This window comes from Aegilops tauschii, chromosome 1 (genome assembly GCF_002575655.3).
Source record: "Aegilops tauschii subsp. strangulata cultivar AL8/78 chromosome 1, Aet v6.0, whole genome shotgun sequence".
In the NCBI taxonomy this organism is placed as follows: domain Eukaryota; kingdom Viridiplantae; phylum Streptophyta; class Magnoliopsida; order Poales; family Poaceae; genus Aegilops; species Aegilops tauschii.
This window is the reverse complement of record NC_053035.3, coordinates 6,469,476-6,540,526: the sequence shown is the minus strand read 5'-3', so window position 1 is coordinate 6,540,526 and position 71,051 is coordinate 6,469,476. Positions and strand designations below refer to the sequence as shown.

Here is a 71,051-nt window from a genome sequence, read left to right as displayed (position 1 = left end):
AATTATTCCCGGGTTCCTGCCACAACCACTTTACAAGAAATAGAGGTCAATCAAACTGATAAGCAAGCATGCTAAATGGTATTGATGAAACTAGCGCTTGAATCACTAGGAGATGCGCGGAACATGCTACTATAGTACTTACTTTCGGGTGTTTAAATTGTAGCTTCTTCGGCAGTCCCGGAGCTTTTGTGGTGAATTTTCTCCAAACCCTGTCAGACAAAGAAAACAATTACTTGATATTAGGAAATGAACAAAGTTGCTGATATGGTGGATAATGATCGATTTAACTTACTTCTCGAGCATTTGAGTCATGTTCGCATAGTCCTGGGGATCTTTTCGTCTCGAGTCTAAGACGGTTACTACTCCCTGCTCAAGCTTAATCTCTAGGAGAATATAGTGGAAGCTGCGCATGCATGCATAAGTCATCAATTACATTACCATAACCTGGACTAATAAGGGAAACCGAATATGCACAAGACAGTAACACTCACTTGAAGTTGTAAGGAAAGAGTATTATATCTTTGTTTTGATTTAATACCAACGATTGTAGCAAGTTGGCCTCGGCTTCTTTGGGATGTTTTTCAACCGTATATGCATCTATGAGATTTGTGTTAATGAACCCAATATCACCGATTTGTCTTTTCTTCAATTCGGCGATCTTCAATCTGCATAATATAGTGAGTGTTGGGGAACGTAGCGGAAATTCAAAATTTTCTACGCATCACCAAGATCAATCTATGGAGTAATCTAGGAACGAGGGGAAGGGGAGTGCATCTACATACCCTTGTAGATCGCGATGCGGAAGCGTTGCAAGAACGTGGATGAAGGAGTCGTACTCGTAGCGATTCAGATCACGGTTGATTCCGATCTAAGCGCCGAACCACGGCGCCTCCGCGTTCAACACACGTGCAGCCCGGTGACGTCTCCCACGCCTTGATCTAGCAAGGAGAGAGGGAGAGGTTGGGGAAGACTCCGTCCAGCAGCAGCACGACGGCGTGGTGGTGGTGGAGGAGCGCGGTACTCCAGCAGGGCTTCGCCAAGCACTGCGAGAGACGAGGAGGGAGAGGGGTAGGGCTGCGCCAAGAGAGAGGTGTTCTCATGTGTATGGCAGCCCCAAAACCCCCACTATATATAGGGAAGGGGGAGGGGCTGCGCCCCCATCTAGGGTTTCCCCCCAAGGGGTGCGGCCAGCCCTAGATCCATCTAGGGGGGCGGCCAAGGGGGGAGAGAGGGGGGCGCACCACTAGGTGGGCCTTAGGCCCATCTGAGCCTAGGGTTTCCCCCCCCCCTTCCTGCGTCCTGGGCCCCTTGTGGGAGGCGCACCAGCCCACCTAGGGGCTGGTCCCTTCCCACACTTGGCCCACGCAGCCCTCTGGGGCCGGTGGCCCCACCTGGTGGACCCCCGGGACCCTCCCGGTGGTCCCGGTACGTTACCGATAGCACCCAAAACTTTTCCGGTGACCAAAAAAAGACTTCCCATATATAAATCTTTACCTCCGGACCATTTCGGAACTCCTCGTGACGTCCGGGATCTCATCCAGGACTCCGAACAACATTTGGTAACCACGTATATCTATTCCCTATAACCCTAGCGTCATCGAACCTTAAGTGCGTAGACCCTACGGGTTCGGGAACCATGCAGACATGACCGAGACGTTCTCCGGCCAATAACCAACAACGGGATCTGGATACCCATGTGGGCTCCCACATGTTCCACGATGATCTCATCGGATGAACCACAATGTCGGGGATTCAATCAATCCCGTATACAATTCCCTTTGTCAATCGGTATGTTACTTGCCCGAGATTCGATCGTCGGTATCCCGATACCTTGCTCAAATCTCGTTACCGGCAAGTCTCTTTACTCGTTCCGTAACACATCATCCCGTGATCAACTCCTTGCTCACATTGTGCACATTATGATGAAGTCCTACCGAGTGGGCCCAGAGATACCTCTCCGTTTACACGGAGTTACAAATCCCAGTCTCGATTCGTGCCAACCCAACAGACACTTTCGGAGATACCTGTAGTGCACCTTTATAGCCACCCAGTTACGTTGTGACGTTTGGTACACCCAAAGCATTCCTACGGTATCCGGGAGTTGCACAATCTCATGGTCTAAGGAAATGATACTTGACATTAGAAAAGCTCTTAGCAAACGAACTACACAATCTTGTGCTAGGCTTAGGATTGGGTCTTGTCCATCACATCATTCTCCTAATGATGTGATCCCGTTATCAACGACATCCAATGTCCATGGTCAGGAAACCGTAACCATCTATTGATCAACGAGCTAGTCAACTAGAGGCTTACTAGGGACATGGTGTTGTCTATGTATCCACACATGTATCTGAGTTTCCTATCAATACAATTTTAGCATGGATAATAAACGATTATCATGAACAAGGAAATATAATAATAACCAATTTATTATTGCCTCTAGGGCATATTTCCAACAGTCTCCTACTTGCACTAGAGTCAATAATCTAGTTCACATCACCATGTGATTAACACTCACAGGTCACATCACCATGTGACCTACATCCAAAGAGTTTACTAGAGTCAACAATCTAGTTCACATCACTATGTGATTAACACTCAATGAGTTCTGGTTTGATCATGTTATGCTTGTGAGAGAGGTTATTAGTCAACGGGTCTGAACCTTTCAGATCCGTGTGTGCTTTACGAATATCTATGTCATCTTGTGGATGCAACCACACGCTACTTGGAGCCATTTTAAATAACTGCTCTACTATACGAATCAGGTTTACTTCTCAGAGTCATCCGGATTAGTGTCAAAGTTCGCATCGACGTAACCCTTTACGACGAACTCCTTTTCACCTCCATAATCGAGAAAATTCCTTAGTCCACTAGATACTAAGGATAAGTTCGACCGCTATCATGTGATCCATTCCCGGATCACTATTGTACCCCTTGACCAACTCATGGCAAGGCACACTTCATGTGCGGTACACAGCATAGCATACAGTAGAGCCTACGTCTAAAGCATAGGGGACGACCTTCATCCTTTCTCTCTCTTCTGCTGTGGTCAGGTCTTGAGTCTTACTCAATACTCACACCTTGTAACACAGCCAAGAACTCCTTCTTTGCTGATCTATTTTGAACTCCTTCAAAATCTTGTCACGGTATGTATTCATTTGAAAGTACTATTAAGCGGTTTTTGATCTATCCTTATAGATCTTGATGCTCAATGTTCAAGCAGCTTAATCCAGGTTTTCCATTGAAAAACACCTTTCAAATAACCCTGTATGCTTTCCATAAATTCTACATCATCTCTGATCAACAATATGTCAACAACATATACTCATCAGAAATTCTATAGTGCTCCCACTCACTTCTTTGGAAATACAAGTTTCTCATAAACTTTGTATAAACCCAAAATCTTTGATCATCTCATCAAAGCGTACATTCCAACTCCGAGATGCTTACTCCAGTCCTTAGAAGGATTGTTGGAGCTTTGCATACTTGTTAGCATCTTTAGGATCGACAAAACCTTTCTGATTGTATCTCATACAACCTTTCCTTACGAAAACTGGTAAGGAAACTTGTTTTGACATCCATCTGCCAGATTTCATAAATGCAGCTAATGCTAATATGATTCCGACGGACTTAAGCATCGCTACGGATGAGAAAGTCTCATCGTAGTCAACTCCTTGAACTTGTGAAAATACTCTTGCCACAAGTCGAGCTTCATAGACGGTAACATTACCGTCCACGTCCGTCTTCTTCTTAAAGATCCATTTATCTCAATGGCTTGCCGATCATCGGGCAAGTTCACCAAAGTCCATGCTTTGTTCTGATACATGGATCCTATCTCCGATTTCATGGCTTCTAACCATTTGTCGGAATATGGGCCCACCATCGCTTCTCCATAGCTCGTAGGTTCAGTATTGTCTAACAACATGATATCTAAGACAGGATTACCGTACCACTCAGGAGTAGTACATGTCCTTGTCGACCTACGAGGTTTGATAGTGACTTGATCCGAAGTTTCATGATCACTATCATAAGCTTCCACTTCAATTGGTGTAGGTGCCACAGGAACAACTTCCTGTGCCCTGCTACACACTAGTTGAAGTTATGGTTCAATAACCTCATCAAGTCTTCACCATCCTCCCACTCAATTCTTTCGAGAGAAACTTTTTCTCGAGAAAGGACCTGTTTACTTCCAGATCTGAAACAGGAGGTATACACAACTATTTTGGGTATTCTATGAAGATGCATTTATCCGCTTTGGGTTCGAGCTTATCAGCCTGAAACTTTTTCACATAAGCATCTCAGCCCCAAACTTTTAGAAACGACAACTTAGGTTTCTCTAAACGGTGTCGTCTCAACGGAATTGCGTGGTGCCCCTTTTAAAGTGAATGCGGTTGTCTCTAATGCCTAACCCATAAACGATAGTGGTAATTCGATAAGAGACATCATGGTATGCACCATATCCAATAGGGTGTAGTTATGATGTTCGGACACACCATCACACTATGGTGCTCCAAGCGGTATTAGTCGTGAAACAATTTCCACAATTTCTTAATTGTGTGCCAAACTAGTAACTCAGATATCTCTATGATCATATCATAGACATTTTATCCTCTTGTCACGACGATCTTCAACTTCACTCTGAAATTACTTGAACCTTTCAATAATTCAGACTTGTGTTTCATCAAGTAAATATTCTCAGCATCTCCTCAAATCATCTGTGAAGTAAGAACATATCGATATCCACTGCGTGCCTCAGCACTCATTGGACTGCACACATCAAATGTATTACTTCCAACAAGTTGCTCTCTTGTTCCATCTTACTGAAAACGAGGCCTTTCAGTCATGTTGCCCATGTGGTATGATTTGCATGTCTCAAGTGATTCAAAATCAAGTGAGTCCAAACGATCCATCTGCATGGAGTTTCTTCATGCATATATACCCATAGACATGGTTCACATGTCTCAATCTTTTCAAAAACCAATGAGTCCAAAGATCCATCTACATGGAGCTTCTTCATGCGTTCTATACCAATATGACTCAAGTGGCAGTGCCACAATTATGTGGTACTATCATTACTATTTTATATCTTTTGGCACGAACATGTGTATCACTACGATCGAGATTCATTTTAGGTGCAAGACCATTGAAGGTATTATTCAAATAAACAGAGTAACCATTATTCTCCTTAAATGAATAACCGTATTGCGATAAACATAATCCAATCATGCTCAACGCAAACACCAAATCTCGATGGTAGAGGGAGCATGCGATGCTTGATCACATCAACCTTGGAAACACTTCCAACACAGATCGTCATCTCACCTTTAGCTAGTCTCCGTTTATTCCGCAGCTTTTATTTCGAGTTACTAACACTTAGCAACCGAACCGGTATCTAATACCCTGGTGCTGCTAGGAGTACTAGTAAAGTACACATTCATATAATGTATATCCAATATACTTCTGTCGACCTTGCCTGCCTTCTCATCTACCAAGTATCTAGGGTAGTTCTGCTTCAGTGACCGTTCCCCTCATTACAGAAGCACTTAGTCTCGGGTTTGGGTTCAACCTTGGGATTCTCCACTAGAGCAGCAAATGATTTGCTGTTTCATGAAGTATCCCTTTTGCCCTTGCCCTTCTAGAAACTAGTGGTTTTACTAACCATCAACAATTGATGCTCCTTCTTGATTTCTACTTTCGCGGTGTCAAACATCGCGAGTTGCTCAAGGATCATCATGTCTATCCCTGATATGTTATAGTTCATCACGAAGCTCTAATAGCTTGGTGGCAGTGACTATGGAGAACCATCACTATCTCATCTGGAAGATTAACTCCCACTCGATTCAAGCGATTGTGGTACTCAGACAATCTGAGCACATGCTCAACGATTGAGCTTTTCTCCCTCAGTCTGCAGGCTTAAGAAACTTGTCAGAGGTCTCATACCTCTTGACGTGGGCACTAGTCTGAAATCCCAATTTTAGTCCTTGGAACATCTCATATGTTCTGCGACGTTTCAAAACGTCTTTGGTGCCACAATTCTAAACCGTTAGCATTACGCACTGAACTATCACGTAGTCATCAAAACGTGTATGTCAGATGTTTCGCAACATCTACAGACGACGCTGAGGTTCAGCACACCGAGCGGTGCATTAAGGACATAAGCCTTCTGTGCAGCAATGAGGACAATCCTCAGTTTACGGACCCAGTCCGCACAATTGCTACTATCAACTTTCAACTAAATTTTCTCTAGGAACATATCTTAAACAGTAGAACTATAGCGTAAGCTATGACATAATTTGCAAAGACCTTTTGACTATGTTCATGATAATTAAGTTCATCTGATTATTTAATGAACTCCCACTCAGATAGACATCCCTCTACTCATCTAAGTGATACATGATCCGAGTCAAACTAGGCCGTGTCCGATCATCACGTGAGACGGACTAGTCATCATCGGTGAACATCTCCATGTTGATCGCATCTACTATACGACTCATGTTCGACCTTTCGATCTCTTGTGTTCCGAGGCCATGTCTGTACATGCTAGGCTTGTCAAGTCAACCTAAGTGTTTCGCATGTGTTCCGAGGCCATGTCTGTACATGCTAGGCTCGTCAACACCCGTTGTATTCGAACGTTGGAATCTATCACACCCGATCATCACGTGGTGCTTCGAAACAACGAACCTTCGCAACGGTGCACAGTTAGGGGGAACACGTCTCTTGAAATTTTAGTGAGGGATCATCTTATTTATGCTACCGTCGTTCTAAGCAAATAAGATGTAAACATGACAAACATCACATGCAAATCATAAAGTGACGTTATATGGCCAATATCATCTTGCGCCTTAGATCTCCATCTTCGAGGCGCGGCATGATCACCTTCGTCACCGGCATGACACCATGATCTCCATCATCGTGTCTTCATGAAGTTGTCTCGCCAACTATTACTTCTACTACTATGGCTAACGGTTAGCAATAAAGTAAAGTAATTACATGGCGTTTTCTTTGACACGCAGGTCATACAATAAATTAAGACAACTCCTATGGCTCCTGCCGGTTGTCATACTCATCGACATGCAAGTCGTGATTCCTATTACAAGAACATGATCAATCTCATACATCACATATATCATTCATCACATCCTTTTGGCCATATCACATCACATAGCATACCCTGCAAAAACAAGTTAGACGTCCTCTAATTGTTGTTGCATGTTTTACGTGGCTGCTATGGGATTCTAGCAAGAACGTTTCTTACCTACGCAAAAGCCACAATGTGATATGCCAATTTCTATCTACCCTTCATAAGGACCCTTTTCATCGAATCCGATCCGACTAAAGTGGGAGAGATAGACACCCGCTAGCCACCTTATGCAACTAGTGCATGTCAGTCGGTGGAACCTGTCTCACGTAAGTGTACGTGTAAGGTCGGTCCGGGCCGCTTCATCCCACGATGCCGCCGAATCAAGATAAGACTAGTAACGGCAAGTAAATTGACAACATCGACGCCCACAACTACTTTGTGTTCTACTCGTGCATAGAAACTACGCATAGACCTAGCTCATGATGCCACTGTTGGGGAACGTAGCGGAAATTCAAAATTTTCTACGCATCACCAAGATCAATCTATGGAGTAATCTAGCAACGAGGGGAAGGGGAGTGCATCTACATACCCTTGTAGATCGCGATGCGGAAGCGTTGCAAGAACGCGGATGAAGGAGTCGTACTCATAGCGATTCAGATCGCGGTTGATTCCGATCTAAGCGCCGAACCACGGCGCCTCCGCGTTCAACACACGTGCAGCCCGGTGACGTCTCCCACGCCTTGATCCAGCAAGGAGAGAGGGAGAGGTTGGGGAAGACTCCGTCCAGCAGCAGCACGACGGCGTGGTGGTGGTGGAGGAGCGCGGTACTCCAGCAGGGCTTCGCCAAGCACTGCGAGAGACGAGGAGGGAGAGGGGTAGGGCTGCGCCAAGAGAGAGGTGTTCTCATGTGTATGGCAGCCCCAAAACCCCCACTATATATAGGGAAGGGGGAGGGGCTGCGCCCCCATCTAGGGTTTCCCCCCAAGGGGTGCGGCCAGCCCTAGATCCATCTAGGGGGCGGCCAAGGGGGGCGAGGGGGGGGGGGCGCACCACTAGGTGGGCCTTAGGCCCATCTGAGCCTAGGGTTTCCCCCTTCCCCCCCCCCCTTCCTGCGCCCTGGGCCCCTTGTGGGAGGCGCACCAGCCCACCTAGGGGCTGGTCCCTTCCCACACTTGGCCCACGCAGCCCTCTGGGGGCCGGTGGCCCCACCTGGTGGACCCCCGGGACCCTCCCGGTGGTCCCGCTACGTTACCGATAGCACCCGAAACTTTTCCGGTGACCAAAACAGGACTTCCCATATATAAATCTTTACCTCCGGACCATTCCGGAACTCCTCGTGACGTCCGGGATCTCATCCGGGACTCCGAACAACATTCGGTAACCACGTATATCTATTCCCTATAACCCTAGCGTCATCGAACCTTAAGTGTGTAGACCCTACGGGTTCGGGAACCATGCAGACATGACCGAGACGTTCTCCGGCCAATAACCAACAGCGGGATCTAGATACCCATGTTGGCTCCCACATGTTCCACGATGATCTCATCGGATGAACCACGATGTCGAGGATTCAATCAATCCCGTATACAATTCCCTTTGTCAATCGGTATGTTACTTGCCCGAGATTCGACCGTCGGTATCCCGATACCTTGTTCAATCTCGTTACCGGCAAGTCTCTTTACTCGTTTCGTAACACATCATCCCGTGATCAACTCCTTGGTCACATTGTGCACATTATGATGATGTCCTACCGAGTGGGCCCAGAGATACCTCTCAGTTTACACGGAGTGACAAATCCCAGTCTCGATTCGTGCCAACCCAACAGACACTTTCAGAGATACCTGTAGTGCACCTTTATAGCCACCCAGTTACGTTGTGACGTTTGGTACACCCAAAGCATTCCTACGGTATCCGGGAGTTGCACAATCTCATGGTCTAAGGAAATGATACTTGACATTAGAAAAGCTCTTAGCAAACGAACTACACAATCTTGTGCTAGGCTTAGGATTGGGTCTTGTCCATCACATCATTCTCCTAATGATGTGATCCCGTTATCAACGACATCCAATGTCCATGGTCAGGAAACCGTAACCATCTATTGATCAACGAGCTAGTCAACTAGAGGCTTACTAGGGAGATGGTGTTGTCTATGTATCCACACATGTATCTGAGTTTCCTATCAATACAATTTTAGCATGGATAATAAACGATTATCAGGAACAAGGAAATATAATAATAACCAATTTATTATTGCCTCTAGGTCATATTTCCAACAGTGAGGATAATTATAAATACATGCAATGAAAGAGTTGACCTATATACAGAGACTTAATGACAGAAGTAGTACTACTTACAGACAGTAGCAAGTGATCGTTGTTTTATCGAGGGCCTTTTGATTGTAAAACTGGAAGAAATCCTCAAATGGAACATTCAGCAGTTCAATTCCAACGAGGTCATGCTCCGGTTTAACTCTCAGCGTCAAAGTACTCGTGCCATCAGACTCTCTGCAGGTTTTCATGTACCAATCATGTAATCTTCGCATCATCGTTGTTAGAGATCTTTCATCATTGACGAGAATCTTCCCGTAATGGTATTTGTGTTCGTCCACCTCCATGATTTCATAATGTACATCGTCGGGCAGGTAATCTCCAAGATTGCTATAACCGGGCACCATCCTGGGATCATTAGCGACGATGTCTTTTGACACCTTGAGCGGGGGGCACGATTGGTTCACTTGTTCACCGAGCTGGGCAATTTTTTTCCCAGCTCGTCGTTCTTTTAACCTTTGATCACTGACAGTACTTCCCGACCGCTTCGCTTCGGCATATGTCTTTGCAAGAATGCGCTCATAGTTGCCTCTCGGCGGAGACTTTGGTGGTTTTGTCAGGGCAGCCAGATTGCGCTTTGCTTTCACCGGATCTACCTTCTCCTCCGGAGGTGGATGTTTCTTTGCTTTCACCCCTTCAAAGAAGTTTGTCACTTCGGCTCGCACGATCTTCCTAGTTTCCTCCTCGGTCCTCTCGTATGGTAACTTCTCTGGAGTCTTCAGAGAAGGACCGAATCTGTATTGCCTCCCGCCTCTGGCAGCTGTACTGCTAGACGCCGGCAGAGCAGACGGAGCGGCTGCGGCTGTCTTCTTTCCTTGCTTACGAGGCGGAGGAGAAGGACTACGACGCGCCGGAGCAGCCGCTGCGGCGGCGGGTCTCTTCCGCCCTTGCTGATGAGGCGGAGAAGGAGGAGGCTGGCTGCTCTGGCGCGCCGGCGCAGGCAGAGAAGGAGGCGGAGTGCCGCCACGCGCCGGAGAAGGAGGCTGAGTGCCCTGATCACTCGCCGTAGGAGGAGGCGGAGGAGGAGGCGGAGTGCCCTTACTCGCCGGAGCCATCCAGTTCGGAAGCTTGATGAGCTCCTTCCGCCATAGGCATGGAGTCTTCAGAGCAGAACCCAGCCGAGTCTCCCCTTCACCGGTAGGGTGGTCAAGCTGGCGCTCCTCAAATCCCTCCGTTATTTCATCCATCATCACCCTAGCATATCCTTCTGGAATCGGCCGGCAGTGGTAGGTTGCGCCGGGTTCAGGAGGTAAAACAGAGCCAACAGCCACCTTGACTTTGAAGTTCTGCCATTCCGCCATAAGGTGGCAATGTTGAGACTCCGTGATAGCATCCACGGGGTAGCTAGCAGGAGCCGCATGCTCCAGCTGAAGCAGCTCGGTGGAAGACACGCTGCTTCTCCACTGAGATGGCGGTGTAGCTTCGGGGGCAGTTTCGGCATGTCGATTGCCGTCTCGTTCCTCTAGCGCTTGAACCCTTTTGTGTAGGTTCTGAATTTGGATCTACTCCACTTTTTTCCTCCTCTCATGGCTTTTGTAACCGCCCGCGTCCGGAAAACCAGCCTTCCACGGAATGGAGCCTGGCGTGCCTCGTGTCCGTCCAGGGTGCTCAGGATTCCCGAGGGCCATTGTGAGCTCGTCGTTCTCTCTGTCTGGAACGAACGTCCCTTCCTGCGCTGCATCAATATATTGCTGAATCGTCTTGACTGGTATTCTCAAAAGCTCGTTCCTCCAAACGCACCTCCTTGATACAGGGTCCAAGGTTCCGCCACCCCCAAAAACCAAGTCCGGCAACGGTCTGTCCAGTTCATTGTCTGTGGTTCGATCCATTTTTCAAGCAGATCATTCTCAGCCTTGGCCCACTTAGGTCGGGCTTTGAGGTAGCCACCTGACCCCGTGCGATGGTGAAGCTTCTTCTTCGCAGCATTCTTCTTGTTTGTCGCTGACATCTTCTTACTCTTTTCCGATGTCTTGTGGGCCACAAATGCGGGCCAGTGATCTCTGATCTTCTCATACCGGCCGATGAATTCTGGTGTCTCTTCTTTGTCGACAAACGTTTTCAGCTCATTCTTCCACCTCCTGAATAGGTCTGCCATCTTCTTAAGAGCATGAGACTTGATTAATTGCTCTTTAACTGGCTTCTCCAGATCCTCCTCTGGCGGTAGGGTGAAATTTGCCTTCAGCTCAGTCCAAAGATCATCTTTCTGCATATCATTGACATAAGACACCTCAGGGTCTTCCTTCTTAGGCTTATACCATTGGTTGATGCTGATCGGGATCTTGTCCCTAACTAGAACCCCGCACTGAGCAGCAAATGCATCCTTTGTCCGGATGGGTTCAATCGGTTGGCCGTCGCGCGCGATTGCTGTGATCTCAAACCTTTCATCCGAGCGCAACTTTCTCTTCGGGCCTCGTCTCTTTACCGCAGTTGTGCTCGATCCGGAGGGCTAGAAAAAAGAAGAAATACGAGTGTTAATTAATATGTGTACATACCAAAACAATGAATGCATCAATTAGCTAGTCAGCACAGGCTTAACTAATATATTTACCTGGTCGGACTCTGTTCGGTCACCGGAGCCGTCACCACGGGCTCCTTCTTGCACCAGCATTGGGTCACCGGAGCCATCATAATCATGTCTATCCTCCTCCACTCTTCGATCACCGTAGCCTGCTTCTTCACCCTGTTCTTCCAGACCATCATTGTCGTTAAGATACGACAAGATATCACCTCCGGCTAAGATTATGTTCCCCAACACCTCTTCTGCTTGCTCGTCTCGTCCGTGCTCCATTGTTTTTGCAAATATTACAACATGGCAATTATTACACAAACATGACAGTAGGTGGATATATTAGTGCAAACGTAGACCTAGCTTATTCCGGGTTTGGGGTGGCCTCGGCAACGCTTCAAGGGTAGGGGCGCGGCGGGAGGGGGTAGGAGACCGACATCGTTTTTTTCTAGGGTTTGGGTGTCCTCGAGAGTTTTGGTCGAGCGAGAGGGCCGGGGGGTGCTCCCGTGGTATAAGTTATCACGGTCGAGAGGGGGTATAAATATCGACCGTCCATCATGTTGAAGTTATCTGGGAGGGAGTTATATATATCGACAACGACGACATACATACATGGGAAAATAATGTTATCGGGGAGGGGGTATATCGACCCCCCCCCACGTGTTGAAGTTATCGGGAGGGGGTTATATCGACAACGACGACATACGTACATGGGAAAATAATATTATCGGGGAGGGGGTATATCAACCCCCCCTCGTGTTGAAGTTATCGGGAGAGGGGTATATCAACGACGACAGACCCGATAAAACATAAGAAAACGAAGAAGAAATAAAAAGAGGAGAAGAAGGAGAGGAATAGAGGAGAAGATCGAAGAAAAAAAAGAAGAAAAAAAAGAGGAGAAGAAGAAAGGAATAGAGGAGAGAAGAAGAAAAAATAGAATTGTTTCTATTTTTTCTTCTTCTCTTCTATTCCTTTCTTCTTCTCCTCTTCTTTTTCTTCTTTTTTCCTCTTCTTATTTATTTCTCCTCTTCTTCCTCTCCTCTTCTTCTCCTTTCTTCCTCTTCTTATTTTCCTTTTTCCTCTCATTCATAAAAAAATGTTCAAATAGAAAATTTTGAAAAACAGTAAAGGTTTTGCCTAATGCATTGTTCATATGAATATACAAACATTTGCATATTCTACAATAATTAATATCACCAAAAAAATCTATGAACAGAAAAAAAATCCTAACTTTTCTAAAAATCTATCTTTTGCATATATCCATGAACATATATATACACAGAGAACATATATACATACATATACTCATCCATGAACATATCATCAAATATATGAACATACATTTTCTTTGCATATGCATATGAACATACATACATACATTTTTCTTTCATATGAACATACATACATACATTTTCTTTGCATATGACCATACATACATTTTTCTTTGCATATGACCATTCATACATTTTCTTTGCATAAGCTTTGCATATAAACATACATACATATGAACATACATACATATAAACATAACATACATACACAAAAAATTCTAAAAATTTGCCTAAAAAATTATATGAAAAAAAGCATACATCATCCATCCATCCATATAATGAACATATACATCATCCATCCATCCATATAATCAACATATGCATATGAAAAAAAATTATATGAAAAAATTATATGAAGAGGATCGAGGGGACAGGGAGGAACGGGGGTCGCCGGAGCCGGACCGAACGGGGAGGAGGGGCGGCATCGAGGCAGGGGCGGCAATGGGGGCGGGCACCGGCGACGACGACAATGGTAGGGGCGGGCCGGGGCGCAGGGGCGCGGCCGTGCATGCTCGGGGACGGGGCAGGGGCACGGGGCGGCGGCCGGCGTGGGCTCGGGCGCGGGGCAGGGGCACGGGGAGACGGGGATGGCGGCCGGCGGCGGCGACGCCAACGAGGAGCGCGCGAGCGATTTGGGCAGCCTGGCGGCGGGGGCAACTGGCGAGAGAGGCGAGGGAGATGTGAAATTTTCACAAGTCCTGGTTATATAGCAAGGGCATTGGTCCCTGTTCGTGGCACCAACCGGGACCAATGCCACCCTTTTGTCCCGGTTGGTGCCACCAACCGGGACCAAAGGTCCCTTTTCAGCAGCCCAAAGGGCGGGAACCGGCGGCCTTTGGTCCCGGTTGGTGGCACCAACCGGGACTAAAGGGGGGGCATTGTAGGAGATATGCCCTAGAGGCAGTAATAACAGTTATTTTGTATCTCCAAGTTTGTAATGAATGTTTATGATCCATGCTATAACTGCAATGATTCTCGAGTCTACAATATCCACGAGGCTCGGAGGGAACTCATATGCACGTGTGGTATAATAAACGGTAAAACATATTCCTAGTCTTGCCTCTAATACTAGCTCAAGTATTGCATGATGATCCTGTTTCCTGATCATGGGCATGACTATGCCGGCAATTTTGAGGGCACAAGTTTGGTAGAACGCTTGTGTTGAATCAACCCGGATTGATGTTGTGCTATGAGATACCTTCGTCACAAGTTTATGGTTAATATCATTGAGATAGTTAATGTTTGCATAATTCCTTAGACCATGAGAGTATCAAGTTCCTTCGTGCTTGCTTCGTGAACTTTGGGGTTTGTTAAACGTCATCCGTAACTGGGTGGCTATTACGGCAGCTTTTGGGTTCACGGAAAAGTATAGGAAGTAACAAGATAGCTCAAGATTGGGATTTGCTCCTCCGACGATGGAGAGATATACTCGGGCCCTCTCGGTGTAACGGTATCCATCATCGTCTGGCCAGACACATTGTGATTTGATCACTGGAATGTCGGAACACGGAAACGAGAAAAGAGAACAAAACCGGTAACGAGGTAACTTGCATGGTGGACAAATTGTTCGTCCATGGGCATGCAATAAATCTCACCTCGGGTGTTTGTGACATATCGCGAAGCAACAGGAATAGCTCACTGCAACTGGAGGTTCACTCGAATATTCATTCGTGTGGGTATAGGGGTCAATATGGGTGTCCACGGCTCCGATGTTGATCATTGATCGGAAGGGGTTCCAGGTCATGTCTATACTTCACCGAACCTATAGGGTCACACGCTTAAGGGTCATCTATCTGTTGAATACTAGACAGGGAGTCTGAGAGAAAATCACCGAAAAAGTTTCGGACACCGAAAAGTTTCGGACAGCGGAATCGTACCGCAGAGAGAGGTCATCGGATAAGTTTCGATGATACCGAAAAGTTGTTTCGGGATACACCATTAAGTCAAATTGGTTTCGGCACATGCCTGATAATTCTTGGAGGATGCCAGAATCATTCTGGAAGCTTTTTGGAATTTTCTGAGATAAAAACCGGAAATGTTCCGGAGCTGCCGGAGCCACTTCAGATGCGTTTCGCAGATGAAAATCACTAAAACCGGAATTGTTTCGGAACGCGTTGAAAAACATTTTAGTGGGTACTGGAAATGTTCTTAGCCCACATAAATATTTTCAGTTCGATCAGACGCTGAAAAATGTCGTCGTGAATAGTGAAAATCAGCTTTATGGTTACTTTATGGAAAGCCACCTTTTGGGGCTTTGCTCCAAAAGATCTTGGGGATGACATGGATGGATAGGACCCATTTTTTGGGCCCCTCATGGGGGTGTGGCCGGCCACATGGGGTATCCCCCCTTGGGGACCCTTTTGTTCATTGGTTTCACTTCTAGGTCCTTGTGGAAGGACTTCATTCATGTGCATTTTGGGTTTTTGTGTGAAACTACCCTACCCCTTGGGATTTCCTATAAATAGAGGTGGAGGGGCAGCCCTCCACACTCATCCCTTGCTCTCATACACATGCCATGCATTATCTGGCTTCTTCTCTCCCTCCCACGAAAAGAGTTTCGTAGAGCCGTAAGGCTATCTGGGTTCCGGCAGGAACTAGTTCTGGACGGCGAAGCCCTGCCGGATAGCTGACACCGTATGTGTGCAACCCCGTAGAGAGATTGTAGTTTCGATCTTTTGCCCGAGGGGCTGTTCGAGTGTCCTCCCGAAGGGCTGTCCGAGTCTCCGTCCGAGTTTCGAGGGTCCTCCCGAAGGGCTGTCCGCGACATTGTCCGGGGGACTGTCCGACCGCCTCCCGAAGGGCTGTCCGGAGAGGGAGTACATCCTCGCGGTTGGGAGGTTGTAAATCCTAGCTGCGGGGATCTGCACCGACGATCTACACCGACTCTTCTTCCGCTGCGCTTCGAGTCGGTACGGATCAGATCAAACCTTGTATGCAGTCTCCATAGTGGTCCTGGGCGTGCTCGCTATACCGAAAATTTTCGTTTTCTGTCGCGTTCCCCTACAGTGGCATCAAGAGCCGTGCTATGCGTAGATGCAGGTTACGATCTAGAATACATGGAGATGTATGGGTATTGCATAATATAATTTTGGAGTAGATGAGATCTATTGCTGAAAATTATTTATGCGGGTGACAGATGAAATCTGTTACCCGACGTTCTTGTTGCTTCCCTAGAATTTGCGTTTGCTCAATCTCGAGACAGCATGGTGGAATTTGACAAAGTTCTGGCAATCCGTGATCCTGATTGATCATGGAAGTGCTATCAGTTCTTTGGGTTCTGCCATAGTCAAAAGAAAGATGAAATTCGCAGATGAAAGGGCATTGCAGATATGATCTGCACGGGGGTCATGCGTATGACGAAGTTTAGTATGGGGCTCGAGATTTAATTATCTCGTGTTTCATACACCCCGAGATGTTAATCTAGCAACTTGAATAATCATACTTGATGATAAAACGTTGGTAGCTGCGGTTTAAGTCAAAACCTTAGAAGCCACGTAAAATAAAATTTTGCATAAACCGATTAGAGGCGTCTAACTTGGTTTTGCAGGATGTGCATGTGATGTGGTATAGCAATGCTCATATTCAATTTGATTATGTATGAGATGACTATATGATGTAACTAACATGACCTGCGTGTCATGATTCTGCATGATGGCTGGAGCCATATGATTGCACTTTAATGACCTGCGTGTCAACCTTAAGTAATGCACTTATTTTATTAGCTATAGAGATAGCAATATTATCTGGTGCATCGACAAGGTGGTGGCAATCTTCGCGAAGGTGAACACCGACGCAAATGCCGAAGACGAAGAATTGAAAGACTTCTCCGTCAGAAAGGGCTATACCATATCATGCTAATTATGAATTGCCTGAGATGTTTATCCCCTATGATGCACCCTTCTTGATTGCGCGGTAGTCGCTTTTATTAGGGTGATCTCTCACTTAAAAATATCAAGTAGATAGTGTTCTCCCAAGTGTAGCACCGTCACGGCACCTATCTTTTCGGGGTGCGCCGTGTCACACGGGTACGAACGATTAGAGAAGTGTGAGGCGGGTGAGTTGAGACCTCGCAGCGAGATCACTTGGTTGTCTTGACGTTCAGGCATGACCGTCATGAGCTCGGAACACACGCATCGAAAGATGAACAAGAGTCACATAGTGATGTGATTGGCAAGTTGGCCTACCGGTTAAGATTTTCGTCATCAGTGGTGTTACACCAATGGCGAACAATCAAGACACGGATCTTGAATCACTCATAATCAATTTTGAGAGATATTGATTTGAGTGGGAGTGCATTTTAGAATAAAATGTTTATTCACTAGTGCAAATTTCATTATAAACAAAGTCTAAGTGAAACTTGTGTCTTCGTTGTAGATCAAATGGCTCGCAACACCGCGTTCAACTTAGGCCCGATGTTAGAGAAAGAGAAGTTAGCTACGACTGGAAACAACTATGCGGACTGGGTCCGTAACCTGAGGATTGTCCTCAGGAGCGCTAAGAAATTGTACGTGCTTGAAACTGCTCTTCCAGCTAAACCGGCGGCAGATGCACCGGTAGATGAAAAAAATGTCTGGGCCACTAAGGATGATGATCACAACTTAGTGCAGTGCCTCATGCTAGCTTGCATGAGTCCAGGGCTTCAAAAACGTTTTGAATTCCATAAAGCCCGTGATATGATCCGGGAATTGGATGCTATGTACAAGGAAACCGCAAAGTCTGAACGATATGATATCATGAAGGCTTTGATGGATTGCAAGATGGCTGAGGGTAGTTCAGTTGGCGAACACGTGGTCAAAATGATTGGCTATTCTGAAAGGCTTAAAGCCCTAGAATTTCCACTTCCACCTGGCCATATGATGGACATGTTGCTTTCTTCACTCCCCCCGTCTTACGACGGTTTTGTCATGAACTACAACATGACAGGGATGGAGAAGACGCCTGAAGAAGTGCTCGCCATGCTGAAAACTATAGAAGGAGGACTGCGGAAAAATCGCAAGCAAGTGTTGCTTGTGAATAAAACCGCCAGTTTCAAAAAGAAGAAAGTCAAGCCAAAGAAGGGCAAGGGCACCGGTAAGACCGGCTCCCAAAGCAACTCTAAGGGCGGAGCCAAGAATGAAACTGAGTGCTTCTACTGCAAGGGCACAGGACACTGGAAGAGAAACTGCAAGAAGTATCTGGAAGATAAGAAGACCGGGAAAACCGGAAAAGGTATAATTGTTATACAAGTTAATGTCATTGACGTTTTGCTTGCTAGCGAAAACTCTAAGTCTTGGGTATTTGATACCGGATCGGTTGCTCACATTTGCAACTCGATACAGGGACTTCAGAAGGTGCGCAAGCTAGCAAAGAATGAAGTCGTGATGCGCGTCGGGAACGGCGCTGGGATCGCCGCTCAAGCCGTCGGCATTATGCCTCTACGTCTCCCTTCAGGATTTATCTTAGAACTAAGTAACTGTTATTTTGTTCCACTGTTGTGTAGAAACATTATCTCCGGATCATGTTTGGTACACGATGGGTATTCGTACAAGTCTGAGAACAATGGTTGTTCACTTTATTGTAAGGATATGTTTTATGGATTTGCACCCATTGTTGGGGGCCTTTTCATACTAAATCTTGAATGTGGAAATGATGTCTTTAACATGAATGCTAAACGCCTTAAGAAGGCTGATACCACCACCACTTTCATGTGGCACTGTCGCCTTGGCCACATCGGTAAGAAACGCATGCAAAGACTCCATAAAGATGGAGTTTTACCGTCCCTTGATTTTGAATCATTTGACACATGTGAAGCTTGCCTGATGGGGAAAATGACCAAGACGCCGTTCACGGGTCATCCTGAACGGGCGGGTGAATTATTGGAAATAATACATAGTGATGTATGTGGTCCAATGAACACAGGCGCACGGGGTGGATATTTTTACTTCGTGACTTTTACTGATGATTTGAGTAGGTATGGCTATATCTACTTAATGAAGCATAAATCGGAAACCTTTGAAAAGTTCAAAGAATTTCAGAATGAGGTAGAAAATCATCGTAACAAAAAGATTAAGTTTCTGCGGTCTGATCGCGGAGGCGAATATCTTAGTCATGAGTTTGGCCAACATCTGAGTGATCGTGGAATCGTTTCACAGCTTACGCCTCCCGGAACTCCACAGAGAAATGGAGTATCGGAACGACGTAACCGAACCTTGTTGGACATGGTAAGGTCAATGATGTCTCTTACAAATCTTCCAATATCTTTTTGGGGTCATGCACTACTTACTGCTGCTCACACACTAAACAAAGCACCGTCTAAATCTGTTGAGACGACGCCACATGAGATGTGGCACGGGAAGAAACCCGACCTGTCGTTTTTCAAAATTTGGGGTTGTGAAGCTTATGTAAAGCGTTTACAGCCAAGCAAACTTGATCCCAGATCAGACAAATGTTACTTTGTAGGTTATCCCAAGGAGACAGTTGGGTATTCTTTCTACCACGCCTCCGAGAACAAAGTGTTTGTTGCAAAACATGGAGTCTTTCTTGAGAAAGAGTTTCTCACTAAAGAAGTGATTGGGAGGACAGTACAACTCAATGAGATTAGTGAATCTTCGGCAACCGTTGATATGGCTAAGGAACCGGAAGAAATTCCGCTAATTATCCCTACAACCGAGCCGGAAGTTGTCGCATGTGATGCGGAGACTTCAGACAATGTTGTAACTGAACCGCGCAGATCAGGTAGGGCTATCCAGCCACCTGAGTGGTTTCATAACGAAATCTTCATTCTTGAAGACGATGAACCTGCGCACTACAAGGAAGCGATGGCGGGGCCCAGCTCAAAAGAATGGCACAAAGCCATGAGATCCGAAATGGAATCCATGTACGAAAACCAAGTTTGGAACTTGGAAGAACTTCCAGAAGGCGTAAAGCCCATTGGTTGTAAATGGATTTTCAAAAGAAAGACGGACGCGGATGGTAACATTACTATCCACAAAGCTAGACTTGTCGCGAAAGGGTTCACACAAGTTCCAGGAGTGGACTACGACGAGACTTTCTCGCCAGTAGCTATGCTTAGGTCTGTTCGGATATTGCTAGCAATTGCTGCTTATTTCGACTATGAAATATGGCAGATGGATGTCAAAACGGCTTTCCTAAATGGAAACCTCAAAGAGGATGTATACATGATACAGCCAGAAGGTTTTGTCATTCATGAGGATGCTGGAAAGGTATGCAAACTTCAGAAAGCCATTTATGGTCTGAAGCAAGCATCAAGGAGCTGGAACATTCGTTTTGATGAAGTGGTCAAAGAGTTTGGCTTCATCAGGAATGACGAAGAATCTTGTGTTTACAAGAAGTTTAGTGGGAGCGCAAAAGCATTTCTAATCTTGTATGTGGATGACATATTGTTGATTGGAAATGACGTGAATTTTCTTAGCGAAATAAAAGACTCATTGAAGAAAAGTTTTTCAATGAAAGACTTAGGCGAAGCGGCATATGTATTAGGCATCAGGATCTATAGAGATAGATCAAAACGCCTGATAGCGCTTAGCCAAAGCACGTACATTGACAAGGTGTTGAAAAGGTTCAACATGGAGAACTCCAAGAAAGGCCTACTCCCCATGTCACCTGGCACAGTGCTTTGCAAGAATCAGAGTCCTCGGACTCTGGATGAGCGAGTAAAAATGAATGATGTTCCATATGCCTCGGCAGTTGGTTCTATTATGTATGCCATGCTATGTACAAGACCAGATGTTTCCTATGCGCTAAGTGTTAGCAGCCGGTACCAAAGTGATCCAGGGTTGGAACACTGGGCCGCAGTCAAGGGTATTCTTAAGTACCTCAGAAGGACCAAGGATTTACTCCTTGTGTACGGAGGTGATGAAGAGCTCATTGTAAGTGGTTACACTGATGCAGGCTTCATGACTGACCCAGATGACTTCCAGACCATCATTGTCGTTAAGATACGACAAGATATCACCTCCGGCTAAGATTATGTTCCCCAACACCTCTTCTGCTTGCTCGTCTCGTCCGTGCTCCATTGTTTTTGCAAATATTACAACATGGCAATTATTACACAAACATGACAGTAGGTGGATATATTAGTGCAAACGTAGACCTAGCTTATTCCGGGTTTGGGGTGGCCTCGGCAACGCTTCAAGGGTAGGGGCGCGGCGGGAGGGGGTAGGAGACCGACATCGTTTTTTTCTAGGGTTTGGGTGTCCTCGAGAGTTTTGGTCGAGCGAGAGGGCCGGGGGGTGCTCCCGTGGTATAAGTTATCACGGTCGAGAGGGGGTATAAATATCGACCGTCCATCATGTTGAAGTTATCTGGGAGGGAGTTATATATATCGACAACGACGACATACATACATGGGAAAATAATGTTATCGGGGAGGGGGTATATCGACCCCCCCCCACGTGTTGAAGTTATCGGGAGGGGGTTATATCGACAACGACGACATACGTACATGGGAAAATAATATTATCGGGGAGGGGGTATATCAACCCCCCCTCGTGTTGAAGTTATCGGGAGAGGGGTATATCAACGACGACAGACCCGATAAAACATAAGAAAACGAAGAAGAAATAAAAAGAGGAGAAGAAGGAGAGGAATAGAGGAGAAGATCGAAGAAAAAAAAGAAGAAAAAAAAGAGGAGAAGAAGAAAGGAATAGAGGAGAGAAGAAGAAAAAATAGAATTGTTTCTATTTTTTCTTCTTCTCTTCTATTCCTTTCTTCTTCTCCTCTTCTTTTTCTTCTTTTTTCCTCTTCTTATTTATTTCTCCTCTTCTTCCTCTCCTCTTCTTCTCCTTTCTTCCTCTTCTTATTTTCCTTTTTCCTCTCATTCATAAAAAAATGTTCAAATAGAAAATTTTGAAAAACAGTAAAGGTTTTGCCTAATGCATTGTTCATATGAATATACAAACATTTGCATATTCTACAATAATTAATATCACCAAAAAAATCTATGAACAGAAAAAAAATCCTAACTTTTCTAAAAATCTATCTTTTGCATATATCCATGAACATATATATACACAGAGAACATATATACATACATATACTCATCCATGAACATATCATCAAATATATGAACATACATTTTCTTTGCATATGCATATGAACATACATACATACATTTTTCTTTCATATGAACATACATACATACATTTTCTTTGCATATGACCATACATACATTTTTCTTTGCATATGACCATTCATACATTTTCTTTGCATATGCTTTGCATATAAACATACATACATATGAACATACATACATATAAACATAACATACATACACAAAAAATTCTAAAAATTTGCCTAAAAAATTATATGAAAAAAAGCATACATCATCCATCCATCCATATAATGAACATATACATCATCCATCCATCCATATAATCAACATATGCATATGAAAAAAAATTATATGAAAAAATTATATGAAGAGGATCGAGGGGACAGGGAGGAACGGGGGTCGCCGGAGCCGGACCGAACGGGGAGGAGGGGCGGCATCGAGGCAGGGGCGGCAATGGGGGCGGGCACCGGCGACGACGACAATGGTAGGGGCGGGCCGGGGCGCAGGGGCGCGGCCGTGCATGCTCGGGGACGGGGCAGGGGCACGGGGCGGCGGCCGGCGTGGGCTCGGGCGCGGGGCAGGGGCACGGGGAGACGGGGATGGCGGCCGGCGGCGGCGACGCCAACGAGGAGCGCGCGAGCGATTTGGGCAGCCTGGCGGCGGGGGCAACTGGCGAGAGAGGCGAGGGAGATGTGAAATTTTCACAAGTCCTGGTTATATAGCAAGGGCATTGGTCCCTGTTCGTGGCACCAACCGGGACCAATGCCACCCTTTTGTCCCGGTTGGTGCCACCAACCGGGACCAAAGGTCCCTTTTCAGCAGCCCAAAGGGCGGGAACCGGCGGCCTTTGGTCCCGGTTGGTGGCACCAACCGGGACTAAAGGGGGGGCATTGTAGGAGATATGCCCTAGAGGCAGTAATAACAGTTATTTTGTATCTCCAAGTTTGTAATGAATGTTTATGATCCATGCTATAACTGCAATGATTCTCGAGTCTACAATATCCACGAGGCTCGGAGGGAACTCATATGCACGTGTGGTATAATAAACGGTAAAACATATTCCTAGTCTTGCCTCTAATACTAGCTCAAGTATTGCATGATGATCCTGTTTCCTGATCATGGGCATGACTATGCCGGCAATTTTGAGGGCACAAGTTTGGTAGAACGCTTGTGTTGAATCAACCCGGATTGATGTTGTGCTATGAGATACCTTCGTCACAAGTTTATGGTTAATATCATTGAGATAGTTAATGTTTGCATAATTCCTTAGACCATGAGAGTATCAAGTTCCTTCGTGCTTGCTTCGTGAACTTTGGGGTTTGTTAAACGTCATCCGTAACTGGGTGGCTATTACGGCAGCTTTTGGGTTCACGGAAAAGTATAGGAAGTAACAAGATAGCTCAAGATTGGGATTTGCTCCTCCGACGATGGAGAGATATACTCGGGCCCTCTCGGTGTAACGGTATCCATCATCGTCTGGCCAGACACATTGTGATTTGATCACTGGAATGTCGGAACACGGAAACGAGAAAAGAGAACAAAACCGGTAACGAGGTAACTTGCATGGTGGACAAATTGTTCGTCCATGGGCATGCAATAAATCTCACCTCGGGTGTTTGTGACATATCGCGAAGCAACAGGAATAGCTCACTGCAACTGGAGGTTCACTCGAATATTCATTCGTGTGGGTATAGGGGTCAATATGGGTGTCCACGGCTCCGATGTTGATCATTGATCGGAAGGGGTTCCAGGTCATGTCTATACTTCACCGAACCTATAGGGTCACACGCTTAAGGGTCATCTATCTGTTGAATACTAGACAGGGAGTCTGAGAGAAAATCACCGAAAAAGTTTCGGACACCGAAAAGTTTCGGACAGCGGAATCGTACCGCAGAGAGAGGTCATCGGATAAGTTTCGATGATACCGAAAAGTTGTTTCGGGATACACCATTAAGTCAAATTGGTTTCGGCACATGCCTGATAATTCTTGGAGGATGCCAGAATCATTCTGGAAGCTTTTTGGAATTTTCTGAGATAAAAACCGGAAATGTTCCGGAGCTGCCGGAGCCACTTCAGATGCGTTTCGCAGATGAAAATCACTAAAACCGGAATTGTTTCGGAACGCGTTGAAAAACATTTTAGTGGGTACTGGAAATGTTCTTAGCCCACATAAATATTTTCAGTTCGATCAGACGCTGAAAAATGTCGTCGTGAATAGTGAAAATCAGCTTTATGGTTACTTTATGGAAAGCCACCTTTTGGGGCTTTGCTCCAAAAGATCTTGGGGATGACATGGATGGATAGGACCCATTTTTTGGGCCCCTCATGGGGGTGTGGCCGGCCACATGGGGTATCCCCCCTTGGGGACCCTTTTGTTCATTGGTTTCACTTCTAGGTCCTTGTGGAAGGACTTCATTCATGTGCATTTTGGGTTTTTGTGTGAAACTACCCTACCCCTTGGGATTTCCTATAAATAGAGGTGGAGGGGCAGCCCTCCACACTCATCCCTTGCTCTCATACACATGCCATGCATTATCTGGCTTCTTCTCTCCCTCCCACGAAAAGAGTTTCGTAGAGCCGTAAGGCTATCTGGGTTCCGGCAGGAACTAGTTCTGGACGGCGAAGCCCTGCCGGATAGCTGACACCGTATGTGTGCAACCCCGTAGAGAGATTGTAGTTTCGATCTTTTGCCCGAGGGGCTGTTCGAGTGTCCTCCCGAAGGGCTGTCCGAGTCTCCGTCCGAGTTTCGAGGGTCCTCCCGAAGGGCTGTCCGCGACATTGTCCGGGGGACTGTCCGACCGCCTCCCGAAGGGCTGTCCGGAGAGGGAGTACATCCTCGCGGTTGGGAGGTTGTAAATCCTAGCTGCGGGGATCTGCACCGACGATCTACACCGACTCTTCTTCCGCTGCGCTTCGAGTCGGTACGGATCAGATCAAACCTTGTATGCAGTCTCCATAGTGGTCCTGGGCGTGCTCGCTATACCGAAAATTTTCGTTTTCTGTCGCGTTCCCCTACAGGCATTGGTCCCGGTTGGTGCCACGAACCAGTACCAATGCACCCCTTTAGTCCCGGTTGGTGGCACCAACCGGGACCAAAGGCCTCTTGCTGCCCGCGTCGCGGCCAAAAGTTTTTAGTCCCACCTCGCTAGTTGAGAGGGGCTCGGTGTGGTTTATAAGCCCCGCTGCGGCTGCTGTCTCGAACTCCTCTCTATAGCAGGCTTCTGGGCCTAACTTTGGCGCGCTGCCCGTTGAGCCCTCTAGCCCTTCTGGGCCTGTATTTGCAAACCCGAGGGTTGGAGGGCCCAGCGGGCAGCGCCCCAACAATTTTTTTTGCTGTATTTAGTTTTTTTGTTTTCTTTTTTGCTTTATTTATTTTGTTTTGTTTCTACTTACAACAAAAAACTTATTTATTTTATTTTATTTTGTTTCTAATTACTTATTTATTTTACTTTATGATAATTCTTTTTGCTATTAAAGTTTCTATCAAAAAAAGTTCTTTATGAAAATTCTTTTTGCTGTATTTAGTTTTTTTGTTTTCTTTTTTGCTTTATTTATTTTGTTTTGTTTCTACTTACAACAAAAAACTTATTTATTTTATTTTATTTTGTTTCTAATTACTTATTTATTTTACTTTATGATAATTCTTTTTGCTATTAAAGTTTCTATCAAAAAAAGTTCTTTATGAAAATTCTTTTTGCTGTATTTAGTTTTTTTGTTTTCTTTTTTGCTTTATTTATTTTGTTTTGTTTCTACTTACAACAAAAAACTTATTTATTTTATTTCTAATTACTTATTTATTTTACTTTATGATGATTCTTTTTGCTATTAAAGTTTCTATCAAAAAAAGTTCTTTATGAAAATTCTTTTTGCTGTATTTAGTTTTTTTGTTTTCTTTTTTGCTTTATTTATTTTGTTTTGTTTCTACTTACAACAAAAAACTTATTTATTTTATTTTATTTTGTTTCTAATTACTTATTTATTTTACTTTATGATAATTCTTTTTGCTATTAAAGTTTCTATAAAAAAAAGTTCTTTATGAAAATTCTTTTTGCTTTTAATGATTTTGAACAGAAAATACTTCGATAATTTTAGTTGCATCAATTTTATATAATTTTAGTTTCGATAATAATAGAGGTTTCTTATAATGTTTTGAACAGAAAATACTTTGTTAATTTTAGTTTCATAAATTTTATTAAAGTTTATTTTATTTTGTCGGAACACAAGAAGTCCGGAGTTGTAATAAGTTATTAAAAATAAAAAAGAGGCACAATGCTCGTTGATTTGCTTCAAGCCTTTCGGAATAGTGTAGACTGCACTGCACATAGCTCCATGCAGTCTACCTTATTCCTCAAGGCTTGAAGCTAAGCAACGTGAGCATTGCGCCTCTTCTTCATCGTCTCTGCACTCAGGGCTTATAAACCGCTCCTAGTGCCTCTCAGCTAGTGAGGTGGGACTAAAAAACTGCTTAGTAAGAAACAGCCTCATTAGTACCGGTTCGTGGCACCAACAGGGACCAAATGGTGGAACTGGTCCCGGTTCGTGCCAGCAACCGGGACCAATGGCCTTGCACAGCGGCGTGGTGGTGAGTTTAGTCCCACCTCGCTAGCTGGGAGAGAGCCACACCTGTTTATAAGGTGCGGTGCGCCTGAGCTGTCGAGCTCCTCTCTAAAGCAGGCTTACAGGCCTAACCTCTCTGTACATGCCTGTGGGCCTACTGGGCCTTCTGCGGGCCTGAATCCTGGCCCATGGATGGGTTTCTAATCGTATTCAGGCCGTGGTGGCCCAGTAGGTGGCATAATTTTTAATTTTTGGCCTGTTATTTTTCATGCATTTACCAATTATTTTGAGCTATAAGACCCTAAAATTGAAAAGCATTTCAAATGAACTCTGAAAAGGTTGAAAGTTGGCATGGTATCATCATTTTATCCACATAGCATGTGCAAGAAAGTTGAGAGGGTTACGGCAAAAACTAGATGCACTTCTTGTACAAAACGGACAATGGTATCATACTCGTCTATTACAAAGTTGCCATGGTATCATCATAATAGTTGCGGGAGAAAGTCTTCACTTTTTCTTCGCTTGTGTCATTTGCTTATTGCGCCGTAACCATGGATAATCTTCATCGTTTATCAGGATGCTTGGGTCAGCCTTGACTTTGAAGGGAGGAATTTCATGAAACTTTTCATAATCTTCAGACATGTCTGTCTTGCCCTCCACTCCCACAATGTCCCTTTTTCCTGAAAGAACTATGTGGCACTTTGGCTCATCGTATGATGTATTCGCTTCCTTAGCTTTTCTTTTCCTCGGTCTGGTAGACATGTCCTTCACATAGATAACCTGTGCCACATCATTGGCTAGGACGAACGGTTCGTCAGTGTACCCAAGATTGTTCAGATCCACTGTTGTCATTCCGTACTGTGGGTCTACCTGTACCCCGCCTCCTGACAGATTGACCCATTTGCACTTAAACAAAGGGACCTTAAAATCATGTCCGTAGTCATGTTCCCATATGTCCATTATGTAACCATAATATGTGTCCTTTCCCCTCTCGGTTGCTGCATCAAAGCGGACACCGCTGTTTTGGTTGGTGCTCTTTTGATCTTGGGCGATCGTGTAAAATGTATTCCCATTTATCTCGTATCCTTTGTAAGTCAATACAGTCGAAGATGGTCCCCTGGACAACGAGTAAAACTCATCACAAACAGTGGTGTCACCTCTGAGACGTGTTTCGAACCAACTGCTGAAAGTCCTGATGTGTTCACATGTAATCCAGTCGTCACACTGCTCCGGGTGTTTGGAGCGCAGACTGTTCTTGTGTTCATCGACATACGAGGTCACCAAGGTAGAGTTCTGTAGAACTGTGTAGTGTGCTTGAGACCAAGAATATCCGTCCCTGCATATTATTGAGTCCCCTCCAAGCGTGCCTTTTCCAGTCAGTCTTCCCTCATACCGCGATTTAGGGAGACCTATCTTCTTAAGGCCAGGAATGAAGTCAACACAAAACCCAATGACATCCTCTGTTTGATGGCCCATGGAGATGCTTCCTTCTGGCCTAGCGCGGTTACGGACATATTTCTTTAGGACTCCCATGAACCTCTCAAAGGGGAACATATTGTGTAGAAATACGGGCCCCAGAATGACAATCTCGTCGACTAGATGAACTAGGACGTGCGTCATGATATTGAAGAAGGATGGTGGGAACACCAGCTCAAAACTGACAAGACATTGCGCCACATCACTCCTTAGCCTTGGTATGATTTCTGGATCGATCACCTTCTGAGAGATTGCATTGAGGAATGCACATAGCTTCACAATGGCTAATCGGACGTTTTCCGGTAGAAGCCCCCTCAATGCAACCGGAAGCAGTTGCGTCATAATCACGTGGCAGACATGAGACTTTAGGTTCTGGAACTTTTTCTCTGGCATATTTATTATTCCCTTTATATTCGACGAGAAGCCAGTCGGAACCTTCATACTGAGCAGGCATTCAAAGAAGATTTCTTTCTCTTCTTTCGTAAGAGCGTAGCTGGCAGGACCTTCATACTGCTTCGGAGGCATGCCGTCTTTTTCGTGCAAACGTTGCAGGTCCTCCCGTGCCTCAGGTGTATCTGTCTTCCCATACACGCCCAAGAAGCCTAGCAGGTTCACGCAAAGGTTCTTCGTCACGTGCATCACGTCGATTGAAGAGAGGACCTCTAGCTCTTTCTAGTAGGGTAGGTCCCAAAATATAGATTTCTTCTTCCACATGGGTGCGTGTCCCTCAGCGTCATTCGGAATAGCTAGTCCGCCGGGACCCTTTCCAAAGATTACGTGTAAATCATTGACCATAGCAAGTACGTGATCACCGGTACGCATGGCGGGCTTCTTCCGGTGATCTGCCTCGCCTTTGAAATGCTTGCCTTTCTTTCGACATTGATGGTTGGTCGGAAGAAATCGACGATGGCCCAGGTACACATTCTTCCTGCTTTTGTCCAGGTATATACTTTCAGTGTCATCTAAACAGTGCGTGCATGCGTGGTATCCCTTGTTTGTCTGTCCTGAAAGGTTACTGAGAGCGGGTCAATCGTTGATGGTTACAAACAGCAACGCGTGCAGGTTAAATTCCTCCTGTTTGTGCTCATCCCACGTACGTACACCGTTTCCATTCCACAGCTGTAAAAGTTCTTCAACTAATGGCCTTAGGTACACATCAATGTCGTTGCCGGGTTGCTTAGGGCCTTGGATGAGAACTGGCATCATAATGAACTTCCGCTTCATGCACATCCAAGGAGGAAGGTTATACATACATAGAGTCACGGGCCAGGTGCTGTGATTGCTGCTTTGCTCCCCGAAAGGATTAATGCCATCCGCGCTTAAACCAAACCATACGTTCCTTGGGTCAGCTGCAAACTCAGCCCAGTACTTTCTCTCGATTTTTCTCCACTGCGACCCGTCAGCGGGTGCTCTCAACTTCCCGTCTTTCTTACGGTCCTCACTGTGCCATCGCATCAACTTGGCATGCTCTTCGTTTCTGAACAGACGTTTCAACCGTGGTATTATAGGAGCATACCACATCACCTTCGCAGGAACCCTCTTCCTGGGGGGCTCGCCGTCAACATCACCAGGGTCATCTCGTCTGATCTTATACCGCAATGCACCGCATACCGGGCATGCGTTCAGATCCTTGTACGCACCGCGGTAGAGGATGCAGTCATTAGGGCATGCATGTATCTTCTGCACCTCCAATCCTAGAGGGCATACGACCTTCTTTGCTGCGTATGTACTGTCGGGCAATTCGTTATCCTTTGGAAGCTTCTTCTTCAATATTTTCAATAGCTTCTCAAATCCTTTGTCAGGCACATCATTCTCTGCCTTCCACTGCAGCAATTCCAGTACGGTACCGAGATTTGTGTTGCCATCTTCGCAATTGGGGTACAACCCTTTTTTGTGATCCTCTAACATGCGATCGAACTTCAGCTTCTCCTTTTGACTTTCGCATTGCGTCCTTGCATCGACTATGACCCGGCGGAGATCATCATCATCGGGCACTGGTTCCTCTTGATCTTCAGTACCTTCCCCCCTTGCAGCATCATTGGGCACATCGCTCTTGATCTTCAACAGCTTCCCCCGTTGCAGCATCACCGTATTCAGGGGGCACATAGTTGTCATCGTCCTCTTCTTCTTCGTCGTCTTCCATCATAACCCCTATTTCTCCGTGCCTCGTCCAAACATTATAGTGTGGCATGAAACCCTTGTAAAGCAGGTGGGTGTGAAGGATTTTCCGGTCAGAGTAAGACTTCGTATTCCCACATATAGGGCATGGACAACACATAAAACCATTCTGCTTGTTTGCCTCAGCCACTTCGAGAAAATCATGCACGCCCTTAATGTACTCGGAGGTGTGTCTGTCACCATACATCCATTGCCTGTTCATCTGCGTGCATTATATATAATTAAGTGTGTCAAAAGCCATTATAGAACATCATGAATAGATAATTAAGTGACCAAATTAATATAAGTTCATCATCACATTAAAACCAAAGTACATACAGAGTTCTCATCTAACAACATATATATAGCTCTCCAGAGCATCTAATTAATTAAACCATACATTGAAACTATGTAAAACATTTCAATGCGAAAACAAATGCGATCATAATCGCAACCAAGGTAACAATTGATCCAACGACATAATGATACCAAGCCTCAGTATGAATGGCATATTTTCTAATCTTTCTAATCTTCAAGCGCATTGCATCCATCTTGATCTTGTGATCATCGACGACATCCGCAACATGCAACTCCAATATCATTTTCTCCTCCTCAATTTTTTTTTATTTTTTCCTTCAAGTAATTGTTTTCTTCTTCAACTAAATTTAACCTCTCGACAATAGGGTCGGTTAGAATTTCCGGTCAACCACCTCCTAGATAAATAAAATCTATGTCACGTTGGTCGGTATATTTGTCATAAACAATAAATGAACCAAATAGTTATAAAAAGATAATATATACCACATCCGAATCATAGACAGGACGAGGGCCGACGGGGGCGGATACCAAAACCATCGCACTATGTAATAAGAAGGAATAATAAAAGTAACAAAATTAGACAAGTAACTATCTAAAGTAAGAATTTTTTCCTTTCAGAAAGAAGATAAGAACAAGAGGCTCACCACGGTGGTGCTGGCGACGATATCGGCGCGGGCGATCGACGGCGGTGAAGACGGGGACGGGACGTGACGGACCGCTAAACCTAGACAAATCTCGAGAAAAATGGAGCTCGGAGGTCGAGTTTTGAGAGGAGAAAGATTAACTAGTGTGGCTCAGACATTTCATCGAACACCTCATGTGCATAGGAGGTGAGCTAGAGCACCCAAATGCCCTCCCCTCGCCGGCCAGAAAAAACAGAGCACTCTGGAGTGCTCTGCTGTGGCGATGGGGTATATATAGGGAACTCATTGGTCCCGGTTCGTGGCACCAACCGGGACTAAAGGCCTTTGGTCCCGGTTGGTGCCACGAACCGAGACCAATGCCCCCTTTAGTCCCGGTTGGTGGCACCAACCGGGACCAAAGGCCTTGTGCTGCCCCGCGTCAAAAGTTTAGTCCCACCTCGCTAGTTGAGAGAGCTCGAGAGTGGTTTATAAGCGCTGCTGCGCCCACCCTCTTGAACTCCTCTCAACTGCAGGCTTTCGGGCCTAACCGTTCTCTTTTCCTGTGGGGCCTACTGGGCCTTCTGCGGGCCTGAATCCTGGGCCATGGATGGGTTTCTAGTCGTATTCAGGCCGTGGTGGCCCAGTAGGTGGCATAATTTTTTTCCTCTGTTTTTTTTCTCTTTTGCTTTATTTGTTTTGTTTTGTTTCTACTTACAACAAAAAACTTATTTATTTTATTTCTAATTACTTATGTATTTTACTTTAATTATTTTATTTTTATTTATTTTACTGCTGCTATTTTTATTTATTTTACTGCTGCTATTTTTACTTAATTTATTAAGGTTTATTTATTTTAGTTACTATCGTTTATTTTATTTTATTTTATTAAGGTTTATTTATTTTATTAAGGTTTATTTATTTTATAAATATAAAAAAATGAACATAGATGCGCTTATAGAGGAAATTCAACCTAAATTCATAATAAATTTCTATGAAATTTACTGTGAATTTAGGTCAAATTCCCTGTATAAGGGCATCTATTTTCACTTTAAGAGGAGCTCAACAAGGCAGAGAGGGACGGGCTTATAAACTGGTGTGAGCGCCCTTCGGTTGGCGAGGTGGGACTAAACACTGGCCGCAACTAGGACCAGCCCTTTAGTCCCAGTTTGTGGTAGGAACCGGGACTAAAGGGTGGTGGGCCAGGAGTGTGGCCCATTGGTCCCAGTTTGTCCCACCAACCGGGACCAAAGGGTCCGGATGAACCGGGACAAATGCCCCCACGAGGCCCGGCAGGCCCCTGGCCGCACGAACCGGGACCAATGCTCACATTAGTCCCGGTTCGTGACTGAACCGGGACTAATGTGAATATTGCCCTGTGACCAAAGCCCAGTTTTCTACTAGTGCACCGGCCCGCCCAAAAGTTCGACGGTGGCGCATAGGACACGTAGTTGGCGGCCGTGTTGTCTGCAAGTTGCGCCTCCGCGGTGGCCTATTCTTGTCAAGCGGCGGCTTGAGCGCTGAAGGTCTCGTAGATCGCATGTTGCTCCACGACGAAGTTGGGGTTTGCCACGGCCATGGCCGCCACGCCTAATCCCTCGCCCGCTCGTCGTCTATGTGGCCCTCCGCCAGCTGGTGATGCTCGAGCGCCTGCTGGAACGCAGTCATAGGCACCGACGCAAACTGCTCCTCCACCATGGCGGTGTTGAAGTGCACCTGCTCCATGGTGAAGCTGGCATGGAAAGGCGCGGGCTCCGGTGTAGTGTTGTTGGAGCCCGTCTCCATCGTGAGGTCGTTGCCGTCGTCGGAGACCTCGGATGAGCTGGCCGGCATGTCGGTCTCGATTCGCTGGCATGACGGCAATGCTAGGCATTTGCAAGGCCGGTCACCTCGTGCTTCATCACAGGTGAGAGCTTTGCAGCCTGCAGTAATGGTGGATGTGGTGCAATGGAGGAGGCAGCCATCCAACGTTGGCCGCATACATTTCCAACACTTATTTAATAGACCGGATGAAAATACATGTAATCCAGATGATATTCATACAAACCAGACGACATTCATTACAATCTAGATAATTTTCATTTAAAAGAAAGGGAGTGGACCTAAACCTACACTACAGCGGACTTGGGCATCGAAGCCCATGTTTTTGCTTTCTTGCGATCGTGTCCTCCATCGCCGTCGTCTCCATGAGCATCGACGATAAGACTCGTGAAGTGAAGGTGCGGTGGCCGGCGAGGCGGAGTAGAACACGAGAGACGGACCGACCCACAAGGGGGACACCGGGCCCCGCCGCCTCCCGTGCCCTACTCAGTCGCTGGTGGACGTGAGGTCCACGATGGAAATGGAGGCGTTGGTGCTGTCGTCGTGCCACCGGCCCGCCCAACAGTTTGACGGTGGCGCGTAGGATGCGCAGTTGGCGGTGGTGTCGCCCGTGATCGCCTGCAATTGCCCCTCCGCAGTCACCTGTTCTTGTCGAGTGGCGACTTGAGCGCGAAGGCCTCGTAGATTGAATGCTGCTTCGTGACGAAGTTGGGTTTCACCGTGGTGGTCGCCATGGCCTCCTTGCTCGCCATTTATTTGGCCCTCCGTCAGCCGGTGATGCTCGAGCGTCTGCTGGAATGCCGTCCTAGGCGCTGGCGCAAGCTGCTCCTCCACCATGGCGGAGTTGAAGTGCGCCTGCTCCATGGTGAAGCTAGCATGGAAAGGCGCGGGCTCCGGTGTAGTTTTGTCGGAGCCCGTCTCCATTGTGGGGTCGTTGCCGTCGTCGGAGACCTCGGGTGAGCTGGCCGGCATGTCGGCCTCGATTCGCGTGGCATGACGGCTCTGGTAGGCATTTGCAAGGCCGGCCACCTCGTGCTTCATCACCGGTGAAAGGCTCTCCCAGAGAGCTTTGCAGCCTGCAGTAATGGTGGATGTGGTGCAAGGGAGGAGCATGTGGAGCAGTTTATGATGTGGCGTGGCGTTAGCCGGATGTGACCCTCTGCTAGATGACTCATGTATAGATATTAGGAGGCACAAAGACCCTCTGCTGCAACCAAGAAAAATATGAGGATATCGGATCACCCTGTCGAATAGCACGCGACGGTCTGAATTCCTCTATATTTCTTTTTTGAGAACTAATTTCTTCAATTTCTTGCCATTGAACAAAACAGAATAATAAGCCCTAAGCCCAACGCAATAATCGTCACGGGATCTATTGCTGAGGCCACCCATAAGCCAAGCCCAGCCCAGCCCAGCCACACTCTGCCGGTGTGCATCTCCTCTTCGCCGCCCTTCTCAAAAAATGAAAATAAAAATTCTCCTCTTCGCCGTCGATGTCACCGAGACCGGCCGGCCGCCCTTCCTCCAAGACCGGCCGGCCGGACCGGCTCGTGCTGCGGCTGCTGGCAGTGGCGCCGCGAGTCTCCCACCTCACCACCACCGCTGCTCGCCGTCCGTCCGTCGCTCCTTCCTTCCGTCCATGGCGGCGGCGACCTCCGGCGTCAGCAGTTCCGTCCCAGCGCCGCGGCGACGTCGGCCTCCAAGACCCCATCCCGGCCTCCGTTCGAATATGTAGGTACCCACTCGTTCCCCCTTCACTTGCCTGTTCAAATCTGTTTCTACATCTTCTGTTACAATTTCTAGTCTGTATGTATAATTGGTTCGTAGCTCAAAACGAAACTTGCAAATGGTTCAATACATTTACATTTACAGGCAGCACAGCTTGCAAATGGTTTCATCTCTAGTCTGTACTTTTTTTGAAAAGTATAAAAGTAAACCCATAATAGATTTACTTTTATACTCCCAGCCCAGCACAGCTTGCAATAGATGTACCACACTTTGTAACGCAACGCAAGAAACAAATGCCATGACTGACTGACCTTGTGTTGGGTGACAAGCATGTGACTGCTTGCCTGCCTGCAAGTGGAGGTTTTGTAATGGCACTGCACGCCGTCTCAGACGACTGACTGTCTGTGCCTGCCTCGGTGTGGCCTTTCAGTTACTTTATTATTAGAGCATGCATCGCTAATGGCAAGAGATTAAACATTGTTCTCTTTACTATTGGTTCGAGAACAGATCTCAGGCCGTATACACCCGTTGTACGTATATTGTAAACATTCAGGTAAAATATTTTCGATACACTTCCGAGTGAAAAAAAGGGAGAATATATATAGTTACGAAACCCAAGCGGATGGAGCAATGGCGCAACAGATTTAGAGCACAACAGATTTAATGCACAAAACCAATGTCATGACTGACGAAACTGAAAAATTAAACACTTTCTTCCTTGTATTAGGTGACAAGCATGTGACTGCTCACATGATGCATCAAATCGTAGTATCTGAAACAAAATTATCTTCCTGCCTGCAAGTGGGCGTTTTGTACTGGCGGTGCACGCCGTCTCAGATGGCCTGTCGGTGCCTGCGTCACCAGTCGCCAGGTTAAATATTGTTCTTGTGATTGGCCCGAGAACAGATCTTGGGCTGTACACAACCGTTGTATACTGTAAACATTCGGGTAAAATATGCTGAATACATTTTAGAGTAAAAAAGAGAAGGGGGCATTGGATTCAATTGCAGAATCCAAGTGGATGGAGCGTTTTATATCGAAACAAGAAAGTGGATGAAGCGTTGATGGTACTCCTGAGAGGTGACAAATGATGCAATGGATTCACAGCACAACCTGTGAGTAAGTGCCACCAACTGGGTGCTGAACTGCTGATGCTGATGGCAAGGGTAGCACACTTGTAAATGTCAAGACCGTGAACCCCGTGACTGACGAGAATGAAAAACGAATCTATGCCTTCCTCGTAGTGGGGACAACCATGTGACTGCTCACATGATGCTTCAAACGTATCTGAAACAAAATTATTTTCTTAGCTGCAAGCAGACGTTTTGTAATGGTGGTGCACGCTGTCTCAGACGGCTGTCGGCGCCTCGGTGTCGCCATTTGGTTGCTTTATTAAAGCCTGCATCGCTAGTGGCAAGATTAAAAATATTTGTTTCTCATGTTTGGTTCGCGAACAGATCTCAGGCTACATACGACCGCTGTATATTGGAGAGCTCAAGCACTATGCTCGTCCCGCTCACAACATTTCTCTTCTCAACTCAGGCATCCAAAAGCTTCAACATCTCACAAAAATCTCCAAACTCCCATTCGTCGAACTAGAGCCTGCCTACAGCTTTGCCCACGCATCTGTTCGGCGCCGGCGCCATAACTTCACCGGAGTCGCCTCCTGCTTCTGCGCCGCGTCACTGGCACCAACAAGGCTCTGAATCTGCTGCTGCTGCTACTGCCGATACCATGCTGGAGCTGGCGCCGACGTGCCTGTGAGGACCACGTCTTCCTCGCTGCTGCTGTGTTGCTGGTCCTGGGTGCTGATCAGGGGCGAGTTCGTGAAGGTAACTATGGCTGCAAGATTGGACTTTGACTTGTAATTTGTTCAAGAACAGATCCCAAGCTCTACTTATAAATGTCTTGCTCACGCCATTCTCTTCTTCATTAATTTCTGCAGTGCACCTGTGTTGGAGGAGTTTCTTCCGAGAATTCCAATGGCAGAGCTGGTGGTCACCATGGCGCTCCGGCCACTGGTCGCCATGCTCAGGGACAAGGCGTCCAGCTATCTCCTTGACCAGTACAATGTGATGGAGGGAATGGAGAAGCAGCACATGATTCTGAAACGCAGACTTCCTATCATCCTGGACGTCATAACTGACGCCGAGGAGCAGGCGACGGCCAACAGAGAAGGGGCAAAAGTCTGGCTCCAGGAGCTCAAGAGAGTAGCCTATGAGGCAAATGAAGTCTTTGATGAATTCAAATACGAAGCACTTCGCCGTGAAGCCAGGAAGAATGGACACTACAAAGAGCTTGGATTTGATGTGATAAAACTCTTCCCTACTCACAACCGTGTTGTGTTCCGTCACAGAATGGGTAGCAAGCTTTGCAGGATTCTGGAGGATATCAATGTCCTCATTGCAGAGATGCATGACTTTGGGTTGAGGCAGACATTGTTGGTGTCCAATCAGTTGAGGCAGACACCAGTGTCCAAGGAGTGGAGGCACACAGATTATGTCATCATCGACCCACAAGAAATTGCCAGCAGATCCAGGCGCGAAGATAAGAATAATATCGTTAAGGTGCTACTTGGTGAAGCTAGCAATGCAAATCTTGCAGTAGTTCCCATTGTTGGAATGGGGGGCCTTGGCAAGACCACATTGGCGCAACTCATATACAATGAACCTGAAATTCAGAAGCATTTTCCGTTGCAGCTCTGGGTCTGCATCTCTGATACCTTTGATGTGAATTCGGTGGCTAAGAGTATAGTTGAAGCATCCCCCAAGAAAAATGATGATACAGACAAACCAGCACTGGATAGACTTCAAAAACTGGTCAGCGGGCAGAGGTATCTCCTTGTATTGGATGATGTCTGGAACAGAGAGGTCCATAAGTGGGAAAGGCTGAAGGTCTGTCTTCAACAGGGTGGCATGGGTAGTGCAGTGTTGACAACAACCCGTGATAAACAAGTTGCTGAAATTATGGGTGTAGATAGAACCTACAATCTCAATGTTTTGCAGGATTACTTCATAGAGGAAATTATTGTGGATAGAGCATTCAGTTCAGAGAATGAAAAGCCTCCCGAGCTGCTCGAGATGGTTGGTGAGATTGTGAAGAGATGTCGTGGCTCTCCTTTAGCTGCAACTGCACTGGGCTCTGTACTTCGTACCAAGACCAGCGTAGAAGAATGGAAGGTTGTATCATCTGGAAGCAGTATCTGCACTGAGGAAACGGGAATTTTGCCAATACTCAAGCTTAGCTACAACGATTTGCCAGCACACATGAAGCAGTGCTTTGCTTTCTGTGCCATATTTCCCAAGGATTACAAGATTAATGTGGAGAAGCTTATCCAACTTTGGATTGCAAATGGCTTTATCCCAGAACAGGAGGAAGATAGTCTTGAAACCGCTGGCAAACATATTTTCAGTGAGCTAGCATCAAGGTCATTCTTTCTGGACATAGAGGAATTTAAGGGTGACATGCAAAATCAGCAGTACTGTTTCAGAACTACATGCAAAATCCATGATCTTATGCATGATATTGCAATGTCTGTTATGGGAAAGGAATGTGTCGTTGCAATTAAGGAACCAAGTCAAATTGAGTGGCTTTCGGATACTGCTCGGCATTTGTTCTTGTCATGTGATGAAACAGAAGGTATTTTGAATGATTCTTTGGAGAAAAAGTCCCCTGCCATTCAAACACTGATATGCGATAGAGGTGTGTACAGCCCATTGAAGCATGTATCAAAATACAACACTTTGCATGCCTTGAAGCTCTGTCTGAGAACAGAATCATTTCCGCTCAAACCAAAGTATCTGCATCACCTGAGGTACCTTGATCTCTCAGAAAGTTATATCAAAGCACTTCCTGAGGATATAAGTATTCTATATAACCTGCAAGTGTTGGACGTTTCCAACTGCAGTTATCTTGAACGACTTCCAAGGCAAATGAAGTATATGACTTCCCTCTGCCACCTCTACACTCATGGATGTCGGAAGTTGAAGAGCATGCCTCCAGGACTTGAAAATCTCACTAAGCTGCAGACACTCACATTTTTTGTAGCAGGAGTTCCTGGCCCTGATTGCGCTGATGTTGGAGAGCTGCATGGTCTAAACATTGGTGGTCAGCTAGAGCTATGCCAGGTAGAGAATGTTGAAAAAGCAGACGCAAAAGTGGCAAACCTTGGTGGTCAGCTAGAGCTGCAGCATTTAAACCTTGGTGATCAGCTAGAGCTACGCCGGGTAGAGAATGTTAAAAAAGCAGAGGAAAAAGTGGTGAATCTTGGAAACAAGAAGGATCTCCGTGAACTGACATTAAGATGGACTGAAGTTGGCGACAGCAAGGTGCTCGACAAGTTCGAACCTCATGGTGGGCTGCAGGTTCTAAAGATATATAAATATGGAGGGAAGTGTATGGGTATGTTGCAAAACATGGTTGAGATCCATCTTTCTCGTTGTCATAGAATGCAGTTTTTGTTCAGTTGTGGCACATCCTTCACGTTTCCAAAACTGAAGGTGCTTACACTAGAGCATTTATTGGATTTTGAGAGATGGTGGGAAATAAATGAGAGACACGAAGAACAAATAATATTTCCTCTGCTTGAGACGTTGTTTATTCGGCATTGTGGAAAGCTGATAGCATTACCTGAAGCACCATTGCTTGGAGAACCAAGTCGTGGAGGTAATAGACTGGTATGCACACCATTTTCTCTGCTTGAGAACTTGTTTATTTGGTATTGTGGAAAGCTGGTACCATTGCGTGAAGCACCGCTGGTTCATGAAAGTTGTAGTGGAGGTTATAGATTAGTACAGTCAGCATTTCCTGCTCTAAAGGTACTTGCATTGGAAGACTTGGAGAGTTTCCAGAAATGGGATGCAGCTGTCGAAGGAGAACTGATATTGTTTCCTCAGCTTGAGACACTATCAGTTCAGAAATGCCCAAAGCTAGTAGATTTACCCGAAGCACCAAAACTCAGTGTACTAAAAATTGAAGATGGCAAGCAAGAGCTGTCCCATTTTGTAGACAGATACTTGTCTTCACTGACCAAACTGACAATGAATCTAGAATACACAGAAACAACATCAGAGGCTGAATGCACTTCAATTGTACCTGCGGACAGCAAAGAGAAATGGAACCAGAAATCCCCTATTACAGTTATGAAGCTAAGAAGCTGCAACTCATTCTTTGGACCAGGTGCACTAGAGCCGTGGGACTATTTTGTACGCCTTGAAAATTTGGAAATTGATAGATGCGATGTGCTCGTCCACTGGCCAGAGAATGTGTTCCAAAGCTTGGTATCCTTGAGGAGATTAGTGATTAGAAACTGCGAAAATCTGACTGGATATGCACAAGCTCCTCTTGAGCCATTGGCATCCGAAAGGAGTCAGTACCTGAGAGGTCTGGAGTCTCTTGGCTTAGTAAACTGCCCAAGTTTAGTAGAGATGTTCAACGTCCCGGCATATCTCAAGAAAATGGATATTCATGGGTGCATTAAGCTTGAGTCCATATTCGGCAAGCAGCAGGGCATGGCAGAGTTAGTCCAAGGATCTTCTAGCAGTGAGGCAGTCATGCCTGCAGCTGTATCAGAGTTGCCATCCTCACCCATGAATCACTTTTGTCCATGCCTAGAATATCTAGATTTAAGTGGATGTGGAAGCTTACAAGCGGTTCTAAGTCTGCCTTTGTCCTTAAAGACCTTTGAAATTGCTAGGTGCAGCAGTATTCAAGTCCTATCATGTCAGCTGGGTGGGCTCCAGAAACCACAAATCACTACCTCCAGAAGCAGAAGTCCTATCATGCCAGAGCCACCAGCAGCAACAACACCAACTGCAAGAGAGCATTTACTTCCTCCCCATCTCGAATATCTAGGAATATGGGAATGTGCTGGCATGTTGGGTGGGCCTCTCTGTCTGCCTGCACCCCTCAAGGAACTGAGCATTATGGGAAACAGTGGGCTGACATCGCTGGAGTGTCTGTCGGGAGAGCAGCCCCCATCGCTGGAATACCTTGATCTCGAAAGATGCAGTACCCTGGCATCCCTGCCGAATGAGCCGCAAGTATACAGTTCTCTCCGGTATCTTAAAATTACAGGCTGCCCTGCTATAAAGAAGCTCCCTAGATGCCTGCAACAGTCACTGGGCAGCATTGACAGCAAAGTACTAGATGCCTGCTATGAAGGTATGCTTGCAGCCGTCCTTCTATCTATGCCACATTTAACAAACAGATGCAGTAATTTGTTCCATTAAATATACCACGCCAGCATGTGTGTACATACTTGCAGCGGTATAAATTTCCATGTTACATTATTTTGTGCGTTTCTGTTCTGATGATGTCATTTGTGATATGTGCAGTAACAGCATTTAAACCGAAGACATGGAGTGAAATACCAAGGCTGGTTCGAGAGCGGAGGCAGGCCACTCGAGAAGCCAAGAAACTCCGGCAGTCCATGCAGGAGTAAACAAGGCAGAAAGGGCATGGATTTTGATTGCTCTGAACAATGTACAAGATTATGTCGTGACTGTGATCAAAGCCTCTACCTAGTTGAGATATTTGTTATGTGAATCAAACGAATTTCCCCGGTTCAGTAGAAATTAGGATAATATACTCACATGTGTGTCTGTGAGCTATCTATGTATCTATCTGTTTTTGCTTTGCTCAGTTAACTGACAAGACACTGGCCTTTAATGTGTTCAATAAACTTTTTCAACTGTGGCTTTATCTGTGGATTTTCTTGGGTGATAGGCCTGATCCCTGATTTTCTTGTATTGCTTCTACAACTGAACTGTGCCGCAGTCGCTCTCGGTCGAGAACTATCGGTGCCTGCGGTGTAGGGCGACTACTGCTTGGCGTCGAGTCGAGCATCTCTGAATCAACACCCTAGGGCGAGACCATCTGATCTTGATCTGGTTTGCTGCTGCCTGCTGGCTCTTTGGGTGTGTACAACATTCCTGTCATGTAGCCCAGTGTTGTCGTATCTGAATAGCTTGAACAATACAATCTTTTGTCCACCAAAAGACTGGGTAGTATACCAAGATGATTTTTTTATCCCAACATTTATTCCTAGCAGCATATACAAGGTTCCATAATTTTTTATCAACCACTCAGACATGGATTTTACCAATAACCAGCAAAGCAGCAGCATCAGGTGATTAATTTTTTTTGATCCCACAAAAAGCATGCCGCAGCTGATGCTCAATCGCAGTAATTTGCACCCGCAATTCATGTTTCATTTTGCAGCACAATGTATTTGACATGGAAGAATCAACATACAATGGTTATCCAAACTCATCCCAAACAAGCGAGCTAAAATCCAAGGAACCCTGCAAATTTCGCAGCACAATGTATGCAGTAGACATTAATTTTGAACCCTGCAAATTTCATGTCTCATTTTGTAATATGTATGCAAGTAGCATGGAGCCACTCCCCTAAATTCAAGGACACTCATGGCCTCTTGTTGCCAACACCAGTAGCAACCCGTTACCAGAATTAATCTACAACTGATGGTGTTTCAGGTCTCACCAAACAAAAATCCAGGCAGGTTATTCAATCAATCATCCCGACAGAAGCAAAATCGTGTGCTCGACACCTCGCTCACTCAGCCCCGACTCCCAGCGCCACTGCCTACTGAGCAGCTCCCATGGTGGTACCGCCCCGCCTCGCCATGCGAACGCACGCCTCGAACCTCTTGACCGCCTCGGCGCACTTGAGCGGGTCCTGCACGTTGCTCCTGTAGCACTCAGCGCAGCCGGCCCTCTCGTCGGTGCACGGCGAGGGGTTCTGGTAGGGCAGCTTGAACTCCTTGTCGTGCAGCTCCTTGGCCCTCTTGGTGAGCTCCTCGCGCATCGTCGCCTCCTTCTTCTGCAGCTTCTCCAGCACCTTCTCGCTCTCCACAACCACGGCGCGTATGGCTTCCACCTCCTGGATCACGGGCGGGGGCGGTGGAGGAGCGGGGGCCACTGGCAGGTACATGGGTGGCGGAAAAGGCAAAACAGGAGCAGGGCTGCCCTTGGGTTCAGTTGGAAGTTCCCTGCCGTTGTCCTGAGGCTCCTCTGGTTGCTCCACGACCTTCCTCGGCTTGGGTTTCCTGGTCCTCCTTTTCACCTGCTTCTCGTCATCGCGCGCGAGCTGCTCGATCAAGCTGGTGCTTATCCGGATTGTGTAGTCACCCATGGCAGACAAGAATCCTGGAACAGCATCACAATCAAAAGTCAGGGATTAACAGCAAGATTTAAGGAGGTTAATTCAAGCAAACAAAGGTCTCAAGCATGTTAAACAGAATGAACTGTGGGACCTATACTGAATGATTGGTGTGCATTAACAACATAATCGCACAAATCTTGAACACGCAAGCTTTCTTCCAGTTCAAAAATTGAAGGCCTCATGGATGCCTGTTAAAAAATAGAATGAATATCTGGGCTCTACATGAGGGCAGGGCATCCACAGTTGTAGAATACTTTCCAATTAAAAGGTCAAGGATCTATTAGCATGGTCACCATTTCATTTGCCAATCTTTTATATATCCTAATATAGAATAAAGAAACATGTACAAACTAAAAAAACAAAAACCTGATGTTTTGCAACATTCAAGACACAGCAGTTCTCCTGGCAGCTATAACAGAAAGCAAATACTAGCCCATACTTATTGAGGGGTGTATGGACCTTTTATTGGAGATGAATGGAGATCTGGAGTTCCATCAGTAATAAACTGGATGGATGAGTGGATAGGAGATGAAGAAAGATCTGGACGAATTTCAAAATAAATTTTCTTGGCCACCCCCTCTGGTAATTTTGGGTAAGGGTTTAGCCGGCCAGATCACAAATGTTGAGGTGCATCTGATTAAGTCATATTTTATTCAAGTATTTTCCAAATAATCCCACTCAAATTATAGGGGTAACATTCTTTCTTTAGTCAAACGGACTAGCATATCTTCATAAAATTCCTCAACAACATAATCACAACCAATTCGCAAATTGAAGGCCTCATGAAAGCATGTTAAATAACATAACAGAACGAATATCTGGGCTCTAAACTGAATTCTAGATTGACAGCATGAGGACATCCACAGTTGCAGAATACTTTTCAGTTAAAAGGTCAGGGATCTATTAGCAGGATCACCATTTTTTCCAACCTTTTACATCATAAAGACATAAGTGTACATGTAGAAAGTAAGAAATAAAAATTGGATGCTCGGCAACATTTAAGAAAGAAGCTGTTCTACTGGCTGCTATTACAGAAGCAAATACTATCCCATACTGATTCAGAGGTGGGATGGATTTAAAATCGGAAAGGAAACTGACTTCTCTTAGTAATTAGTTATAGTACACCATGGAAGGGAAAGGCAGCAAACAGAACCCTCAGCGACAAACTGAATGGATAAATGGATTGGAGGTGAAGAAGGATCTGGATGATTTTCCACAGCAATGTATCCGTTAAAGGTACCCCACACACAGGGATTTTAATGGCAGCTCGATGACACTCATGCCTGGGGAGAAGGGATACCAGATTTGGCCAACAGTGGAGAATATGTCCAGAACAGTGGAGAATATGTCCAGAACATATCGATCTCTCTCTTTCCGTTGTTGACTTTGTTGTCCATGCCCCTGTAACTGCATGGAAGGGCTCTCTATCTAAGGAATAAAGACGGCCTACCTAGCCAGCCATGGCACAAACTGTTGGGGAGGTGCAAATCCTCATATTTTAGGTAGGTATTTTCTTAATGATTCTCTCAACGTATGGAGTAACGTCGTTAACCAAACAGGCTAACATATCTTCCTACAATTCCTCCAGGTGCGACTTGTTTGCACAGCAGTTGGTAACACTATTTAGACACATTATTTATCCATGGAGCTCTACGCAGATTTTTACAGATAAACAAACATCCCATGGCCAATATAACCAGGTGGATAATTTGGTTACTAATCATGTGTACAAGGGTGAACAAACTGTTTGTCCTTGCACCTCTACAGAGTTTATTACAGATAAGCAAACATAGAGTCATATCTAATACAGTCGGATGGATAATCTGGACATAGGAAATTTAAGCAAATTTAAGCTATCTCGCTACAGTATGTGTATGTATAAAAGAGTAAAGTGCATAAATAAACTGACGACGACTCCAAGCTGGGAATAGCCAGATGGAGGCAGAACATTGGCCAGAGCAGAGCCGAAAACGAAGCCGTTGGGCATCGACGATCCGGCAACGAAGCGCGCAATGTATGTGTGTAGCATGACGGAGCGATTAGGAACGGCACCTGCAACCCAATCTGGGCAGTCTGCCAGGCCTATTTCATGCAGCTGGACCTCGAGGCACTAACGCACCACCGATTTATCTGCATCATCCTTGAGGCTCCAGTAATCCATCCCCCAATTTGGTTCCCTAATCGATCCCCAAATCCCTAAAACTCCGTGGCGGAACACATGGGCGCCCGATGGAGCGCCATGGCGGGATACCTAGTGCCTACGCGCGCTGCCGGCGGGGGGCGAGGCCGAGCTCGGACGGGGGAGATCCGGGCTGGCCGGCCGGACCGGATTCGATCCGGCCCGCCCCGGTTCGTCACGGCGGAAGGTCGTACGTGAGCGAGAAAACGAAGCTTACCGGGAGGAGGGGGAGGGCGGGTGCTCGCCTTCGAGGGGGTTCTCCGGTGGAGGGGGCGGCGAGACGCTTCGGGGCGGGCGGGCGGGCGGACGGACGGAGACGGACGGACAGGAGGAGGAGCAAAGAGACGATTTTGACGCGGCCGCCCGGGCCTGAATCCTATTCCTACCGACCAAGAAAACCCACGGTGTGATCTCAAAAAAAAAAAAAAAAACGTGGTGATAACCTCGTCAATCTATATACAACCTTAAAAAATACTTAGAAGAGAAAAAAAATAGTAGTAACGAGATATATCATGCACTCATGAGTCATGATAGAAATATAAAAAATTAATATTACAAGAACAACCCTGATGAAGTAGAAATTGCAAGCAGGTCCAAACCCGATGGCTCACCCTCCCCCTAGCTCAGGCTTGTCCACTTCGGCACGGTGTTTAGGGGGAAGCAAGTTTGAGGCAACAACAGGTCTATCATGTCCTTAGATGCTCCGGGTCGCACGCGCGCTACACTAATGTGTTTAACGAGTATATAAGCCATGGCCGCCCGGGTAATCTTGGGAAATTTTATCGTGACAGGGATAGATCATTGCAATTGCTGGTCTTCGACGAGAATGCCTAGTATATTTGCCTGCCGCTAGGAAGTCATGGGGACCCCACCCCACATCGACAAAAACCGCACTAACATGAGATCTTATTGACGAGACCACCGCCGCCAACCAAGGTGGAACAGCCACAATTGGCCAACCCCAACATCTCCACCCTCCTATCCGAGTTAATTGACTGTCATTTTTAAAATATGCAATTACCAATTTCTTCTAAAAAATGGCAATTTCTTGGTCAATTCCAATAGAGGGGATACCCCATAAATAAACGGGAATGCTATCTAGCAACAGTTCCGCTATTGCAGTCCTAAATAAAGTGTTTAATGAGGACTGGTCAAACAGAAATAATACCATTAGGTTTATAATGTAAAATATTTCATGATGACTATAGTAGTTACTCCCTCTGTTCACTTTTATAAGACGTTTAGACAATTTAGACAGCACCCAAAATAGTTCAATGTCAGCCGTCCAAAACGTCTTACAAACGGAGGGAGTATATATTTCTTTCTTATTTACTGTCATATCGATATTGCACGTCATCAGAGAACATCACCAAAATTTCAGAATGGATGGAGTAACAAATTCTACAATTTGTTTCCAGTGTTGAGTAGATGAAAGTTGGAAGAAGCAGCAAAGAAACAATTAAAGAGAATGTATGCTGGCAATGTCAAAGGATAATCCACCACAAGTTCACAGGCCATTTGTATGTCCTACACTAACTAAGACAGTACTCGTACCATAGAATGCTAACTGAGTCACACAACCCAACAAGGTTTCGAATCGAATTCTCCCTACCACTTGACGAAGTAAAACGGATCTCCGATGCGATTCCACGGAGATACTCATACAAGCTTTTGATACTAGCACGGCTTTGTTCAGTTCATCGCCGCCATCCTCATTCTGACTTTGTTCCGTTTGTTGTTGGCTTGTTTGCCGAGTGGAACTTCCTCCCGTCCTCAACAGCCTCCCTGTCATCACGACCGGCAAAACACGAATGAGTAAAACAAAAGCAGAGCATAGATGTTCCTCTCTCATTTTCGACTGGTATGAGTTTTTCCCTCTCTTTTTTACTACCTGAATGCCTTCACGAGCTCTTTGTTCTCCGGCTCAAGCTGCACCCCCTCGTAGAACGCATTTGCGGCTTCTTCAAACCTCTGTCAGTGCGGCCACAACAGAACAAGTCCACTCTTGAGTCGTCATGTATGGTGTAGCCGTACAAAGAGAAACAGGAACAAGGGCAAGGAATAAATGTCTGATTGCTGTGAGTGTCTTTTAAAGTGGCAAACCTGCAGCAAGCGCAGCGCTGCGCCTTCCCTGAAGCAAGCTTTCGCCCAGTCTGGCTTCAGTGCTCGGCATGCTCTCGCGTCCTCCAGGGCACGCTCACCTTGCCCTGCCCGCAGCCAACAAAGGCTTCTGTTCGAAAGCAATGCGGGGTCATTCGGGTCGAATTCAATGGCCTGAAATGCAGTTCCATTCAGTTGTGATGACTCTCAATCTAGTACTTCCTCCTTCCCGAATTAGTTGTCTTAGATTTGTCTAGTGTTAGATACGTCCGTATCTAGACAAATCTAAGACAACTAATTTGGGACGGAGGTAATATAATCTACTAAACTTACAACACTTGATAAATGAAAGCTGGCTGGCTTGGGATTGCATCCATAACCAGATGGCATGTGGACTTACAACTAAAGTTCTAGTCCTCTAGAGTACTTTTTGCCCCCCACAACTGATTTCAAGAAGAAAAAAACGATTCTTACCTGTGTATATGCATCCACTGCTACTAGGAAGTCTTTTCTTCTGAATGCATCATCACCTCTCGATTTGGCTTCCAATGATCTCTTTTTCGCCTCAGGTGACACCTGCATGGCATTTTTTTAGGTGATGTAAAACTCATGCAGTGAAAATCAACAGTTGAATTTTTCAAGTCAACTATTATTAAAATAGATAGATTCCTTGACTTTTATAAATAAAAAAAGCATATACGATAATGGCGCACCTCAACGGGTTGTCGTCTCTGTAAACTGGCTGACTCATTTTCTTGCGCCTGTAGAATGTATTCAGATGTCAAAAATGACAGAATTTGCAAAGTAAAGAGGTTTCATGAACATACGAGGATATAAAAATTTCAAGATTAGATTCAAGTGGCACCTTTTCCTCTTCCATTTTAGATGATGCGTATTTTACTATTCCATCAACAGTCCAATTCGAGACACCTGGGATTGGAGATGTCGATGGTAAAAGATGTTCAACGACTTCAAGGTTATCCCTTAGAGCAGCAACCTCTATTGGCTTAAATCCATCCTGCAGGAAAGAAAGAAGGAAAAGGTAATCAACAGTTAGATTCACTGGTTTAGGCAATGTTGCTTTAAATAACTACTACCCAGGAAGAATAAGTTTAGAAATGGAATATTATTATTTTTCCACACTTTTGGTTTGCATAAATAAGACAGTCAAAGGCAATTGGACGGTCTAGCTAAAATGAATGCAGAGTCACCATGATTACACATGATGGGTACTATGAATAAAATAAATTATAGCATCACCACACTTGGCAAGTTACATGAAGTACTCAGACATGGTGGCTTACATCGTCAGAGGTATTTGGGTCACCTCCAGCTTGAAGCAAACATTTGATCATTTCAAGATTTCCACTATCTGCAGCAATATGCAATGGGGTTGCTCCACCAGCAGTGACATTTGGGTTTGCACCTGCCTATGTTGCACATTATTAAGTTAATTATTAAACAAATATATAAAACAATGTTGTGTATTACTATATCAATGCAGAAACAGAAGTAAAATGGCAACAATAAAACGAGAATAAACATTTGAATCTTTTCCTTCGACTTTGTACGCTTGTATACACATTACCACTTGCATTGCAGTAATAAAGAAATATCATACTTATTTCCAATTCGTGTGCATGTTTGCCAAATTCCCAAGGCACAAACAACGTTGTCTAACAGGGAAAACAGAGCATCCAGTAACCAAAAAATAAACAATGACATCTATGTGACGAAAATGGACCAAATGAAACAAATCCTTTACTTGTCCAATCATGTACCTGGATTAGAACCTCCAAGCATGGGAGAGAACCAGCAGCAACAGCAGACAACAGCGAAGTGATACCATCAGCAGTTTCAGTGTCCGGCTGCAAAAGCAAGGTTTGTAAGAACTAGTTTGCGTACAAAAGTTGCTGAAAGCCCACCTAACTAAATTGAATTCATAAACAAAACCTCAGCAAATTAATTCATGCTGCAGGTTTTTGCTGCTCACAGTTAATTTAGGAGTAAATGTTGTCCAAATCTTATTGAAGATGCTGGGGAATGACATGGCAGCATGTTACAGTAACAAGCTTATCCCCCTATATAACATGGTTAAAGACAGTTGCTGCTTTAGTTAATTATAATGGCTAAAATCACCGCATAGTCAGGAGTATTGCACTGAACCTTGGCACCGAATAACTTTTTTTCCGAAAAGGTGGCACTGAATAACTGAAAACTCAGATTAACAAATTGGCGGAGAGAATGCATAGACGAGCAACCTACCTTAGCGTTGTGTTCAAGCAGAAGCTTGACTGCGTCTATCTGTCCATGACCAGCAGCCCAAACAAGGGGAGTACCGGACTCGCTTTCGGATTCGACATCGACTCCCTTACCAAGCAAAATCTTCATAATCTCTATGTGTCCTGTAATAACAGGAAAAATAAACGCCACACGCTCATTCAGATATTCTCTCCACTTCAACATACAGAATTATCGATCAGCATCATGAGTCGGTAATCGACAACACACAGAGCACCACCATCAGGCGCAGCACCACCATTACCTATCCCTGCCGCATGATGCAGTGCGGTGGCTCCCATGTTAGACGCGACGGAAGGATCGGCCCCGCGGCCGAGCAGGTACTCCACCGTCTCCAGGCGGCCCTGCCGGGCGGCATGGATGAGTGGGGTTTCACCTGCACAATTGATTTTAGATAATATATGTATCACTACCATACCAAGCATCGATTGAATTGCACGCACACACACACACACATTATGAATCATAAGATGGGGTTAGGGAGTGAGGGAACCATTACCATCATCGTCCTTGGGGTCGACGGGGAGGCGGAGCTGCTCGACGAGGAACCTGCAGACCTCGGTCTGGCCCTCCCGCGCGGCGAAGTGCAGCGCGGTGCGCCTGTTGGCGTCCCGCACGCCGGCGGCCACCGCGGCCGCGCCCTTCCCCTCCTCGTCGAGCGCGGACCCAAACTCTGCAACACCACCAACAACAAGAAAACCAAAGCGAGCAGGTCAGCAAGCCGTGCCGAGCGGCGCAGAATAGTTCGCTGGCGCGGGAGTAACCGAGGAGGGAGCGGGGGGCGTACTCCGGAGGGCCTCGAGGTCGCCGGAGCACGCGGCCTCCAGGAAAGCCTGCACCTTGCTCCGAGCTGCAGCGGCGAAACCAGATTGAGATTGGGCGGGAGATCTTTGCTGAAGAAGGAGAGGAGAGGAGAGGAGAGGTGGGCGCGCATACCTGAGAGGGCGTCGGCGGCGTCAGCCATGGGGGCCGGAGGCGGGGAAGAGGGGAGAGGGTTCTAGAAGCTTCCGGAGGCGGCGGGGTGCAGAGCTTGAGAGAAACCTATATGGCGATGACGACGATTGCTACCGTGGAGGAGGAAGTAGGCCGGGTGGCTCTGGAAGGTTTGAGGCCCATCTTTTCAGCTTCGGCCCGTTTGTGTAAGAGCATCACCAGTAGTACCCTCAAACCTCAAAATTAACCGCTTTTTTATAGATTAAAAAACAAAAAACAAAGACTAAAACCCCTAAACCTGTAAACAATTTTAAGAGTTGGAGCCCGGGTCACTCGTCCAGCCTCTAAAAGCGAGGGTTGGAGAGGGGAAACAACCCCAACCTCACCCGCCCCCCCCCCCCCCCATGTGAAAGGGCGGACTAGAGTCCAACCGCACGCTTCGCCACGCCGTTCTTTTTTTTTTTTTTGAACGGTCACCGCGCCGTTCTTTACTCATGGGATTGTTTTTCTTTTGTCGTTCATTGCAGTCCGTTGTTTCGTTTTGATTTTATCTGCCTTGGCTTGGATTTAATTATGTTCTGATGGTATTTTTGTCATCCATGCCACATTACGGTACTACTGGTGATGGTGAGACATCTATATGTGGTTGTGATGTCTTTGCACGTTTGGGTCTCCTTGTTAGTCGATGGCCGTTGTTGTGTGAGCCCATTAAAAGCTGCTATTCTAGGCTGAAATCATGGAATTTCTGCTATTATGTTCGCATGGGCTGGCCCATGAAGCTCCCGCTCGCTCAGCTCGACTTCCCGCTCCACTCGCTCAGTAAGCATTTTTTCCTGCTCACTCTACCACTATATTATTAAAATTAGTCTATTGCTTTATTTTGAAAAAGTTCATTAAATCATAAGATGTTCACGATTTTGAAATTCTTGGATTTTAAAGCATGTTCCAAATTAAAAAATTGTTTTGGATTTAAAAAAACCAAAGGTTTCAAAAAATATTAGTAATTTGGGATAATCTTCAGAAATTTAAAAATGTCCGTGAACATTAAATATATTCATGAATTTATAGAATATTTTGAGCATATGTTTTAACAAATGTGGGTGAATTAAAATGTAATAAATAAATAAATAATAAAAATATATTAGGAAAACAAAAAAAGATAATTAAATCAAAAGACAAACATGAACCCTCAACCAATGACACACATCCTTATAGGTGGGCCTCCAACGACCTCATTGTTTTTGACGCACCAGAAGGCTTCAAATCTAGGGAGCGTAGTATCTTAATACATTCCATTTTTCTAAAGAAACAATAATTATTCCCTTACCAAAAATATGTTAATTTATTTGGTTTCGGTAAAACGAAAAATGTTCAATAACTACTTTTTTTGCAGGTCAGTTCAATAACTACTTAAGCTTAAGAAGCTTAAAAGGGGAGCCCGATGATACCCTCTCAATGGCTGGTTTCGGTTAAAAAAATAGAGAGACAACATTTGCTTAACCCTCTTAAGCAAGTGAAAACATTTTATATTCCCTAAAAATTTGACAACATTATGCTCTGAATGTGTGCCGCCATTGGAATCTCGCCGTCGGCCACCGTCATCTATGCTCCTAGCAGCCGTTCGCCTTCGAACCCACCTCGACCTTGCCGATGGTGCGTTGTCGTTGAAGGTTCATCGGCTGGGCGGCGTCTAGCCCAGCCAGTCCTGGCCATGGGAAGCCCAGCCGAAAAAGCCCGACCCGGCCCAGCCCGACGCTGCTCCCGGGCCGGGCTCGGGCCTAGATTTTGAGCCCGATGGCCAGGCCCGGGCCCATCATTTTTGCGATTTTATGAAGGGGCCCGGCCCGAGGCCCGAGGCCTGCCGGGCTTTTACGTGTTTGGGCTGGGCTCAGGCCTAAAAACCAGGCCCGATGGCCGGGCCGGCCCGGGCCCGGGCCTGGGTTTTTTGCCTCGGGCTTGGCTAGGCCCGGCCCAGCCCGAGGTTTGGCCAGGTATAGCCTCCGCCCACTCAAAGGGGTAGGACTATTTTTATAGAAATTTGACTGTTGGGCATATGAATGTGCTTGGTAATACCGAACTTCACACTCAGTATTATTGGACTAGTTCAAAATTTGAATGATCAAACATGAAAACTCTCTTCACCAAAGTGGGTGTGGCACCTAGCGGTAGCACAATATCGAAAAACAACTCTGGAAAAAATGGAAATACCTCGAAGGTATCGGAGAAGAATGCTAAGACAATTAGGGCCTCTTTGATTCGCAGGATTTTGAAAACGCAGGAATAGGAAAAGTATAGGTTTAGAGTGTCATGCCCACTTGAATCCTACAGGATTAGCAAGGAGTGTTTGGTTTCACGGGAAAAGCAAAGGAATTATAAAAAGAGTTTGGAGTGGATGAGATTTTCTATGAAATGTAGTACAAAAGATTCCATTGAAAAAATTCCTATGGGATTCAATCCTATGAATCAAAGGACAAAAGTAGGAAAAATTCCAAAGGATTTCGATCCTCCAAAAATCCTATAGAATTCCTTTAAATCAAAGGAGCTCTAACTTGCTCCTCAATGCCTCGGACAACATATGTCGCTCCGTAGTGCAGGACAACCCCCACTCACTTTGTCTTATGCCTTGTCGAAATTTAACTTTGGAAATATCTCCATCGAAGTTCTTGGTATGAAGCTCCTAGAAGGTTTCACACAATACAACCACACTCCCTAGAGTGTGTCGGGCATGCATCTGAGTTGTAATTCCATTATGAACAATAGCTGCTTTGCAGTCCATGTCAACCTTATTAAAGATCTTCAAACTGACATTCATCAGATATATCAGACGGGATTGTTTAATATGTGTACCTATAGCTTATACATAATCAACAAGCGACCAACCTAGATAGAGCCCCATATTAGCCATGTAAAATGGGCATTCCCAGCCTCAACGATGCACGTTGTCACATAAAAACCAACTCCTTGGCTAATGCGACCGCTTTCTCCTCACCAAATAGCTTCTCGACGATGGCTAGGGCGAACTCTGTGGCGGTCCCTGGCGCTCTGCTCGTGATAAGGTTACCGTCGACGACGACCCTGTATTCACACGCGCTCTGGTCTGTAAGCAGGTGCGCCATGGGTGGAAATGATGTTGCTTTCTTACCCTACAATGATGGCAGAAGTTGAAGAAAGACGGAAAACACAAACCCGAAGCATCAAACTCACATACAAATGACTAAATACCTTGAGTAATCCGTGTGGCTCGAGGACGTAAGCAGGGGAAGCGCATATTGCACCATAGGGTCTACCAGATTCCGCCTGTTTCTTCAGCATGCCCACAAGTTTCTCACTGCTAGTGAACTTGAGAGCACCTGGAAGACCACCCTGTGATACATACATATACACATACACCAAACAAACAACAATGTCACTCAAGTAGTCCAAAGAGCACCATTTATGATCAGAGGCCACATGTTCACCTTTATTTTCTAGACAAAGAAAGAAATGCTCCACTCAATTCCAACTTACCGGCATGACGATGAGGTCGAACTCCATTTCAGCAGCCTGTTCAAGCATCACATCAGCGATTAGATTGAGCTTGTAATGGCGGGTCAAGATGCGTGGCGTGTCCTCGACCGACGCGACCGTGACGCGTGCGCCTGCCCTGCGCAGGACATCGATCAGGTTGAGAGCCTCCATCTCCTCCGAGCCGTTGGCAACCGGCACAAGAACCCGTGGTGTGCCCGTGCATTTCCATTGGATCTGATTATACTCTTGGATGCTATACTTGCCTCCTTGCTGGGGCCGCATATACTAGTAATTGCATATGTAAGAAAATTCCACAAATTAATATTAATAATAACATCATGTAAGAAGATTGAACTGAAGTAGTAATAGTTGTTGTACACTAGCTAGACCGTACTTACCAAAGGTCCGGCGACCTCGTGTGCCTTGAGTTCGCCGTAGAGCTGCTCCACCAGTTCGAGCGCGAACTCGATCGCCGTCCCGACGCCCTGGCTGGTCACCACGTTCCTGTCCTTCACCACCCTGTCATCCACGGCGATCACCCCGTCGTCGTCGCCCAGCCGCCCCAGCAGGGCCGGATGGCAGGTCGCCGTGAAGCCCTTGAGCACGCCCCACCGGGCCAGCACCATCGCCGGCGCCGCGCCGATGGCGGCGCACAGGCGCCCCGACTGCGTGTGCTTCCTGACCATTTTCTCCAGCTGCTTGCAGTCCCCAAGGTTGGCTGATCCTTTCATACCTCCCTACAAGCAGCAACACGTACGAAGGTGGTGGTGATGATCGAAAATATTCAATAGAACACCTGCACCCCGGCCCGCTTATCCCGAACGTCCATGCACACATGGATATGTGCCAGTTGTTTCTGTAATAAGGCTAGTCATAGTGAAGAGTAAGTTAGACTAGTAACATGCAGGCCCGGCCCTGATGGGGGCCCCCGAAATCGAGGGGCCCCTCCCAGGGTGTGTATGAGGTAGCCTGTGGGCTTGCGCTAAGAAAACTATGGGCCATGGCCAGGCGTGGATTTCGGAAGACGTAGCGAAGCCTTCGTATTCCTTTCTATTTCTGTGATTCGTTTCCTTGTCATTCCATCAGGCAGCCATCGTCAAATCATGCGCCGTACCTAATTTCAACCTGCATACCCCGCAGCCGTCACTTGGCGAAAAATCAAGGAGGAGAGATGCGGAGTAGCCGCCATCCTGTTCGCGATAACAGCTTGCCTCCCGCCTCATTTTCTCCAAATTTCGTTCCTAATTCTTATCGGCAGTACGTCGTCTCGCCGATTTCTATTCCGGGGCCTCCCAATCGCGCGAGTGTCTAGCCAGTATTCAGTACACGCTTTGCTCTCTCACCTTGGGCGCTGGACAAGCACACACACATCATCGCTGATCCGTCCAGCTCTTGAGCCGGACGCGAACGAGTACAAATCATTGAACGCCCGATCGCCGACGCCGACCCATCCAAGGTACTATTTTATATTACCTTTCTCTTATCCCTACTCTCTATACGCACATTACTACTCCCTCCATCCCATAATATAAGAGCGTTTTTGACACTACACTAGTGTCAGAAACGCTCTTATATTATAGGACAGAGGAAGTATTTAAATATTTAATCCCTCGTATACATGATGCATAGCTCGCATCCTTTAACCGTTGACATCAACGTCGGGGGAAATAATGCCAGTGTGATTGAGAGTTCAGTTAATTCATTAGGTTTTGCCTTTTTCTGAATTATTAAAGATTCTAAATTTCACTTTGCCAGATGGTATAATGCCATGGAGATTTTTAAGCATGCCACTGAATTTAATTGCTATCCTAATGTCTCTGCTGTTTATTGCATCTTATTTACAATGCATCTGATGGTGGCATCAATTGAAAGATGAAGCTTTTCAGAATTAAAATTATCAAGAAACTATCTGAGGTCAAGAATGCATGACTCATGAGAGTTTTAATTAATGTCTTGGCATCAGTATGCATTGAGATGAAATTATTGGAAGAGATTGAGATGAACCCCATCACAAGTGACTTTGTATCGAAAAATGATATAATTTTATAAGGTAATATGTTCATATGTATGCTGTTTTTGGATGCATTTAAGTGTTCATATGTAAATTTTCATATACAAGTATATAATCATTATTATAATATCTTGTTTATACTAAGGGCCCCAAATTTTAGTTTCGCCTCAGGCCCCCGAAATGTCAGGACCGGCCCTTTATGTTACTAGCCAATGTTAGTACCTCCATAGTGGGTAGTAACATGGTTGTTGTGTCATGGAAGCCTTCATTTATTTAGGCCTAGACTCATCTTGTCTCGAGTTGCGCTATGTTATGATAACACCCCAAACCTCTCTTTCCTCATTAATTGTTTGCCACATAAGCAAACTCGTCTTGATATGCGTTATGTTACTAGCTAAGTTACTCTCACTATGACTAGCCTAAGCTCGCGGCACGGTTATCTCGCACATATTTTAGGGTACAGCACAAAGAGACAAGGACTCCACCCGCATGCGGCCCGTGACCCCTGCCCCCTGGGCCCTGGTCCATGTTCGCCCCCCTTGCCGTAGCTTTCCCCAGGAGCATGATAGCACGGACGAACTGATAAGTTGGAGAGCACACGAATCGATCTATAGCCATCTTTTTTATTCCATGAGATGTGCCACCATGTGAATTTAAGGACTCAACGGGCATGGCTCGTTTTAGTAGAGTTGTATGCTAACCATGGCCCTGTTTGTGCATAGCATAATTAGAGTATGGTTAATAATATAGCCAGCTGCTGGCTATAAGCCAGTGCCATGTCATATACAGCCCATTTTATAGCCAACATGTATAATACTAGATTAAAAGAGTGTACTACTTTGTTATTATGTGGCCCACCTTTCATTCTCACAAAGTGCCTAGGAGCACGGGCTAGAGCTGACTCTTCACGAAGAACCCGCTTACCTTCTCTCTCTTATTCTCTTTCCTTTAACTAAGCAAAAATATACTAATTTATTCCTTACAACCCGCTGACTCAGCTCTATTATACCTGTTCTTACAGGAAGCTCAACAAGCATGGTGGTGTGTAGAGAGAGCCATGAGCCCTAGTCACGGCCGAGTCCTGTGCGGCTGTGCCCTAGTCACGTGGGCATGCAGGGGGCGGTGGAAGACAAAAAATCTGCAGGTGAAGGAGCACGTACCGGCAGGACGATGAGGTCGAACTCCTCTGCTTCCAGGCCGGCGACTCTGCCGTCCGCGGCGAACCTGACCCCATGGCCGGCCTCCACCACGAGGCCCTCGGACGCGGTGGCGACGGTGACCCTGGCGCCGGCGCGGTCGAGGATGTCGGCCGCGGCGGCCGCCTCCAGCGGCTCCGTGCCGGCGGCCACCGCCACGAGCACCCGCTTGGCCCCTGGCTCGGTCGGTCCGCCGAGGACCACGGGGCGCGAGGCGAGCTTCCGGCGGCACCAGGACGTGGCTCGCCTCGCCACAGACGAAGGCGCGGCACCGCAGCAGCAGCAGCAGCCCCCTCGCTGCTCGTCGTCTTCCACGTGGGCGGCCACGAGCTTGACGGCGTCGGCGGCCACGCGGTCCTCCGGCGCGGGGGCGACGGCGGCCATCGGCGCTCGCTTTGCTGGCCGGCACTGGCAGATCTCGACGGTCTCTTCTCTCTTTTTCACCGCTTGCTTCCCACGAGGATGAATAAACAAGTTGGAAGTCACATGGGCACACTGACATGACGCTCAACTTAAACAATGGCACGTGGTAGGGCTGCACGCCGTTGCCCAGCCCAAGGACATGCATGTCCATCCACGTAGTAGCACGTGAGGGCACCTTCATCACGGTGGTTCCGCATGTGCATGCGACATAATTTATCAATACTAGGAAACATGCCCCTCCATTACAACCGACATCTTTTTAAGGATCTACAACCATTATTTCAAAATGACATTTCTTCAAAAAATACTCTCTCCGTCTCAAAATAAGTGCCTCAACTTTGTACTAACTTTAGTGTAAAATTGTACTAAGCTTGAGACACTTATTTTGAGACAGAGGGAGTAGTAGCTAATCTAAAGTCATTTAGTCAGATACTAACTCATTAGTTCCTCTTAAAAATTAAAGATATTAGTTCTTCATCCTTTGAATAGTACCTTATATTTTCTTACACCTAGAAAACATGCCTATGCGTTGCAACCAGAGAAAAAAATATCACACACCTTCTCACGGGTCTACAGCCTCTATTTCAACATGGCATCCATTTTTAAAAATAGTAGCTAATGTAAAGTCATTTAGTCAGATATACTAACTCATTAGGTCCTCTTAAAAAAATTAAGATATTAGTTCTTCATCCTTTAAATAGTACCTTCTATCTTCTTCTGCCTAATGTCTACCCCTTTGCTAGTATCGTGAATATAAATCTCCTAATAATCAAATTACACAGGTAAAAGATTAAAATGACAAAACTATCATGCTACTGGATGAGTTGAATTACCAAAAAAAATCTAGGGAGAACTATTACAGTGAAGCTATTCTCATTATTCATTCTTAACTCAGATACCAAAACTCTGCACAATAATGTAAAACTGTGTCTTCTTTTAATTACAGATATATTGTACTAAATAGCAGATTAAATTATTGTGACCATTTTCTTCTAAAGAAAAAAGAAAAGAAAATGTGGCAACATGCATGCATTGATTTTTTAGAGGAAACATAATGTTTTTTAGAGGAAATTAACATGCATGCATTGTTGCTCACCTCGTCCATCCCATGATAAGAAACATAATGGTCTCCGCGATGAATGACAATGTGGCAAACTTGTGCCTGCAGCTACATAATTTATTAAGCAGGGCATGCTTTGCATCAAAAGAGGTTAACCAATATATATTAAAAATAACTTAACATTTGCGTTGTACAGTAATAGCTCCATGACTTTATAAAAAAAGTATCAGCTAGTTGTCGTGATTTGGGAGGTCTGTATTACATTATGCCATGCATACTGGAAGAAGACGATGCTGCAAAAGACACAGTCAAAATTCCACTTAGGCCAAAATGAACGTTTCCTCGGAGCACTTCTTTGCCGTCTCCGGTTTAGACGAAACCAACCACCGTTCTTGTGCGGATGATGCTGCGTTCATCCCTGACGGCTGAGGAGGCGCCGGCAGTCACGTGGAGAGCGCTTCTTTGCCGTCTCTGCCGCTGACGCTGATCGGATGTGTGCGTAAACGGTTGAAACAAACACCCTTGCTAGTACCTCGCTCGCCGCTGACCTGCCCACGGTCGAGAGGAAGGGCCGGTGCCGGGGCTTGCGGGTGTGGGCTTTCATTGCCATCGGCCTCGGTGAGCAGCCACAGTGGCTCGGCTCTCTCTCTCCCCCTCCTCCCCAACCTCGCCACGCTCGCGCCGCCCATCTTCTTCTCTCCTTTGGAGGCCTTGCAGCGCACCTGCTCAGGGCCGCGCCGCCACTTCGTCATGGACGCCGGTCTCCTCGAGACCCCTGCCATGCCGTTCGGGCCATGACCACGGCCTCTGTTCATCAGCGCCATGCCGCCGTCCGCGTTCCTCTGCTCCAACCAATCAGATCGAGCTGAGCCGCCTGCCTCGTCCCGCCATTGCTGCCCCGCAATCACAGCATGTGCATCCGTTGCATGCCCCTCCCTTTTCTCGTTTCAGTCCTTCCTTCCCACCTCTGCTTTTGGGGTCCTCGAGGCTTGCTGATAGTCAACTTCAAAACGTATATAAACCAATGAAACTTGGAGTAAAGAATCGAGGTGGGACTATTCTACGGTGAACCCAGTTGAGTTGCAAAGCTGTGCGTGTCTCAGTAGGTTCATGCCTTCTTCGCCGGATCGGAGCTTCTTGGGATCGAACTCCATTTGGGATCAATTTTTGTTTTGCTGATCAATTCTTCCAACGAACAAGGGAAAAGAAAGGCAGGCCCAGCTCGACCCATCTGGCCCATGAACGTGCTGGAAAGAAAAACCGGACATGTACGTTATTTTAGTACCACCTCGTTAGCGGCTTGTGCAAACTGAAAGCGTAAAATCACGGGAAAAAGCGTATTGTGATGGTGAACCCACGGAGCTAATCCGTGCTTTATTATTAGCGAAAGATTACTAGGGTATTTGCAAGACCGCAAATTTAGTGTTAGTGTTCGGGACAGTCCGCGGATACGAATACACGAGCCGGTCATTTAACGATGTCTATATATGTTTTAAACCAAATTTTAATTAACTGGATGAAATATATGCAAATACGATGGATTTTCTTATTAAGCGGACAAAATTCATCACATTTCAAACATTCTTGGTTACAAAAAGCGCCAGAACCCTAAACCTATATCCTAGGGGCGCCCGTCGTCCACTTTCTTTGTACTCCACATCAGCGGCCACGTTCTCCATCTGCCGTCTCGATGAACGGTGGCGGTGTTCAAGACCCATGAAGTGGAGGTGCGGTCTTCAGCGAGGAGGAGCAGAACATGGAAGATGGACCGACCCACTTGAGACACAATGCCCTGCCGCCTCCCATGCCCTACTCATCCTCGGAGGAGTCCATGACCTGTCTGTCATCGGCATTGATGGACGTGAGGTCAATGATGGACCCGGATAGCCCGTCACTGTCCACCTGCCACATCTGCCCCCGAAAGTTGGACGGCGACTTGTAGGACGCACAACTGGTGGCGTTGGAGTCCTTGACCGCCTGTGACACTAGCGCGTGTGCGGCCACGTCCACGTCTGGAGGCGCCATCTCTGCATTGCGAGCAGCCGCCTTTAAATAGCGGATTCTGGTGACGCCAAGCGTACGGGTGCATCAATGCGCGGCGCCGGAGTTAGTTCCTCGGCGACGAGCGTGCTTAATGGCGGCACACGGACGGACGGGCATGGTAGATATTTGTCCCATCTCGTACAGTAAACGTCGCTCCGGCATTGAATAGGCGTGGACTCCGGATAGGCGGCGCGGGTGGCTCTCTCAGCCGGCGCAACGCTTCAACGCTCTGGGCCGGCGTTGTTGCGCAACGGCCGCTCTGAGTGGCATGAATGTGGGCAGCTGGCGCCAGGCGGAAACACACACGGGTGAGGGAGGAGGGTTTCGGGTGGACCAGGGCAGTCAGACATGCCCCCACTTTGTCTCCGGTTTACGGGAATAGTGCATCTGGTTCGACCTGCAGGACGATACTATACCACATTGCACTAGTAGAAAACAGGGCTTTGGTTCAGGCTGTGCAAGCCCATTAGTCCCGGTTCAGTCACGAACCGGGACCCATGAGGGCATTCATCCCGGTTCATTAGCCCAGGGGGCCGGCCGGGGCCTCGTGGGCATTGGTCCCGGTTCGTGGGGACCCATTTGTCCCGGTTCTAGGCACGAACCGGGACCAATGTGCCTCGCTCCTGGCCCACAGCCATTGGTCCCGGTTCTAACCACGAACTGGGACAAATGAGTTGCCTATATATACCCATCGCCATGGCAGAGCACACCACAGTGCTCTGTTTTTTCTGGCCGGCGAGGGGAGGGCATTTCGGTGCTCTAGCTCACCTCCTATGCACATGAGGTGTTCGATGAAATGTCTGAGCCACACTAGTTAATCTTTGTCCTCTCGAAACTCGACCTCCGAGCTCCATTTTCCCCGAGATTTGTCTAGGTTTAGCGGTCCGTCACGTCCCGTCCCCGTCTTCACCGCCGTCGATCGCCCGCGCGGATCTTGTCGCCGGCACCACCGTGGTGAGCCTCTTGTTCTTATCTCCTTTCTGAAAGAAAAAAGTTCTTACTTCAGATAGATACTTGTCTAATTTTCTTACTTTTATTATTCCTTGTTATATATAGTGCGATGGTTTTGGTATCCGCCCCCATCAGCCCTCGTCCTGTCTATGATTCGGATGTGGTATATATTATCTTTTTATAACTATTTGGTTCATTTATTGTTTATGACAATTATGCCGACCAACGTGACATAGATTTTATTTATCTAGGAGGTGGTTGAACCGGAAATTCCAACCGACCCTATTGTCGAGAGGTTAAATTTAGTTGAAGAAGAAAACAATTACTTGAAGGAAAAAGTAAAAAAAATTGAGGAGGAGAAGATGATATTGGAGTTGCATGTTGCGGATGTCGTCGATGATCACAAGATCAAGATGGATGCAATGCGGTTGAAGATTAGAAAGATTAGAAAATATGCCATTCATACCGAGGCTTGGTATCATTATGCAGTTGGATCAATTGTTACCTTGGTTGCGATTATGATCGCATTTGTTGTTGCATTGAAATGTTTTACATAATTTCAATGTATGGTTTAATTAGATGCTCTGGATAGCTATATGTTGTTCAATGAGAACTATGTATGTACTTTGGTTTGAATGTGATGATGAACTTCTATTAATTTGGTCACTTATCTACTTCGAAAGAGATTGTCCATTTTGTACATGAAGTGCATCCAGTTTTTGCCGTAACCCTCTGTACTTTCTTGCACATGCTATGTGGGTGAAATGATGATACCATGCCAACTTTCAACCTTTTCAGAGTTCATTTGAAATGCTTTTCAATTTCAGGGTCTTATAGCTCAAAATAATCAGTAAATGCATGAAAAATAACAAATGAAGTCAGAAAGGGTTGAAAATTGATGATGTGGCTTTGAATGGTGCATTTTGAACACAGAAAAATTCTGGAGTTCAAATAAGTTCAAAAAAATGAAATCCCTTTGTAACGGACGAGTTTCCGTATGAAACCCTGATACTTCGAAAGAGATTGTCCATTTTGTACACGAAGTGCATCCAGTTTTTGCCGTAACCCTCTGTACTTTCTTGCACATGCTATGTGGATGAAATGATGATACCATGCCAACTTTCAACCTTTTCAGAGTTCATTTGAAATGCTTTTCAATTTTAGGATCTTATAGCTCAAAATAATCAGTAAATGCATGAAAAATAACAAATGAAGTCAGAAAGGGTTGAAAATTGATGATGTGGCTTTGAATGGTGCATTTTGAACACAGAAAAAATCTGTAGTTCAAATAAGTTAAAAAAAATGAAATCCCTTTGTAACAGACGAGTTTCCGTATGAAATCCTGATACTTCGAAAGAGATTGTCCGTTTTATACACGAAGTGCATCCAGTTTTTGCCGTAACCCTCTCTACTTTCTTGCACATGCTGTGTGGGTCAAATGATGATACCATGCAAAAAGAAGATTACTAAAAAACTTCTATAAAACTCTAATAGCAAAAGGAATGAACTAAAAAGCTTTTATAAACCTCTAGTATTTTTTAAACTAAAACTCAAAGTATTTTCTGTTCAAAACATGAAAAGCAGAAAGAAACAAAATAAACTTTAATAAATAAGTAGAAACAAAATAAAATAAAATAAATTTTAAAAAATAAATAAGTAGAAACAAAATAAAATAAACTTTAATAAAATAAATAAGTAGAAACAAAATAAACTTTAATAAAGTAAAATAAATAAACTTTAATAAAATAAGTAAAAATAGCAACAGTAAGTTTTTTGTTGTAAGTAGAAAAAAAACAACAAAAAAAGTGCCACCTACTGGGCCACGACGGCCTGAATACGACTAGAAACCCAACCACGGGCCAAGATTCAGACCCGCAGGAGGCCCAGTAGGCCCACAAGCACATCGAGACAAATTAGGCCCGCAAGCCTGCAGTTGAGAGGAGCTCGAGAGGGTTGGCGCAACAGCGCTTATAAACCACTCTTGAGCTCTCTCAGCTAGCGAGGTGGGACCAAAGTTTTGGCCGTGACGCGGGCAGCACAGGGCCTTTGGTCCCGGTTGGTGCCACCAACCGGAACTAAATGGGGGCATTGGTACCGGTTGGTGCCACAAACCGGTACCAAAGCAGCCCTTTAGTCCCGGTTGGTGCCACCAACCGGGACCAAAGGCCGCCGCTTGCCGCCCTTTGGGCTGCCGAAAACTGACCTTTGGTCACGGTTGGTGGCACCAACCGGTACTAAAGGGTGCATTGGTACCGGTTGGTGCTACGAACCGGGACTAATGCCCTGGGTATATAAGCAGGACTTGTGAACATTTTCACTTCTCATCTCGCAGTTGCCGCCCCGACGACGCCGACGACATCGACGCCGCCAGGCTGCCGCCCACGTCCGCCGTCTCCGTCGTCGCCGTCGCCCCTGCCCCGGCCTCGCCGCACCCTGCCCCGGCCTCGATGCGCCTTGCCCTGACCTCGCCGTCGCGCACGCCGAGCGCCCTGCCCCGACCTCGGCGCCGCCGCTCGCCTGCAGTGTGAGCCCGCGCCATTCCCCCTCCTCTCCCCCTTCCCCCCGCGCCCCAACGCCGCCGCCCGCCCCGGCGCCGCCGATGAAGCAGGCCCCCTGTTCATATGCAAAAGTTAGGATTTTTGGTGATATTATTGTAGAATATGATGATGATATTGTAGAATATGCAAATGTTTGTATGTTCATATGCAAAGAATTTTTATTTTGTTCATAGAATTTTTATTGTTTTTTTGTTCATAGAATTTTTATTGTAATTTTGTTCATAGGATTTTTTATTGTAATTTTGTTCATAGGATTTTTTTCTATTGTAATTTTGTTCATAGAATTTTTATTTTGTTCATAGAATTATTATTGTTTTTTTCTGTTGTAATTTTGTTCATAAAGTTTTAGGATGAAAAAAAAGAAGAAGAAATAAAAATTCTATGAAAAAAAGAAGAAGAAGAAATAAAAAGGGAGGGGAGAAGTTTAGTTTAGTTTTAGGATTATTTTAGTTTATGTTTAGTTTAAGAAGAAGGAAAAGAAAAAGATGAAGAAGAGGAGAAATAAATAAGAAGAGGAAAAAAGGAAAAGAAAAAGGAGAGGAAGAAAGGAATAGAGGAGAAGAAGAAAAAATAGAAAACTATTCCCTTCTTCTTCTCCTCTTGTTTTTCTTCCTTTTCTTCTTCTTCTTCTTCCTTTTCTTATTTTTTATCGGGTATGTCGTTGTCGATATAACCCCCTCTCGACCGTGATAACTTATACCACAGGAGCACCCCCCAGCCCTCTCGCTCGACCAAAACTCTCGAGGACACCCAAACCCTAGAAAAAAACGATGTCGGTCTCGTACCCCCGCCCACCACGCCCCTACCCGACAAACTCTCTCGAGGCCACCCAGATTTACCAAGTTGTAAATATTTGCATAAACTATGCACCCCCGAGACGAAGCAACAGAAGCAGTGTTGGGGGACATAATCGCACACGGAAGTGATGCCGTCTTCTCGTTTCTCAACGACACCGATGGTCTGGAAGAACAGGATGAAGAAGCAGACTACGGTGACCGAACAATGGAGGAGGAAGGACATGATCATGATGGCTCCGGTGACCCAAATGTAGGGTTAACGTAGCAGAAAACAAAATTTTTCCGACTTACGCACCAGCCCAGGACCACTATGGAGACTGCATACAAGGTTTGATCTTTTTCGTTACCGACTCGTAGCGAAGCGGGAAGTAGAGTCGATGATGATCGGCGGTGCAGATCCCCGCAGCAAGGATTTTACAACCTCCCAACCGCGAGGATGTATACCCTCATCTGCCCCTCGGACAGCCCTCCGGGAGGTGGTCGAACAGTCCCCCGGACGGTGTCGCGGACAGCCCTTTGGGAGGACCTTCGAAACTCGGACGGTCACTCAGACAGCCCTTCGGGAGGACCTTTGAAACTCGGACGGTCACATGGACAGCCCTTCGGCTCTACGAAACTGTTGGGGAACGTAGTAATTTCAAAAATGTTCCTACGCACACGCAAGATCATGGTGATGCATAGCAACGAGAGGGGAGAGTGTTGTCCATGTACCCTCGTAGACCGACAGCAGAAGCGTTATCACAACGCGGTTGATGTAGTCGTACGTCTTCACGATCCGACCGATCAAGTACCGAACGCACGGCACCTCCGAGTTCTACACACGTTCAGCTCGATGACGTCCCTCGAACTCCGATCCAGCCGAGTGTTGAGGGAGAGTTTCGTCAGCACAACAGCGTGGTGACGATGATGATGTTCCACAGACGCAGGGCTTCGCCTAAGCTCCGCAACGGTATTATCGAGGTGTAATATGGTGGAGGGGGGCACCGCACACGGCTAAGAGATCTCAAGGATCAATTGTTGTGTCTCTGGGGTGCCCCCTGCCCCCGTATATAAAGGAGCAAGGGGGAGGCAGCCGGCCAAGGGGAGAGGCGCGCCATAGGGGGGAGTCCTACTCCCACCGGGAGTAGGACTCCTCCTTTCCTTGTGGGAGTAGGAGAAGGGAAGGGGGAAGGAGAAAGAAGGAAGGGTGCGCCCCCCTTCCCTAGTCCAATTCGGACCAGACCATGGGGAGGGGTGCGGCCACCTTTTGAGGCCTTTCTCTCCTTTCCCGTATGGCCCATTAAGGCCCAATACGAATTCCCGTAACTCTCCGGTACTCCAAAAAATACCTGAATCACTCGGAACCTTTCCGAAGTCCGAATATAGTCGTCCAATATATCGATTTTTACGTCTCGACCATTTTGAGACTCCTCGTCATATCCCCGATCTCATCCAGGACTCCGAACTCCTTCGGTACATCAAAACTCAATAAAACTGTCATCGTAACGTTAAGCGTGCGGACCCTACGGGTTCGAGAACTATGTAGACATGACCGAGACACGTCTCCGGTCAATAACCAATAGTGGGACCTGGATGCCCATATTGGCTCCCACATATTCTACGAAGATCTTTATCGGTCAGACCGCATAACAACATACGTTGTTCCCTTTGTCACCGGTATGTTACTTGCCCGAGATTTGATCGTCGGTATCTCGATACCTAGTTCAATCTCATTACCGGCAAGTCTCTTTACTCGTTTCGTAACACATCATCCCGCAACTAACTCATTAGTCACAATGCTTGCAAGGCTTATAGTGATGTGCATTACCGAGTGGGCCCAGAGATACCTCTCCGACAATTGGAGTGACAAATCCTAATCTTGAAATACGCCAACCCAACAAGTACCTTTGGAGACACCTGTAGAGCACCTTTATAATCACCCATTTACGTTGTGACCTTTGGTAGCACACAAAGTGTTCCTCCGGTAAATGGGAGTTGCAAAATCTCATAGTCATAGGAACATGTATAAGTCATGAAGAAAGCAATAGCAACATACTAAACGATCGAGTGCTAAGCTAACGGAATGGGTCAAGTCAATCACGTCATTATCCTAATGAGGTGATCTCGTTAATCAAATGACAACTCATGTCTATGGCTAGGAAACATAACCATCTTTGATTAACGAGCTAGTCAAGTAGAGGCATACTAGTGACACTCTGTTTGTCTATGTATTCACACATGTATTATGTTTCCGGTTAATACAATTCTAGCATGAATAATAAACATTTATCATGATATAAGGAAATATATAATACTTTGTTATTGCCTCTAGGGCCTATTTCCTTCAGTCTCCCACTTGCACTAGAGTCAATAATCCAGTTCACATCGCCATGTGATTTAACATCAATAATGTAGCGACCCGACCCGAATGGATCAAGTCTCTGTGCTTAAGTGTCATCCCTGGATCGGTATGCTGACACACACAGTACTCGAGGATTTATAACAGAGGTAAATCACATGTATCAAGTAACGTAAATACTATTACCTCAATCCAAATAGCGGAAGTAACAAGGTTGTGGGTTCCCATCAACACCAACGGCAAAGTTGAGTGTAGAAATCGTAACCCTAACGAATCACTTACTCGTCGTAAGATATCCTGCAACATGAAACGTTGCAACCCGAAAACGGGCCAGCACATGGAATATGCTGGCAATGTAACACATAGAGAGTAATGAACATAGTAATGCTATACTACATGCATATATGGCTGGTGGAAAAAGCTCAATGGTTATATTGTTTTTGCGAAAAGCCAATTTTTCCCTACTGCAAAGGAATAAATTTTATTTAACTATCATGGTGGTTGTGAAACATTGAGATGGTTGACAGCATCTCAATCCCAATTAAGTATCATCATTAACCCAACAAGATTAATTAAAGTAACATGATGAGATCAACGGGATAATCCAAGAACTAGATACTCAAAATGTCCATAACCGGGGACACGACTAATCATGATTAGTTTGTACACTCTGCAGAGGTTTGTGCACTTTTCCCCACAAGACTCGATCGTCTCCGCTTGATTCTCGCACTACATGATGTTTGAGAAACGGATGACCGAGACACAGTCTTTCAGAAACAATCACTCTTTACTCCGGATGGACAGTTACACCTACTTTCCCCTACATCTGCTAGCCCACCCCTTCAAGAGATCATGTAACCTACTCAACTATGCTAGAGCCCATAATAGCTTGTGGCTGCACACGGAAGTTTCTAGCATGAATAATCTTATGATCCCTTTGAGCCTGGGTGGCAGTCCTTATAAAAACAGACAACACTGGGTTCTCCAGGTGCCTCAGTCCACCCAGATGTGAGTTTTAGTTGCCACCTTAAGTAAACCATTATTAACAACCTCACATCTGTCATGAATATCACTCAAACCCAATCCACGTCTACGAGCATAGCATGGCAATATAATAGCAAACGTAGAAGTAACTCCCAAGGGTTTGATAAATAACACAGGTAATAGGTACTACCTCAACTACATCCCAATACCCATAGTTTAATTAGATCCTAACCATGCAATGTTTGAGGATTGATCTAATGCAATAAAAACTGGGTATGGAAAAGTATGATCAAAGTGTTACTTGCCTGCAATGTTGATGAAGATGATTCGCACTCAATACTCTGGATAGATCTACTCGTCACACTCCGGTCAATCTATCGTAAGCAAGCAATGGTAACCATACATGAGCAATCACTCGAATGATCAGAAAGATCGAAGAAAACAATTCGGAGAACTTCAAAACCAAGCAAATAACTCTTGCAACATAAAACAATTTCTAACAGCACCAAAATTATGTGAATTTGGCCTTATCAGAAAGTTTAGGTCAAGAGCTTCGCTTTGCAAAAAGAATCAACTCAAACGGAGTTACGGAACTTAAGTTATGAACAAAAGAAGTTTGAATACAAATCTGTTTGAATTAAATTTTAAAACTTTCAAAAACATGTTTAAGTTGTTTTACTGGATAGAGGGGATCATAACGAAGACGTGGGCGTTGGTTCCGTTGGATTTGGACAAACGAGTAAAAAGTTATGAGTGTTTGAAAACCAGGGGCTATTCTGTAAGAAAAACAAATTGCTACTAGGTCCCTGGACAGAAAAATAACAGAAAAACCTACTGAGCGAACGCTCACTTTCTAACTCTAACCAGCGAACGTTCTCTAAATAAAACAAAGACGAAGAAAAAAAAACAGAAAGATCTGGATCGTTGGATCCAGATCCAACGGCGAGGGGAGGGCGGCGGTTACCGCGGCGGATGGAGTCGCCGGCGACGAGGGAGAATGCTGCGAAGAAGAGGCTTCACCATCGCACGGGGTCAGGTGGCTACCTCAAAGCCCAACCGTTGTGGGCCAAGGCTGAGAATGACCTGCTTGATAAAGGGGTCGAACCAGAGACATTGAGGTGGCCAGATCGTTGCCGGACTTGGTTCTTCGGGGCTGGCGGAACCTTGGACGGACGAGCAAATGAGAATACCAGTCACAAGGCTTCAGGAGTATATCGATGCAGCCCAGCAAGGGACGTTCGTTCCAGACAGAGAGAACGACGAGCTCACAATGGCCCTCGGGAATCCTGAGCACCCTGGATGGACACGAGGCACGCCAGGCTCCGTTCCGTGGAAGGCTGGGTTTCCGGACGCAGGCGGTTACAAATGCCAGGAGAGGAGGAAGAAAGTGGAGCATACCCAACTGCAGGCGCTGCACGCAAGGGTACAAGTGATAGAGGAACGAGAAGCAAATCGCAGCAAATGACCTGCCGAAGCTTCCCCTGAAGCTACCCTGCCATCTCAACGGAGAAGCAGCGTGGCTTCCACCGAGCAGCTTCAGCTGGAGCCTGTATTCACGGCTCCTGCTAGCTATCCCATGGATGCTATCACGGAGTCTCAACATTGCCACCTTATGACGCAATGGATGAAATTCAAAGTCAAGGCGGCTGTTGGCTCTGTTTTACCTACTGAACCTGGCGCAACCTACCACTGCCGGCCGATTCCAGATGGATATGCTAGGGTGATGGTGGATGAAATAACGGACGGATTTGAGGACCTCGAGCTTGACCACCCTACCGGTGAAGGGAGACTCGGCTGGGTTCTTCTCTGAAGACTCCATGCCTATGGCGGAAGGAGCTCATCAACCTGCTGAACTGGACACCTCCGCCTCCTCCTCCTCCTCCGGCGAGTCAGGGCACTCCGCCTCCTCCTCCGGCGAGTGATCAGGGCACTCAGCCTCCTTCTCCGGCGCGTGGCGGCACTCCGCCTCCTTCTCCGCCTACGCCGGCGCGCCCGAGCAGTCAACCTCCTCCTTCTCCGCCTCGTCAGCAAGGGCGGAAGAGACCCGGCGCCGCCCCGGCTGCTCCGGAGCGTAGTCCTTCTCCTCCGCCTCGAAAGAAAGGAAAGAAGACAGCCGCAGCCGCTCCGTCTACTCTGGCTTCTAGCAGTATAGCCAGAGGCGGGAGGCAATACAGATTCGGTCCTTCTCTGAAGATTCCAGAGAAGTTACCATATGAGAGGACCGAGGAGGAAAACGCGAAGATCATGCGGACCGAAGTGAAGGACTTCTTTTAAGGGGTGAAAGCAAAGAAACATCCACCTCCGGAGGAGAAGATGGATCCGGTGAAAGAAAAGCGCGCTATCAGTGCCCTGAGGAAACCACCAAAGTCTCCCCCGCAAACCAACTATGAGCGCATTACTGAAAAGGTATATCCCGAAGTGGAGCGGTCGGGAAGTACTGTCAGTGATCGAAGGTTAGCAGAACTACGAGTTGGGAAAAAATTGCCCAGCTCAGAGAACAAGCGGACCAATC

The 71,051-nt window shown here is 46.1% G+C and overlaps 4 protein-coding genes across 9 annotated transcripts; 1 reads left to right on the top strand and 3 right to left on the bottom strand.

Annotated features, from left to right (window-relative positions):
• Positions 1-34,696: 34,696 nt before the first annotated feature.
• On the top strand, positions 34,697-41,676 carry LOC109745963 (disease resistance protein RGA2). Of its 4 annotated transcripts, none has more exons than XM_073503975.1 (5): positions 34,697-34,981; positions 36,517-36,806; positions 36,920-38,788; positions 38,882-41,136; positions 41,310-41,676. In XM_073503975.1, the coding sequence occupies exons 3-5, from the start codon at positions 36,957-36,959 to the stop codon at positions 41,414-41,416; spliced, it is 4,194 nt and encodes a 1,397-aa protein (XP_073360076.1). In that variant the 5' UTR covers positions 34,697-34,981; positions 36,517-36,806; positions 36,920-36,956; the 3' UTR covers positions 41,417-41,676. The 4 variants fall into 4 exon arrangements, with proteins under 4 accessions (XP_073360076.1, XP_040253933.1, XP_045088121.1 ...); XM_045232186.2 differs by having other exon boundaries at positions 34,747-34,977; XM_040397999.3 differs by having other exon boundaries at positions 34,719-34,981; positions 36,920-41,136.
• A 609-nt stretch (positions 41,677-42,285) lies between these two features.
• LOC109745970 (uncharacterized) lies at positions 42,286-45,746 on the bottom strand. Of its 3 annotated transcripts, none has more exons than XM_020305087.4 (2): positions 45,555-45,746; positions 42,286-43,142 (listed from the first exon to the last, which is right to left on the bottom strand). In XM_020305087.4, the coding sequence occupies exon 2, from the start codon at positions 43,126-43,128 to the stop codon at positions 42,580-42,582; it is 549 nt and encodes a 182-aa protein (XP_020160676.1). In that variant the 5' UTR covers positions 43,129-43,142; positions 45,555-45,746; the 3' UTR covers positions 42,286-42,579. The 3 variants fall into 3 exon arrangements, with proteins under 3 accessions (XP_020160676.1, XP_020160677.1, XP_073359927.1); XM_020305088.4 differs by having other exon boundaries at positions 45,583-45,697; XM_073503826.1 differs by having other exon boundaries at positions 43,250-45,659.
• A 947-nt stretch (positions 45,747-46,693) lies between these two features.
• Positions 46,694-50,860, bottom strand: LOC109745972 (uncharacterized). Its single transcript, XM_020305091.3, has 13 exons — positions 50,675-50,860; positions 50,526-50,588; positions 50,238-50,411; positions 49,983-50,114; positions 49,703-49,842; positions 49,219-49,305; positions 48,742-48,867; positions 48,303-48,455; positions 48,151-48,198; positions 47,912-48,013; positions 47,441-47,611; positions 47,229-47,308; positions 46,694-47,122 (listed from the first exon to the last, which is right to left on the bottom strand). The coding sequence occupies exons 1-13, from the start codon at positions 50,700-50,702 to the stop codon at positions 47,050-47,052; spliced, it is 1,377 nt and encodes a 458-aa protein (XP_020160680.1). The 5' UTR covers positions 50,703-50,860; the 3' UTR covers positions 46,694-47,049.
• Positions 50,861-53,403: 2,543 nt separating this feature from the next.
• On the bottom strand, positions 53,404-57,854 carry LOC109745987 (protein DJ-1 homolog A). The gene is made up of 5 exons (XM_020305103.4): positions 57,350-57,854; positions 54,577-54,915; positions 54,179-54,463; positions 53,894-54,034; positions 53,404-53,814 (listed from the first exon to the last, which is right to left on the bottom strand). The coding sequence occupies exons 1-5, from the start codon at positions 57,767-57,769 to the stop codon at positions 53,614-53,616; spliced, it is 1,386 nt and encodes a 461-aa protein (XP_020160692.1). The 5' UTR covers positions 57,770-57,854; the 3' UTR covers positions 53,404-53,613.
• Positions 57,855-71,051: the final 13,197 nt, after the last annotated feature.

Excerpts from the sequence above, each read along its gene's own strand:
- LOC109745963 (XM_040397999.3), top strand. The coding sequence starts at position 36,957 with ATGGCAGAGCTGGTGGTCACCATGGCGCTCCGGCCACTGGTCGCCATG. Across the intron at positions 41,137-41,309 it reads ACTAGATGCCTGCTATGAAG|TAACAGCATTTAAACCGAAG; the intron begins GTATGCTTGCAG and ends TGATATGTGCAG.
- LOC109745970 (XM_073503826.1), bottom strand. The coding sequence starts at position 43,340 with ATGAGGCCTTCAATTTTTGAACTGGAAGAAAGCTTGCGTGTTCAAGAT. Across the intron at positions 43,143-43,249 it reads ACACCAATCATTCAGTATAG|GATTCTTGTCTGCCATGGGT; the intron begins GTCCCACAGTTC and ends ATGCTGTTCCAG.
- LOC109745987 (XM_020305103.4), bottom strand. The coding sequence starts at position 57,769 with ATGGCCGCCGTCGCCCCCGCGCCGGAGGACCGCGTGGCCGCCGACGCC. Across the intron at positions 54,464-54,576 it reads ACGAGGTCGCCGGACCTTTG|TATATGCGGCCCCAGCAAGG; the intron begins GTAAGTACGGTC and ends TGCAATTACTAG. Across the intron at positions 54,035-54,178 it reads TCGACCTCATCGTCATGCCG|GGTGGTCTTCCAGGTGCTCT; the intron begins GTAAGTTGGAAT and ends TATGTATCACAG.
- LOC109745972 (XM_020305091.3), bottom strand. The coding sequence starts at position 50,702 with ATGGCTGACGCCGCCGACGCCCTCTCAG. Across the intron at positions 48,868-49,218 it reads GCTTGGAGGTTCTAATCCAG|GCAGGTGCAAACCCAAATGT; the intron begins GTACATGATTGG and ends TGTGCAACATAG. Across the intron at positions 48,199-48,302 it reads CTAAAATGGAAGAGGAAAAG|GCGCAAGAAAATGAGTCAGC; the intron begins GTGCCACTTGAA and ends TACATTCTACAG.